General features: G+C 35.3%; 7 protein-coding genes, 1 long non-coding RNA gene and 1 other non-coding gene across 11 annotated transcripts in view; 8 read left to right on the top strand and 1 right to left on the bottom strand.

Moving 5' to 3' along the window:
* The window catches only part of LOC126694084 (disease resistance protein RPM1-like), a 20746-nt gene extending 12210 nt beyond the window's left edge, over nucleotides 1-8536 (top strand). Inside the window, exons 3-4 of one of the 3 annotated variants that reach the window (XM_050390126.1) lie at nucleotides 3987-6630; nucleotides 8402-8536. In XM_050390126.1, coding sequence (XP_050246083.1) covers nucleotides 4209-6630; nucleotides 8402-8436 — 2457 coding nt within the window. In that variant the 5' untranslated portion in view covers nucleotides 3987-4208 and the 3' untranslated portion in view covers nucleotides 8437-8536. Of the gene's footprint in view, nucleotides 1-3532; nucleotides 6631-8401 lie in introns of those variants that run through there. The other 2 variants (XM_050390127.1, XM_050390125.1) reach the window with 2 other exon arrangements.
* The window catches only part of LOC126694087 (uncharacterized), a 20323-nt gene extending 9001 nt beyond the window's left edge, over nucleotides 1-11322 (top strand). Inside the window, exons 6-10 of the mRNA XM_050390131.1 lie at nucleotides 8666-8779; nucleotides 9311-9402; nucleotides 9488-9593; nucleotides 10434-10520; nucleotides 10632-11322. Of these exons, the coding sequence (XP_050246088.1) occupies nucleotides 8666-8779; nucleotides 9311-9402; nucleotides 9488-9593; nucleotides 10434-10520; nucleotides 10632-11054 (822 nt within the window). The 3' untranslated portion in view covers nucleotides 11055-11322. The remainder of the gene's footprint in view (nucleotides 1-8665; nucleotides 8780-9310; nucleotides 9403-9487; nucleotides 9594-10433; nucleotides 10521-10631) is intronic.
* Nucleotides 11323-19193: 7871 nt separating this feature from the next.
* On the top strand, nucleotides 19194-29229 carry LOC126694091 (uncharacterized WD repeat-containing protein C2A9.03-like). The gene is made up of 10 exons (XM_050390139.1): nucleotides 19194-19477; nucleotides 24668-24830; nucleotides 25039-25206; nucleotides 25402-25488; nucleotides 25814-25948; nucleotides 26083-26193; nucleotides 26727-26818; nucleotides 26901-27006; nucleotides 27940-28026; nucleotides 28129-29229. The coding sequence occupies exons 2-10, from the start codon at nucleotides 24690-24692 to the stop codon at nucleotides 28540-28542; spliced, it is 1341 nt and encodes a 446-aa protein (XP_050246096.1). The 5' UTR covers nucleotides 19194-19477; nucleotides 24668-24689; the 3' UTR covers nucleotides 28543-29229.
* A 6334-nt stretch (nucleotides 29230-35563) lies between these two features.
* Nucleotides 35564-37412, top strand: LOC126697922 (uncharacterized). The gene is made up of 4 exons (XR_007646307.1): nucleotides 35564-35672; nucleotides 36092-36181; nucleotides 36290-36362; nucleotides 37269-37412. It is a non-coding gene; the product is annotated as an uncharacterized LOC126697922 (long non-coding RNA).
* A 12-nt stretch (nucleotides 37413-37424) lies between these two features.
* Nucleotides 37425-39008, top strand: LOC126694013 (zinc finger BED domain-containing protein RICESLEEPER 1-like). The gene has a single exon (XM_050390043.1). It carries the CDS (start codon nucleotides 37425-37427, stop codon nucleotides 39006-39008), a length of 1584 nt encoding a protein of 527 aa, XP_050246000.1.
* Nucleotides 39009-43692: 4684 nt separating this feature from the next.
* Nucleotides 43693-43764, bottom strand: TRNAW-CCA (transfer RNA tryptophan (anticodon CCA)). Its single transcript has one exon. It is a non-coding gene; the product is annotated as a tRNA-Trp (tRNA).
* A 201-nt stretch (nucleotides 43765-43965) lies between these two features.
* Nucleotides 43966-44824, top strand: LOC126694082 (photosystem I reaction center subunit V, chloroplastic). The gene has a single exon (XM_050390120.1). The coding sequence runs from the start codon at nucleotides 44102-44104 to the stop codon at nucleotides 44591-44593; it is 492 nt and encodes a 163-aa protein (XP_050246077.1). The 5' UTR covers nucleotides 43966-44101; the 3' UTR covers nucleotides 44594-44824.
* A 4342-nt stretch (nucleotides 44825-49166) lies between these two features.
* Nucleotides 49167-53994, top strand: LOC126694081 (high mobility group B protein 10-like). Its single transcript, XM_050390119.1, has 6 exons — nucleotides 49167-49624; nucleotides 51260-51338; nucleotides 51807-51969; nucleotides 52061-52132; nucleotides 53071-53426; nucleotides 53683-53994. Exons 1-6 carry the CDS (start codon nucleotides 49347-49349, stop codon nucleotides 53770-53772), a joined length of 1038 nt encoding a protein of 345 aa, XP_050246076.1. The 5' UTR covers nucleotides 49167-49346; the 3' UTR covers nucleotides 53773-53994.
* Nucleotides 53995-61411: 7417 nt separating this feature from the next.
* On the top strand, nucleotides 61412-64183 carry LOC126694080 (uncharacterized). The gene has a single exon (XM_050390118.1). It carries the CDS (start codon nucleotides 62131-62133, stop codon nucleotides 63799-63801), a length of 1671 nt encoding a protein of 556 aa, XP_050246075.1. The 5' UTR covers nucleotides 61412-62130; the 3' UTR covers nucleotides 63802-64183.
* Nucleotides 64184-71297: the final 7114 nt, after the last annotated feature.

Genomic DNA, 71297 nt, shown 5'->3' with positions numbered 1-71297 from the left:
GTGAGTCATGTCAAATGGTCTGGAACACAGGACAGGATTAGGTCATTGGCTAACCAGAAAATACAGAACTTTATTGAACGTCAATGTTTTTTTTCTCAAAAAAGTTATATGGGCCTTATACTAGAATTTAACTCAACTGATACCCCCATAATGTTTCTAATGAATGCATTCAGGATTTCAATCCTCCACCTCAATTAATAATGTATAAAAAATAATTTTTAAGAGTTTTCATGTGTGTGATTCCCATGAAATATATTGTAAAACATAACTGATAGACTCATTATAAAAGCAAAATTGTTCTTTTCCATCTTCTTGATGTATTGTAAAAAAGTTGACTTCAAAAAAATATGATTGGCCTCCACTTATCAATCTTAAAAGAATAGATTCCTACCATCAAAAACAAGTATATGATCCTAAAATAGGGTTATGTAACTCATTGCGAGATAATAGTAGACTAATGAGAGAGTCCAGCTCAAAGATAACATCCTAACATCCTTTGTCCCATTTGTGTGTTTATCTTGCTCATGTTAGCAAGATTAATTATGTGGCCTATTTCACAAAGAACCCTTAATTTAAATGTATTTAGCTTGAAGAGGTTTCAAAATTTTGGGAACTTTTGAATACATGTGATGTTATACAAATTTTTATAAATATGATGTTGTACAATGTTAATCAAATAAATTTTATATCTTTTATTTTCTTAAAAAAAAAAAAAAAAAAAAAAAAAACTCCAAGGCTAGTAAAATTGATGTGTTTTTATCATATAATTTATTAATTAATAAAATAATTAACCAATTTTAAGTGAAATTCTATTAATCTGTCTTGTTTTAGAAGAAGCAAAATGAAGAGTTACATAAAATAATTAACGTAATCATAACAGATCCTTCTAAATGTTAATGTTTTGCTAAGTTACTTAAGAAAAGAGAAAAAAAAAAATTCAACTACTATGATAGACAGTAATAAATTATCAGTGAACCAATCCTCTTTAATAGAATTCACTCAGCTCTAGCTATTTAAACATTGAATATTTTTAATGGATTACCTTTTTGTATTGCATTGTAATGGTTGTGTAGTGTTAATATATTAATACTATTGTTATGTTTTAGTGTAGATGGCAGAAAAGTTGTTCATTTTTCTCATTTATTCCGGCAAAATAATTAAACATGGTGAAAATAGGGTTTATTACGAAGGACCATCTCCTTCTATGCTTCCATTAATTATGGTGTTACATTTGAAGATCTATATGATGAAGTAGCATCCACACTTCATATAAACAGAGAATATTCAAAACTGACTATTTTGTATAGATTTCATTTTTAATGTCATCCATATCTTGTGACTTACCAACAAGTTTTGGTAGAAGATGATAATGGTGTCAATGCAATATTTGATATGTTAAACCGCTAATATGGATTTGTAGATGCAAAGCTATATGTGGGTGTAGAGCCCATAAGAAGCCACCGAGATGTTTTTCCCATTCGATATGCCAACGAAGGATCGAGTGCATCGTTTAGTTATTCACATGGCGGACACTTCCATGATCCATATGCCACTCATACTGGTCATTATTCTGAAGATGCGGCTCATTCCTCAATCAACATTGGTGGTGCTAACTGTTGGGGCATTTTAATATTAAATAATTAAAATGAATAAATGTTACAACATAAATGTAAAATGTGGGAGTGAATATGGAAGATGGGGAGTTGTGAAAATGTTTAATCCCACATTGAAAAGGAGAGAGACTATTTTATGCTTTTTAATTGTGGTGATTAATGGGCTAATATGAATTGTCTCAGATATTGGGCTAGATACGTGCGCAAGGGGGAGGTGAAGAGTGGATGCTCTTAAAGTGACCCCGTTTGGTACACCCACTCAAACACATATTTTTAGTTTTTAAACAATATTATACGTATTTTCACACACTTTTTTACTTACACATATTTCCATACATATTATACTAAATACCTCTTAAATTTTTTTATTTCACACTCTTTTTGATGATTGGTCTGTCCTTAATTTTTCTTTTTTTAATTTGTTAGAAAAAGTGAAAAACCATCTGAGATGTGATTTTGACATAATACCATAGCCATTGAAATGCCATTGAAATAACCTTTTTTTTAAATTATTTTTTATTTTTTTATGTACCATTTTAATTTAAAATCGTAGCAAACTAACAGGTAATAATCGAGTGCAACAGGCTAGCATTTTAGAAAGCTCTAAGTGACATTATAGCCTGTGCTTTCTCTGTATTGCTATTTGCTGCTTCTACTATTTTCAATTAGTCATTTTGGCTCACAAAAATAAGGGTCATTACAGAATTTAGAACTAATCAACACATTAATAACTAGTAAATGCTAATATTATTAAATTATGTATTTGTTTGGATATGCGTTGCGTTTGTGCATCTGCGTTTCTTGCGTTTTCACCTCTTTCTATTTTAATATTTTTTTTTGCTACCGCACTCATTTCAGGAGACAATAGCTACTGTTTATAAACAGTAACCGCAACTTTCAACCCATAAATATTAACTTTTTCATTAAAAATAGCTCTCACAACATTATTCATACATTTAAAAATTATATTATTACGATATTTTTAATTCCAACAAAATAAGATTTATCTACACAGACCTTACGTCTCAGAGTCAATTGCCTTTGAGATCTACAAACATCAACTTGTCCTGCTAAGCTTTTAATTTCAAAATCAATAGCACGTGCCGTCTGATATGGAGCCGGGCAATGCTGGCTGTCAATTTGGGATTGCGAGCTAAGTAATTAATTAAGTATTTAATCTTACATTAAAAAATGAGAGACTCCTATTCTGTATTGAGAAATGCTATGTCTACAACATTTCTATAATATTTTTACAACAAATTCTAAGTGGCAAGTTGTTACTGGTTGTTTTTGTTGGGGCAAAAAAGTAATCTTAGTGTTAGTTTTAAATTTGAACCAATAACAACTAACCACCTATAATTTGTTGTAAAAATATTGTAAAAATGTTATTGACGTAGCATCTCTCATTCTGTATTTTGTAGATTTTTTTTTTTTTTTTTGATAAGTTTGTATTTTGTAGGTCTTGAAAATTTGAATTTTACCAACTACATCTCAGAGTCAATTGCCTTGAGATCTACAAACATCAACTTGCCCTGCTAAGCTTTTAATTTCAAAACCAATAGCACGTGCTGTCTGGTATGGAGCCGGGCAATGCTGGCTGTCAATTTGGGATTGCGAGCTTGTTTTTGGTCCGCTGAATGGAGTCTTTTGGTTAAAGTTGGTAAAATCCAAATTTTCGAGATCTACAAAATACAGAATAAGAGTCTCTCTTTTTTTAATGTAAGATTAAATACTTAATTAATTCCTTATATATCTCAGCTGGTTGATTTTCTAAATTTATTTAAAATTTTTATTATTTTATAAAAAAAATTCAAATAAATAATCAATAAGTTGTTTTAGTGGACTCTTTTGAAAGGAAGCATCGAGGTACAAGGTGTGGGGTTACGATGGCCTGCAAAGTAAAAAGCCTAACATGCTATGAGTTACTTTACAGCTGTGGCGTGGTTAGCAAAGCAGACTAATCTGACTCAAAAGCTAGAAAGAAGACAAAAAACTAAGGGAAAGTTGGTGGAAGCTTAATCATACAGAACCCAAATGGTCCATTTGATCATAGGGAAGGAAGAGCCAAATTCAGATGAAATAATGTACGTTTCGTTGGTGTAAGAAGAAAGTCACATGGCGGAGACGGTAGTATCCTCTCTTATCGACAGGCTGATTCCCTTGCTGACCCAAGAAGCAAAACTGTTGCGAGGCATTCATGGAGAAGTTGCTGACATCAAAGATGAACTGGATAGCATTAAGTCCTTCCTCAAGGATGCAGATGCAAGGGCGGCAGCAGAAGAAGACATGAGCGAGGGTGTCAAAACATGGGTGAAACAAGTAACAGAAGTCTCTTTCCGCATAGACGTTGCCATCGACCAATACTTGCTTCAGGTGGCACAACATGGTCCTCATCGGCGTGGTTTTACTGGTTTTGTCCATAAAACAACTCACTCACTCAAAACATCAGAACCCCGCCATAAGATAGCAAGTGAGATTCAAGAGATCAAAGCATCAGTGCAGAAAATCAAGGCAAGAAGTGAAAGATACGGCTTCCAATCCACTGGTCAAGGATCAAGCAGTGGTCCTCGGAATGTTAGGTGGCAAGACCCTCGAATGGCTTCTCTTTTTCTTGAAGATGTTGACGTTGTGGGCATTGAATCTCCTAAAGATGAATTACTTGGTTGGCTCATAGAAGGACACTCTTACCGTACTGTAGTTTCGGTGGTGGGAATGGGGGGACTTGGCAAGACCACTCTTGTCAAGAAAGTCTATGATCACCATATGATGAGAGAACACTTTGATTGTCATGCTTGGATCTCAGTGTCTCAGTCATACAACATGATGGATCTAGTAAGGAGCATGGTAAAGCAATTTTGCGAGGCAAGAAAGGAGTTTCCTCCTGAGGGAATTGACTCAACAGACAAGATGTCACTAATTAGCAAAGCAAGAGAATATTTACAAGAAAAAAGGTACGTAGTTGTATTTGATGATGTTTGGGAAATTGATTTTTGGGGGGAGATAGAACATGCTTTACCTGATAATACAAAAGGTCCAAGGATTTTGATCACAACACGGAAGTTGGATGTTGCTAATTTTTGCAAAAAATCTTCACATGTTAAAGTTCACAACTTGCAACCGCTACTACCTAATAAGGCATGGGAGCTCTTTTGCAAAAGGGCGTTCCAATTTGAACTTGGAGGACACTGTCCCCTAATGTTGGAGAAATTATCTCATGACATTCTTGAGAAGTGTGAAGGATTACCGCTTGCCATTGTTGCTATAGGCGGTCTTTTGTCAACCAAGGGCAAAACTCTCTTTGAATGGCAAAAATTGCATGATAGCCTTGGCTTTGAGTTAGGAATAAATCCTCATCTTGCAGGTGTTAGTAAAATTCTATCCCTAAGTTTTGAAGACCTGCCTTACAACCTCAAATCTTGTTTCTTATATCTTGGTATATATCCAGAGGACTACTCTATAAGATGCACAAGACTGATTCAACAATGGATGGCCGAAGGTTTTGTGAAAGCAAAGGAGGGTAAAACATTAGAGGAGGTTGCACAAGAATACTTGACTGAATTAATTCATAGAAACTTGGTTCAAGTATTAGAGGTCAATTTTGATGGAAAAGTTAGACAATGCCGATTCCATGATCTTTTTCGTGAGATCGTACTTCAAAAGATGAAAGATTTGAGTTTTTGTCATGTTTTGTCAAAACAAGAGTCAAACTTTGAAGGACTAACTCGACGTATGTCAGTAGATGGAGTTTCATATAGTGTATTGAAGGAATTTGAGGACGCTCACATTCATTCTCTTTTATTCTTCAATATTAATGAATTTCCAATATCCTTCATGAGTAAATTTGTTCAAAATTTCAAGCTTGTGAAAGTATTGGATTTTGAAAATACTCCACTAGATCATCTTCCCGAAGAGGTGGGGAATTTATTTCACTTAAGGTATTTAAACTTGGATAATACAAAAGTGAAGACACTCCCAAACTCTATCGGAAAGTTGCAGAATCTAGAGACTTTGTCAATATGGCAAACCGCAATACAGGAGATACCAGTTACAATCAACATGCTTCATAAGCTGCGTTATCTTGTAGTCCATTATTTTGATGAAAAGATGGAATTGAGTCTTAATATTATAAGAGGAGTTCAATTACATTGGAGTATTGGATGCTTAAAGGCACTGACAGTGCTACAAAACGTGGACGCAAATTATGGAGGGGTCAAATTGATTGAAGAGTTGGGGAAGTTGAGTCAATTGACGAATCTTGCCTTGGTAAACCTAACAAGGGAAACTGGGAGGGCTTTGTGTGTCTCTATTGAGAAGATGAACTGCTTAAAATCTCTATTTGTAAGTTCGATCAACGAAGATGAGGTCATCGACTTACAGCCCATTTCATCTCCTCCTAAATGTCTTCAATTCCTCCGCATACAAGGGCGTTTTGCCAAGTTGCCTGACTGGATTTCTGAACTTCAACACCTAGTCTCATTGAAGATTTATTGGACAAGGTTGAGTGATGATCCACTCAAAGCATTTCAAAATCTACCTAATCTAGCGGAGCTCGTACTGGGGATAAAAGCATACAATGGAGAGCAATTGCACATTGGGAAAGGAGGATTTCCAAAACTCAAGGAGCTACATCTCAAAGATTTGTCTGAATTGAATTCATTGAATGTAGAAAAAGAAGCGTTCCCCCTTCTTGAAAAATTGCATATTGGGGACTGTCCACAACTGAAGGAGGTACCGTCTGGTTTCCAACACCTCAGAAACCTTAAAGAACTGATTATTACAGAAATGCCCACAGAATTCGAAAAAAGTTTGGATCCAGAGCAAGGGTCACATTATTGGATCATTCAGCATGTACCATCCATCTTCCTCTATCACAAGGTTCGCAAAGGTGTTTATGGCTATGAGGGCCGCAATCTCCGTTCGAAGGATTTGGAGAGGTCAAGAAGTCAAACAATCAACCAAGATGATGACAACAAAAACAATATTAGTGGCGATGACATCAGCGCTTCAGTTGAGAAAGGTTAGTAAAATAATAAGTTTTTAGCGTTTTGGTGAGATTTATGCTACTGTTGCTTTTATTTATTTTTTAAATAAAAATATTGGGAACAATGCTTTGAGTCGTATTCTATCTCAATCTAAATGCGATGTTCTCTTGTCATTTTAGAAATTGTTACTATATTTCATCTTTTATTGCTTTTAGAACCTGAATTTTCATATTATTTTTGAATTGCACGAGATCTTTGAAAAATTTTAACTAGCATGTAGAGGTTTTATTGAAGAGGCAGTACCAAACATACATAAAACTTGTTTTATTGAATCATTTAATTTTAAGATTTTCGTTTTTTAAATTTTAGTAAAGATACATTTCTTTTGGTCACATTAACTCCTTCCATTACTAATTAAACTTTTTTCCATTCGTGTAGGGTAAGCAAGCAATTTCTACGTAGTGATGCCAATTGGAATTTGTTTGAATCTCTCTGCATTGGATCATTCTCATGTGCACCTTTGTTTTGGAATTGTTGGGCTTTATCTACCGACTTGAGCAGAGAGTGGAGACATAAATGTTGCTATTGGTTGGATTTATGTTCTGACAATCAGCCCAGAAGATTTGTGGCTTTTGAATTTTATTTAATTTTTTCAAATGCTTATTATTGTGTCTTTGGTACTGCTAGTTGTTTTACCCCAAATAAGTGGTTGTCTTTGACATAATTAAGTACTGCTTTGTTAATTTTTTCCCTACTGCTGTGATCATTTTGTAACTCTTCATATGTCCTGTGAAAGGATATGAACCTCTTTGAATTATGTTCTTTCTGGTTTGATATCCCTCAATTATAAGATATTGCTTCTATCTCTTCGATCAAGTTTAGGATGGTCCGATTTTACTAGGTCCAAGTCCAGAGTTCAGTACTATGAGTCATATTGTATCTCAATCTAAATGTGATGGTTCTCACTTATCAAAAAAAAAAAAAATCTAAATGTGATGGTTCTCTTGTCATTTTAGAAATTGTTACTATCTACTAGCCTCTGAGCACGCGTGAGCGCGTGCTCAGAGGCTCTTCTATTTTTTGGATAAAGATCAATAATTTGTATTTATTATAATTTGAGATTTCTACTTTTTCTAATCACAAAAAAAAAAAAAAAAAAAAAAAAAAAAAAAAGAAAAGAAAAGAAAAGAAAAGAATACATGAGGTGAGTTTTGTAGATAGGAGGAGTTTTAAAACTAACAAAAGAGTGATCATATTTTGTAGAGAGTTAGAGAATAGAAGTGGGAATTTAAATTAACGTAAAAGTAGAAGTTTATTAAAAGCAGAAAGACGTTTTAACGTAGAAGTAGGAATTTATTGTTTAAAATCCATTCAAACAGGACTGTAAATTTACGAAGAAAGGGAGCTCATATTATGAGTTCAGGCGGAATTCAACATCTGCGAAACCAACCATCCCTCATTTTCAGGTCAGGTGAATGAAAGTTATTGTAATAACCTGGAGGCTATTTTTTCCCTTTTCATCTTGAATTCAGTGATTTTTTAGCAATCTTGGCTGACATGAAACTGATTTGCACCACCTTATTGATCCTCTTATTTGTGTAATTTGCTCAAATGAATTAATATCAGCTCTTTGAGTAACAATTTTGGTCACATATATTTGATAAAATGGGTTAGTTGAATTGCTGTGTTGATATGGACACCAGACACGGATATAGCAAAACACAAACACAGAGGCATGGGACTTTCTGTAAAATAAGACTCGTGGTATGTTTGGCTGACCTACATTTTTATTGTTTGGTGATGCAGTTGAGGAACGTGGTTTGGGCTACCTCAAAGCATGATGTCTACCTTCTGTCTCATTTTTCTGTCATCCATTGGTTCTCCTTAAATTGCACCAGGCAAGAAGTTCTCAATGTCTCAGGGCATGTTGCACCATCGGAGGTGGGTGTTTGGGATATGATATTTGGTTTGAAAAACAGCCTTGGTTTTGTATCTTTAATGTAATTAATGTCCATCTTTTGATCTTGAATTATGCTCTTCCATGAAATCTATCTATCTATTTTCTCCCAGAGAAACTACCTGGAAATCTGTTGGGAGGGATTTACTCAGACTCAAGTGAGTTCTTTTTCTGTAAAAGAGAAGCTACTAGTTGCTGGAGGATTCCAAGGAGAACTTATTTGTAAGGTAAGTTTCATAGTATTCTGTGTGTGTTTGTATTGATAGATAAGTCGAGTTTTTGGATCCAAGGGGAGGGCGAATTGGAGATTTGAATTGGTGATCATTCGCTTCATGAGGCATGGTCCTTAGCAATTTTGCTATCCTTGAGGTGTCTTCTGTAAATTTTTTCTTAAATGGTAGTCAGAGTCTCAGAGATATTACAGACTGATTAAACATTGCAGTTGCAGTAGCAGCCAACCAATGTACATGGCGACAACACATACTTGGCTCTTGCTAGTTTCTTGTGCAATATCAATTTTTTTTATTGTTATTCCTTGGAGTGACCTAGCAATCAAGCTGTCCTTAATGGAATACTGGTACAAGATGAAGAAAACTTCTACAATTTGAGAATGAATTGAGATCTCTCGCTAGGCATTTTGCTAAATGCTATCATCCAGCCACTCTATCCCTTTAAGAGTTATCAAGTTGCATTATGAATGTATCGTAAAACATTAAGGCTAATTGTTCTCCTCTTTTTTTTTTTTCTCTAATTTGCAGCATCTGGATCAGCCTGGAGTTAGTTTTGGTTCCAGGACAACTTCTGATGACAATGCTAGCACCAATTCTGTTGAGATTTATGTCAGCTCCAGGTTTTTTATTTTTACCCCTTGTCTTGGTGGTGGGACTGTGAACTTCCAAAACAAACCTAATTGAACTTGTCTTCTTCAATTTCAGTGGTGCATTTCACTTTACAACTTCAAATAATGATTGTGGGGTTAGAGACTTTGATATGGAGAAATTTCAACTTTCTAAGCACTTCCAATTTCCATGGCCAGTGAATGTGAGCCCCTTAGATTGTATTTTCTGGCTATTTACATCAAGAAATGGACACTTGGTGATTCTTGGTTGTATATGCATAGATAGCATGGGTAGCAAGTTTTACAAGCTTCAAATCATATCTCATGACATATGTGCAGATGATGATAGTTTCAATTACATTTCAAATGATGCTAAAATTTTACATTTTCATGCAATGTGGAACCATGGGGGTGCAACTTGATATTTCAATGCACTCTTCAGGTCGTAGACTGAGATATGTACTAGTACGAATGTCAGTATATGGTTTTATTTATAAGAAAAAGGTAACAAAGTACTTTTATGTCATGACTTGTCCAATTAATGAAATATTGAAACAAAAAATAGTGGATGGAGGGAATGTATTGGGATATCTGTCTTGTCAACAATGGTTTGAGTTGTAAAAATGAGAATATTTTGGCAAGGCTCAATTGATAGAGTCATATCACATCATTTTGATTGCCTGACCATTTAATGAATTTTTATAATCATTTGGTAGTTATTTGGCTATGTTCCCGTACTCTAGTAATTTTGTTGGACAAGAAGATAATTGTGTAAAATGATGACCTGTTCTTTGAGTCATGGTTGAGATGGTTGTGGTTTAAGATGCATTATATCTCCTTTACTGTTTACAAGTATTAATAGTTTGGATTACATGCAGAGGTTTATGAATGTGAGACATAGTGTGTATATCTTTGTTAGTCTTGGACATTGTAGATTATGGCCAAATTGCAAATTATAATGGCTGGTTAACTGTTCACATCACAAAGTAACAAGTGGATGATGCACTAGATTGTTTTTACATGCTCTAGTCTGCTATTTGCAGCATACTTCTGTGAGTCCTGATGGTAAACTTCTTACAATTGTGGGAGACAACCTAGACGGTATACTGGTGGATTCCCAAATTGGAAAGGTACTCAAATTTGTTTTTAATCGTTTGTCAGCTAGACTTTATAAGTATTATACATCTAGAGCTGCTGCTTTAATGGCTAAGCATGTGTAATTTGAATTTTGATTGTTGTAGACGGTGATGACCTTGTGTGGACACTTGGATTTCTCATTTGCATCAGCATGGCACCCTGATAATGTCACTCTCGCGACTGGAAATCAAGACAAAACCTGTCGGGTTTGGGATGTTCGAAATTTGTCCAAGTCAGTTGCTGTTCTGAAGGGCAACATTGGAGCAATTTATTCTATCTGCTATTCTTCTGATGGTCAGTATATGGCAATGGCAGAGGCTGCTGACTTTGTTCATGTCTATGATGCAAAAAATGGATATGAGAAGGAACAGGAGATTGATTTCTTTGGAGAACTAGCAGGCATATCATTTAGTCCAGACGCTGAGTCAGAGTCTCTTTTTATTGGAGTGTGGGATCGTACATATGCTAGTGCTAGTCTCCTTGAGTATGGCCGATGCTCCCTTGTTGCAGGAAATTCTACGTGTTAGAGATATATTAACCCATTAAAATAGGCTAAGCCAAGTCTCCTACTTCTACCTACAAGTAAATGATTTGGTTTAGCCCATTCTAATTAGCTAATGTATTTCTAACACTACATAACAATAATCTGGATTCTCTAAGTGGAAGGTATTTTCTAAAATGTAATATGGTAGAACTAAAATGTATTTCTATATAGAAAATTCCGATTGGTATGATGTTAAAACTTGTACTTAAAAGTGATTATGTTGAATGGAATTGCATTACATTATTGGATAATTCATTTCTTTATTATGTAATTAATATTATTTTTATTTTTAATAATGACTATAGCAGAAAAATAACATATTAGCTTGATCTTTAGATTAATTTTAATATAAAACAATAAAATACCCTCTCGCTGATAAATTTGGAAATATATATATTTTTGTAATTTTTAGTAACAAATAAATTACATTAATTTGATTTTTAATTCAATAGTCTTTTTTTCATTCAACCCAACTCAACCCCATCCCCGTACCTTTTTCTTCCTTCGATCACTCCACGCAGGCCTAAGATCTCCTCCAATGTGAGAAAGCTAGTCACGTCAGGGCATGCTGAAAGGGAAATAGATGTTGAAGAGGTTGAAAGAAAATTGAGGAGACAGAAACAACCATTATTTTTGTGTTGTCATCTCAATCCTTCTTCTGCATTTTTTTCGGATTTTTTAAAAAAATAACTATAAATCCGAAACAATATTATTTGTTGGGTAACTTTCCAAACTATTTTCATTTCTAACAATTTGAGTCTAATAGGCTCGATTTTGCCATTTGAAAATACACTTGAAAATCGAGTGTGAGACACTCAATTTTCAAACTCGAGTTTCTCACACTCGATTTTCAAGTGCATTTTTAAATGGCAAAATCGAGTCTAATAGACTCGAATTGCTAGAAACAAAAATAATTTGAAACGTTGCCTTACTAATAAAATAGTTTGAAGAATTTAGTTATTTTTTAAAAAAATCCATTTTTTTCCCTATCATTATTAAATGAAAAGTAGACATACGTATTTTCTATATAATTATTCTTGTGTATGAGAAACTTAAAAACACTTTTTTTTTGGTGGAAAGGAAAGACCTTTTTTGGGTGCCAAAATCCAAAAAATAAAATGCAATTACTTTTCTTAAGGAGTTTAGTTTTTTTTTTTTTTTTCAAAAGTTGTGTTGGGTGGGTGGGGGAAGACACCCGTACTACTCTCATTTTTTGAAAGTTTGAAGAAGAGGATAGTAGAGGAATGAGGATAGTAGAGGAATGAGAGGGAGGGAGAGGAGATGTGAATGATTATCATTTTCTCTTATTAAGATTTTTAAAAATGGACAAAATTTTGCTACAAATTTGGTTGACTACAACTTATCTATATATCTCTATATATATAATAATAGGTGAAGTTGAGAAAAACTCAAATTAGAATTCCAAATTAGAGTTCCAATTTTGCAGCATGTGTCCTAAACTTTTATTCTTAAAGAGTTTTATTTCTTAATTTTAGAATCAAATGTAGGACTACATTATAAATATTCATCCAAGTGAGTTATTAAGTACAAAAACTAAAAAGTTTATGTAAGGACACGATTATTTAACGGCCCAAGAATGACGTTGGGCTCGTACATAAAAGATCCCTCACAATATGATTTGTAGAGAGTGGGCTTAAAAGGCTTGCCTTTGATCGCTGGCAACTGTCTGGTCCTGATTTTAGGGGGGGCTCATATAGAAGTGGGTTCGGCCTGAACATCCAAGCCCTACAACGATGTAGCCTGAAGGGTTTGACTCCTCGGACTTAGTCCGAGGAGCATTAAATTCTTCCCGTTCTTCTCTTTCTTTTTTCCTCCTTCTTCTCTTGGCTTTCGTTTCCTTTTATACTCGTATTCCTCCCTCTCTTTAGGGTCCACGTGTAAGCTTTACCTTCTGGGAAGGGGACTTGTCCTATCAACCCATACCTCAAGTGGTTGGGAGTAGACGTAAAGGTTGAATAGCATGGTCAAGAATAGGGGCCTGTCAGGCACAGAGTTCTTTACTACAGTATTGGCAGCCTTTTCACTTATCTTATCCCTACATTAAACTCGTCTTTGACAATAGGTCTCCTCGGATCAGGCCCTGGGCCCTGATATAGAGCGGGCCTGGTCCATGAATTTTCTGGCCCCACAATAGCCCCTCAAAATCCTGTTGCCCGACTTTTAGTTGGGGAGGAGGGTTTTGGTGACTTTGGGCCCACATCATGGCTCGTTCAAGTTCTGCACTCCACTCATACTTGTGTTTTTACATTCACATGGGAGACGTGCCAAGTTAAGAGTCATCCCTTCGTTTTTTTCACTCACGTGGAGTACTCTGAAGTTTCAACAATCGAAGCGCGCCTTCCCGAGGATCTTGAGATCTTACGGTTGTGGATGGCGTGGGAAATTGAGCCCAGACTTACCTTGTCCGTAGCGCTCCTTGGAAAGCTGCACAAATTAAATGCTACCTCCTTACCCTTTATATAAGTAGGATAGGAGGTTATTCTTCTTGCATACAAACCCTTTGGCTTTCTTCAGAGTCACCAACCTTCAGCTATAATCACAGCCTCTATATCCTTAGTGCAACATGTTTGAAACACGGACAGGGGTAAAGATTTTACCCCAGCCACAGAGGCGCCGGGTCCTTCCGCTATTCAAGGTGGTGTGGCCTGGACAGGGGAGGCACAGATTCAAGATAATCTTCCGTTTTGACAAGGGGGAAAATGGTATTCCTCCCTCTTTCAGTCAAAATCCGAAGCAGGTACTGGTCGCACCAGATTCTTGGTGCGTCAGAAGTAAGGTTTTCCGCCATCAGCGCCGTTTGCTCTATCGCAGGCGTGGTTACGTGGAGGCTCATCAACTTCCGGCTCCCTGCACCTTTTCTTCAACGGTGCAAGCCTCAAGTTGGGCTCTTTTGCTGCCTGAGTTATAGACATGTAAAAGTATTGAGGAATGGTTTCCTTAGACAAAATTTTGGAGCAGCAGCACGTCACTTGTCTGCATCTCTTCTTCGGCTTTTTCTTTCGCTTATGTAGTTAGTTTTCAGTATAAGCTTTATTCAAGCTCTTTCATTGTACCTTGTACTATTTCTTTGTCCTAATAAAAGATGAATTTGTTTCCTTCTAAATACTTTTCTTTTCTGTGATAATTACTTTGTGAATGGGTATGCTACATGTGTATTTTCCTTTAATAATACTTAGGATAGGAAGCCTTGTAACAAAAGGCTGTTCATTTGAACCTATTGAAACTATCAAATATAATAATATCAATCAAATAGTAGATTAAACTTATGAGACTAACCGAGATAACAGCTGAGTGCACCGTGACGCGTGTGGGGCAGTTGCCCAAGAATGAGAAACCCCAAATAAACCATCTGAGAAGGTTTCCGAGTAATGTGGAACTTTGGCCGTGTTTTTGATAACAGCTGGCCTCTAATCCGAGGACCGAGGTACGATTATACCGGGTTATGTCTAGGACTTGTAGTTTTTCCGTTAAGTAGTTGGTTTCCCTATAGGCTTGAGTCCGAGGATCATGCAAAGCCTTGGTTCTGTCCAAAACTTGTAGGTTTTCCGTTAAGTAGTTGGTTTCCCCATAGGCTTGAGTCCAAGGACCATGCAAGGCCTTGGTTCTGTCCAAAACTTGTAGGTTTTCCGTTAAGTAGTTGGTTTCCTCATAGGCTTGAGTCCGAGGACCATGCAAGGCCTTAGTTCTGTCCAAAACTTTGTAGTTTTTCTTTTAAGTAGTTGGTTTCCTCATAGGCTTGAGTCCGAGGACCATGCAAGGCCTTGGTTCTATCCAAAACTTTGTAGTTTTTCTTTTAAGTAGTTGGTTTCCCCATAGGCTTGATTCCGAGGACCATGCAAGGCCTTGGTTTTGTCCAAAACTTGTAGTTTTTTTGTTAAGTAGTTGGTTTCCCCATAGGCTTGAGTCCGAGGACCATGCAAGGCCTTGGTTCTGTCCAAAACTTTGTAGTTTTTCTGTTAAGTAGTTGGTTTCCCCATAGGCTTGAGTCCGAGGACCATGCAAGGCCTTGGTTCTGTCCAAAACTTGTAGTTTTTCTGTTAAGTAGTTGGTTTCCCCATAGGCTTGAGTCCGAGGACCATGCAAGGTCTTGGTTCTGTCCAAAACTTGTAGTTTTTCTTTTAAGTAGTTGGTTTCCCCATAGGCTTGAGTCCGAGGACCATGCAAGGTCTTGGTTCTGTCCAAAACTTTGTAGTTTACCATAGGCTTGAGTCCGAGGACCATGCAAGGCCTTGGTTCTGTCCAAAACTTTGTAGTTTTTCTGTTAAGTAGTTGGTTTCCCCATAGGCTTGAGTCCGAGGACCATGCAAGGTCTTGGTTCTGTCCAAAACTTGTAGTTTTTCTTTTAAGTAGTTGGTTTCCCCATAGGCTTGAGTCCGAGGACCATGCAAGGCCTTGGTTCTGTCCAAAACTTTGTAGTTTTTCTGTTAAGTAGTTGGTTTCCCCATAAACTTGAGTTCGAGGACCATGCAAGGCCTTGGTTCTGTCCAAAACTTTGTAGTTTTTCTTTTAAGTAGTTGGTTTCCCCATAGGCTTGAGTTCGAGGACCATGCAAGGCCTTGGTTCTGTCCAAAACTTGTAGTTTTTCTTTTAAGTAGTTGGTTTCCCCATAGGCTTGAGTCCGAGGACCATGCAAGGCCTTGGTTCTGTCCAAAACTTGTAGTTTTTCTTTTAAGTAGTTGGTTTCCCCATAGGCTTGAGTCCGAGGACCATGCAAGGCCTTGGTTCTATCCAAAACTTGTAGTTTTTCTTTTAAGTAGTTGGTTTCCCCATAGGCTTAAGTCCGAGGACCATGTAAGGCCTTGATTCTGTCCAAAACTTGTATTTTTTCTTATTTTCGAAAAATAGCCCCTCGACCAAAGCGGGGGGGGGGGGGTGTTAGCTTGATGTTGGAAGCCCCTAGAGCTGCCCGTGCTGTTGACACTGCTAGGCGTAGCCCCTAGCGGAAATTTATGTCGGAGCAATAAACGCATGTTGCTGGAAATGATGGAGCTCTTGCAAACCCTTGCTTGACAGAGACGTGACTCCACCACCACCGGCGCCAACGCGCAAGCCTTCCCACAGACGGCGCCAATTGTAAGGACACGATTATTTAACGGCCCAAGAATGACGTTGGGCTCGTACATAAAAGATCCCTCACAATATGATTTGTAGAGAGTGGGTTTAAAAGGCTTGCCTTTGATCGCTGGGCAACGGTCTGGTCCTGATTTTAGGGGGGGCTCATATAGAAGTGGGTTTGGCCTGAACATCCAAGCCCTACAACGATGTAGCCTGAAGGGTTTGACTTCTCGGACTTAGTCCGAGGAGCATCAAGTTCTTCCCGTTCTTTTCTTTCTTTTTTCCTCCTTCTTCTCTTGGCTTTCGTTTCCTTTTATACTCGTATTCCTTCCTCTCTTTAGGGTCCACGTGTAAACTTTACCTTCTGGGAAGGGGACTTGTCCTATCAGCCCATACCTCAAGTGGTTGGGAGTAGACGTAAAGGTTGAATATCATGGTCAATAATAGGGGCCTGTTAGGCACAGAGTTCTTTACTACAGTATTGGCAACCTTTTCACTTATCTTATCCCTGCATTAAACTCGTCCTTGACAATAGGTCTCCTCGGATCAGGCCCTGGGCCCTGATATAAAGCGGGCCTGGGCCATGAATTTTCTGGCCCCACAGTTTAGAATAAATGAATTGTAAAAAAAAAAAGAGTGCTTTACAATAATTTAAAAAAATACATGGACAATTTACATTTTATACCTAATAATATCCTTACAATTTTTTTTAAAGAGTTGACAAAATATAAAAATGACTATCAATAATATTTAAATTATATATATAAGAATTATATTATGCATCTTATTGTATATTTTTAAGTAATGCATGGAGTTACAAGCTAGTATTAAATAAATTAAAATGACTATATATTTTGAAAATCTAATTGTTAAATTGGATATTTTTTATGTTTTTAATACGCATGTCAAATTTCGTGTCAATCAAGTGTTATTTACTATTCGATTCATAAACTTATATTTTATGCATAATTTTAGACTGTAAAGACTTAAAATTTAAACATTTAATTGATAACATATCTATTAATCTTTGATTTTTTGAAAATTTTGTAAAAATGAAGGATAGTACAGTGGATGAAACTTGAAATATGAATTTATAACATGTCTTTCAGGTCTATTGAACTCACCATTTGAATGACCTTAAAGGGACTTTGTTCATGAAAGTTAGCCATTAATTAACCCATAATCATGATGATACACAACATAGGTAAAATGCAAAATTTTCTATATAAGTATGGTTAATAACTATAAAGAATCGATCGAGTGGCATCAAATTATTATTTTTTTTTTTGAGAGATTGTGGCATCATCTTGGTGTTAGTGAATTTTGGAGATTCATTGCCCGTTTGGATCTGATTTATTGGTGTCTGCGTTTGGCACTTGCGCGTTTTCTCTCTCTCTTTTTTTTTTTTTAATCCGTAACTTTTGACTATTCTCCCGTGAATAGTGCACCCTATGCACTATTCACGGGTCCTACAAACTTCATTTTTTAACAAATTTTTCATTAAAAATGGGTCTCAGGTACTATTTACACATTTAAAAATTATTTTATTACAGTATTTTTAGTTTTTAATTTTCAATAAAAATAAATTGTATCCAATCATATCTTCAAGAAAATCAAATAGTGTCTTTTGAAAGTTAGTGGAGCTCAAGTACGTCAATACGTCATTGTCCAAATAGGTTAGAAATCAATTGAGTAAGCACGTTATTTTAATTTTTTTTTTAGGGTAAACCACATTCTTAGAAAAGAAATAATAAAATGAGAACAAGTTGGCCTTCAAGAATAGAAAAAGGTTATTTATATATAAAAGAAAAACACCGACGAAATTTTTGACCATAATCAGTAAAATACACGGATGAGATGCTTTTTGTTTTTTTTTTTTTTTTGGTTTTTGGCAAAGATAGACCGTGGCTTTACAGAGGAGAAAATCTAGAACAAAACAGCTCAAGTGGGCCACATCATTGAATACGTCAAGACTCAAGAGAGAGAAGTGATGGTTGAGAAATTGGAAGATTACAGATTACTCATGTGAGTCATGTCAAATGGTCTGGAACACAGGACAGGATTAGGATAGGTCATTGGCTAACCAAAAAGTACAGAACTTTATTGAACGTCAATGTTTTTTTCTCAAAAAAGTTACATGGGCCTTATACTAGAATTTAACTCAACTGATACCCTACCCCCCACAATGTTTTTAAGGAATGCATTCAGGATTTCAATCCTCCACCTCAATTAATGATGTATAAAAAATATTTTTTAAGAGTTTTCATGTGTGTGATTCCCATGAAATATATTGTAAAACATAACTGATAGACTCATTATAAAAGTAAAATTGTTCTTTTCATCTTCTTGATGTATTGTTAATTGGTTTGTAAAAAAGTTTACTTCATAGAAATATGATTGGCCTCAACTTATTAATCTTAAAAGAGTAGATTCCTACCATAAAAAACAAGTATATGATCCTAAAATAGAGTTACTTAACTTATTGCGAGATAATAATAGACTAAAGAGAGAGTCCAGCTCAAAGATAACATCCTAACATCCTTTGTCCCATGTGTGTGTTTATCTTGCTCATGTTAGCAAGACTAATTATGTGGCCTATTTGACAAAGAACCCTTAATTTAAATGTATTTAGCTTGGAGAGGTTTCAAAATTTTGGGAACTTTTGAATACATGTGATTTGATACAAATTTTTATAAATATGATGTTGTACAATGATAATCAAATAAATTTTATATCTTTTATTTTCTTAAAAAAAAAAAAAAAACTCTAAGGCTAGTAAAATTAATGTGTTTTTATCATATAATTTATAATTAATAAAATAATTAATCTATTTTAAGTGAAATTCTATTATAACTTAAAAGTGCCTCACTAATTAATAACATTATATATATATATATATGGTAGGTATAGAATAGTTAGTAATCTTTTATCAAAAAAAGAAAAGAAAATCATAGTTTAAGTAAAAAATTGTGCACATTAAAATATTAAACAAAAAAAGAAAAAACCTACCTGTCCTTTTCATTTCCTCCACACTCACATTGATTCAGAAAACCAGTGGATAAAGATAAAGCGAAAAACACCCACCTTCTCTCTCTCCCTTTCTCTCTCCTCCTCCTCCTCGCGATCCAATACCCCCAAAACAATTTTTATATATTAATTTTTCCAATTTGGGTTTCCTCAAAAATTAATTAATATATAAAAAAAAATAAAGCTTTTGTTATAATATATATACCTAATAAATTAATCTTGCTGACGAGGATGCTTTTCATTTTGTGAGAGTTTGGGATTTCCAGATCCATATAGCTTTCTCTAACCCTCAATCTCAAAAAGGTATTTTTCATTTCTTTTATTTTTTTATTTTATTTTTAATATAAATTTTGTTTTTTTAGGATCATGGGGCTTTGTTGTTTGATCTCTGTTGATCTTATTTGATTCTGTTTATGAAGATTGATTTTGCACTGTTTTCTGAATCCTGGGTTTGCGTCTGTTTTTAATGTAAATTGTTTTCTTTGATTTGCTATATTGATTATGCCTTATTTGATTCTGAGTTGTTGTAGTTGTTTTTTTTAAATTTATTTTAATATCTAATTAAATTAGGGTTTGGTTGATTTGGTAATTAAAAGTTGGGATTAAGTATGGGATCATGATTGTTTGCATGTGGGATATGCAATTTTCAGAAAGTGAAGAATTTTGTTTGTTGAGCTATGGTTAATTCATGTGCACAAATTTTGGTTTATGCCCAGATAGTCATTTTCAGTTTATGTTAGCTATTTTTGTTTGTTGAAGGTGGAAAGGCCTTTGCCCAGTGGTACTCATGCCAAAGTATGCTTTTTTTTGTGTGTATATATATATATGTATACTGAAAGTATAGCAGAATAGTTAATCTTTTATCTCTCCTGAATGATTATATAATTATATAAAAAAAAAACCCTGAATGATTATATCATAATTGGATTAGCAATAACATTAGAAATGATTAGGATATAGAAGATAATGTTGGTGCAAGCTCCTATGTTAATTTGAATTGTATATATGAATATTAATGTTAGAGGTGTTTATACTCTTGTGGATTGCTGTTTGTATTGTGACAATGGTTTGCTATGACTTTAACCCTTGCAAAGCTTGAGAAGCATGGCCAAATGTTCGATGGTTTCAGTTAATTGCATTTTGCCAATGATGTTGACTCATTATTTTTTTTGATTAGTATGTAATGTAATTTTATTAAAAATAAAATATGCTTTATGTTCACGATGATGAACACAAAGTGTCAACAAAGTACAAAAAACTTAAAAGGAAAATCTAAGAGAAACTTGAAACTCTAAAATAGAAGAGCAATGTGTGAAACCCCAAGTCCGGGACCAATCAAAAAGAGTACAAGAAAACAGAGTTTTCAATTGATCCAAGTAGCTCTCCAACTCTTCAAAAGTATGTCTATTCTACTCCTTCCAAACAAGCCACATCAAACAAGCCGGAACCATGTTCCAAATATCCGAGCCGTGTTTACTAAAGTAATTTCTCCAGCTAAATGGCATAACCTACCGAATCCCAAAACATTTGAAGCACATCTCCCCACAAAGCAGAAGCAGTATCAGTGGATTAAAAGGTGATCCACCGTTTCCCCATTGCTTTAGCATAGACAACACCAATTAACCAATGACAAACCCTTCTTTTTGAGGTTATCCAAAGTAAGAATCTTTCCCAATGCTGCTGTCCACAAAAAGAACGACACCCTCTTGGGAACCTTGATGAACCAAATACCTTTGCAAGGGAAAGGAACAATAGTAGCATCCTGAATCTCCTTGTAAAAAGACTGGGTATAAAAAATGCCATTCCCCTTAAGACACCATCACATCTTATTCACCCCTCCCCCCTAGGAACCCAAGAATAAATGAAATCAAAGAAAGAGAAAACAACATCCATCTCCCAATCATCAAAGGCCCTGTGAAACCTCAGGTTCCAATTTCTTGCCTCCCCATCTGGTCGAGAGTCCAACACATCAGAAATAAAAACATGGGTAAACTGCATATTTGGTCTCTATCCTATACATCATATTTCAATTTGGTCCCTAACCTTTTAATTGTGTTAATTTGGTCCTTAACATTTTAGTACCGTGTCAATTTAGTCCTTATTGTTAATTTTTGGATGAAAATTGATGACACGTCTAATGACCAAAATAAAAAATTAGCTTTTATTGATGTGACAATACAATAAAATTTTATTTTGGTCATTTGACATGTTATCAATTTTCATCCAAGATATAACAATAGGAACTTAATTGACATGACATTGAAAAGTTAGGGACCAAATTGACACGACACTGAAAGGTTAGGGACCAAATTGACACAATTAAAAGATTAAGGACCAAATTGAAATATGTTGTAAAAGATAGGGATCAAATATGTAGTTTACCCTAAAAACATCCTTCTCCACTGAACACTCAAACAGATTAGGGAATAGTAATTTTAGTGGGAGGTCCCCAGCCCAACGAACATGCCAAAACTGTATATGGTTGCCCTCTCCAATGTCGAAAAAGCCACATGCAAAGAGAATATGTTCCAACCGTCCCGTACACTCCGCCATAAGCTACACCCATGAGTTCCCCTGCCAACTTTAGTACACCAACCCCCCTATCCTGCCCATATTTAGAGACGTTCACTTGCCGCCACAAATGGGAAACTTCATGCCCAAACCGACGTAGCCACTTACCAAGCAAAGCTTGGTTAAAATGCACAAATTTCCTAATCCCCAAATCCCTTGTCTCAATATGTAAACAAACCTTATCCCAAGCCACCAAGGAATATTTGAACTCCTCCTCTGACTCCTTTCCAATTTATCAGCCAGAGACTTAGGAATGGTGAATGAGGATAAAAAGTATGCAGGAATGTTTGAGAGAGTGGACTCTAATAATTTAAGTCTACCCCCCTTAGACGAATAAAGTCTCTTCCAGCCCGACAATTTTTGTTCCACCTTCTCCAAATTAGGATTCCAAATCAAGATTGCCTTATAGCGTGCACCTAAAGGCATTCCCTAATATGTCATTAGAAAACTACCAATTTTGCAGCAGGGAATATTAGCTAGTGCAACCAAATTACTCGCTTCCCCAACTAGAACTAATTCGCTTTTTCCTTCATTAACTTTTTTTTTTTTTGACAAGTAATAAGATATATTGATAAAAAAGGAACACCCTAGTGCACAGGGAGTGAACAAGGGATAAGAAATCAAATACAAAAATTGCAAGTGTCTAGGAAATCAATAAAAGAAGGGAATGATTGATTTTGCAAAGCAAACAACCAATCCATTAAAGTTCTAAAAAAGAGTAGCTTTGAGGTCCAGAATAGATCTCTCAATATCTTCAAAACATCTACTATTTCTCTCCCTCCAAAGACACCACAATAAGTAATGATATTGTGTGTTTGCAAGAGACCAAACTAGAGTGGATTACTAGAGTTATTTTTCGAAGTATATGGAGTTGTCCATATGTAGATTGGTTGTACCTGGGCTTAGATGGTGCTTCTGGAGGTATTTTATTGATGTGGGATAGACGGGTTGTGGAAAAGGTTGAGGAAGCGGTGGGGCATTTTTCGGTTTCATGCAAGTTTAAAAATGTAGGCGACCAATTTGAGTGGGCTTTTACAGGCGTATATGGGCCAAATTTGAACAAAAGGTGTAGGTTGATGTGGGAGGAACTAACCGGGCTGATCAGTTGGTGGGATTTGCCTTGGTGCCTCGAAGGGGACTTTAATATAATCCGTTTCCCATCAGAGCGATTGGGGGCTGCTAGCTTCTTCCGGACTATGTATGGATTTTCTGACTTTGTTTCTTTGCATGGGTTGATGGATATTCATATGGAAGGGGGCCTTTATACCTGCTCCAATACTTCCTCAGCTTCTCGGCTAGACCGGTTCCTTTTCTCCCCACTTTTGGTAGATCACTTCACTTAGTTCTCCCAAAAAAGGATGTCTAGAGTACTTTCTGACCATTTTCCTATTTTGTTGGAGGGTGGGAGTCAGCGAAGAGGTAGAATTCCTTTCCATTTTGAAAATATGTGGTTGAGGGTGGATAATTTTGTCGACAAAGTGAAGAAGTGGTGGGCATCCTATTTGTTCCAAGGAACCCCAAGTTTTATTCTTGCTAAGAAGTTGGCTGCCTTGAAGTTGGATTTAAAAAAGTGGAATGAGACTGAGTTTGGCAATGTCCTACATTAACTTTCAAACCAATAAGAGCTTCAAAACAGATAAAACCAGTCTGATATATAACAAATGTATGCTAGGGGCATCACAAAATAGAATGGTGTCATCTACTATGTGAAATACTCACCCCCTCAGAATTATTAAGCCCCACATGAAAGCCATGAATGAAACCTTTCTCAGTTTTCTTCAATAGTCTACTACACTTCCATGACCAACAGAAATAAGAGAGGCAACAAAGGATCTCCGTGTCTCAAACCATGAGAGCTACCAAAAGAGTCAGCAGGAAAACCATTAACCAGAACAGAAAATCTAGCAGTGGATACACAAAAATTCATCGAGTTCCTCCATCTCTCCCCGAAACCCATCATTTCCAACAGATAAAAATATTGTATGTTAACTCACATGATCGTAAGCCTTTTCTCTATCCAGTTTACAGATCATGCCCGGAATACGACTTTTCAATCTGCTACCTAAGCACTCGTTAGCAATAAGAACTGAATCCAAAATCCGCTGTCCAGCAACAAAAGAATTTTGAGATTCAAAACTGAGATTGTCCAAGACCGCCCACAATCTGTTAGCCAACAACTTATACACACTTCCTACTAGGCTAATAGGCTAGAAGTCCTTGATATTCACAGCATTATGCTTCTTTGGAATCATTGCAAGGAAAGAGGCATTAAGCGATTTATTAAAAACACAGTGTCTGTGGAAGTCAGCAAAGAAAGCCAAAACATCCCATTCCACTACCCTCCAGCACTTTTGAAAAAATGCCATAGTGAAACCATCTGGGCCTAGTGTTTTATCACCCTCCATCTCGTTCAATACCATATGATCTCCTCCTTAGAAAACTCTCTCTCTCTCTCTTTCTCTCTCCAGAATTTGCTTCTCATGAATACAAGCAAAATCCAACCTGACAATTCTCATTATTATATCACTATTTACATAAATCACCCGAGTTAACAATTGAACAAGTTTTTAATACGTTGCAAACTTTTATCATCAATGACGTGAATAATTTGTTTATGGAATAAGTGACTTTATATGAATATCCATTGTGATGGTCTGATCTTGATACTTGTTGTGACATGTAAATATAACAGAGAAAGTTATAGATGAGTTCACCTGAATAGTGGTGACACTACAAAATATTGCAGTCCTGCAATCCTTATATGATCCATATTAGTTAATAAATAGATGATAAGTGCAATACTTAAAACCCTTTTGCAAATACAGTGGTTTAACTTGTAATTAGATTTCACTGTCTATTGCTACACATTTTGGGCTGAAGTGTGATCTTCTTGTCTTTGTTGATGATTTACTATTGGAGTAGGTGGGAAATTGTTAGAAAGAACATGTCCCAATACCAAGCGGATGATGCTGAATACATGGCGGATGAATATGAAATGGAAGATGTAGATGATGAGATGGATGATGAGTTTCGTGGTAGAGACATGGCTGGCTCAGAGTCTGATGTTGATGAATACGACCACGGGGTTTGTGTTTCTACTCATATCCCTTGTGAGATCACATATATGTTAGCTTAAATGATATTAAGTATGGTCATGTTGCCATATGTTAGTGTAGAATATATATTTCTTTTTAATTATTTTGGTTTTTGTTGGGTAAAAGTATATTATGAAAGTGAAGTAGCCTTTTCTTAGGCTAATGAGTACATGGAATAACTTTCTGTCTCTGGTGCAGAATAGCAAAGCAGCTGATACTACTGCTGCTCAAGCTAGAAGTGGGAAAGATATCCAGGGAATCCCTTGGGATAGGCTTAGCATCACTAGGGAGAAATACCGGCAAACTAGGCTTGAACAATACAAGAACTATGAAAACATCCCTCAGTCTGGAGAGGGGTCTGGGAAGGTAAATTTTTTGGGGTGATTTTCATTTTTATAGATCAACTTATTATATGACTGGGTTGATAATTGTAATTAAACCAAGTAAATTGATTTATCAAAAAAAAAAAAAAAAAAAAACCAAGTAAACTGACAAAATTATCCTTTTTCTTTATTTATTTTATATTCTTTTTCCCTATTGTTTAAAATCCATTGTAAACAGGATTGCAAAGTTACAAAGAAAGGGGGTTCATATTATGAGTTCAGGCGGAATTCAAGATCTGTGAAATCAACCATTCTTCATTTTCAGGTCAGGTGAATGGAAGTTATTGTAATAACCTGTAGGCTATTTTTTCCCTTGTTGTTGTGAGTTCAGTGATTCTGGCTGCCATAAAACTGTTTTGCCTCACCTTATTGATCCTCTTATTACTGTAATTTGTTTGAATGAATTAATCTCATCTATTTGAGTAACAATTCTTTGTCACACATTTGATAAAACGGGTTACTTGAATTGATGTGCTGACATGGACACCAGACATGGATTAAACACACACAGACACATAGGCATAACACTTTCTGGAAAATAAGACTTGGTATGATTGGCCAACCTACATTTTTATTGTTTGGTGATGCAGTTGAGGAACTTGGTTTGGGCTACCTCAAAGCATGATGTCTACCTTATGTCTCATTTTTCTGTCGTCCATTGGTCCTCCTTAAATTGCAGCAGGCAAGAAGTTCTGAATGTCTCAGGGCATGTCGCGCCATCAGAGGTGGGTGTCTGGGATATGATATTTGGTTTGAAAAACAACCTTGGTTTTGTATATATTTAATGTACTTAATGTTCTTCTTTTGATCATGAATTATGCTCTTCCATGAAATCTATCTAATCTATTTTCTCCCACAGAAACATCCTGGAAGTTTGTTGGAGGGATTTACCCAGACTCAAGTGAGTACTCTCTCTGTAAAAGATAAGCTACTAGTTGCTGGAGGATTCCAAGGAGAACTTATTTGTAAGGTAAGTTTCTTAGTATTCTTTGTGTGTGTGTGTGTGTGTGTGTGTGTGTGTGTGTGTGTGTGTATAGATAGATGAGTTTTTGGCTCCAAGGGGAGGGGGAATGGGAGATTTGAACTAGTGACCCTTCGCTTCATGAGGCATGGTCCTCAGCAATTGTGCTATCCTTGACTTAAAAGGCAGTCAGAGATATTACAGACTGAATAAGCATTGCCGCTGCAGTTGCAGTCAACCAATGTACATGGTGACTGCAATTACTTGGCTTTGGATAGTTACTTGTGCAGTAACAATTTTTTTTTATTGGCATTCCTTGGAGGGACCTAGTAATCAAGCCGTCCTTAAATAGAATACTGATACAATACGAAGAAAACTTCTAAATTTTGAGAATGGAATAAGGTTTTCCATTAGGCTTTTGATAACCGCTATCATCCAGCCACTCTATCCCTTTTAAGAGTTATTACGTTGCAATATGAACATATCATAAAACATCGGGCTAAATGTAATTCTCTTTTATTTTCTTTTTCACTGGATTACAGCATCTGGATCGGCCTGGAGTTAGTTTTTGTTCCAGGACAACTTATGATGATAATGCTATCACCAATGCTGTCGAGATTTACGTCAGCGCCAGGTATTTATTTGCCCCTTGTCTTGGTGGTGGAACTGTGAACTTCCAAAATAAACCTAATTGAACTTGTCTTCTTCAATTTCAGTGGTGCAGTTCACTTTACAGCTTCAAATAATGATTGTGGAGTTAGAGACTTTGATATGGAGAAATTTCAACTTACTAAGCACTTCCGGTATCCTTGGCCAGTGAATGTGAGCCCCCTATATTGTATTTTCTGGCTATTTATATCAATAGTTGGACAATTTGTAAATCTTGGTTGTAAATGTATTGATGACATGGGTACCAAGTTTTACATGCTTCACATCATATCTCATGACATGCATGCAGATCATGTTTACCTACAACGTGGAGCCATGGATTGCAATTTAATATTCAGTATACTCTTTGGGTCATGGATTGAGATATGTACTTTGAATATAAGTATATAGTTTACTTATTAAGAAAAAAAAAGTACTTTTATGTCATGACTTGTCCAATCAATGGAATATTGAAACAAAAAATAGTGGATGGAGGGAACAATGGTTTGACTTGTAATGACGAGAATATTTTGCCAAGGCTCAATTGATAGAATCATATCACATCATTTTGTTTGTCTGGCCATTTCATGCATTTTTGTTTAATACATAATCCTTTGGTAGTTATTTGGCTATGCTGCCAATAGTCTTATAACTCAATTGGCACCTCCTTGTGTTTCTAACGGGGGACATCTAGGGTTTAAATTCCCAACCCCCAACTATTAAATTATAATTTTTTTTAAAAAAAAAAGGTATTTGGCTATGTTCCTATACTTCTTGTAATTCTGCTGGACAAGATGATAATTGTGTAAAGTGATGACCAACTCTTTGAGGCATGGTTGAGATGGTTGTGGTTAAGATGCGTTATATCTCCTTTTCTGTTTACCAGTATTAGTAGTTTGGATTGCATGCAGAGGTTTATGAATATGAGACATGGCAAATTATATTATTATTAGTCTTGGCTCCATTGGGCCACATTTGACTGGGAGAGCCAAACACCTTGATGTTGCTAGATCATGGCTGAATTGCAAACTATTGCTACTTCATGTCACTAAGTAAAAAAGTGAATGCACCAGATTATTTTTACATGCTTTTGTCTACTACTTGCAGCATACTTCTCTGAGTCCTGATGGTAAACTTCTTACAATTGTGGGAGACAACCCAGACGGTATGCTGGTGGATTCCCAAACTGGAAAGGTACTCTTTGTTTTTAATTTTTTGTCAGCTAGACTTGTAAATAATTATCTGTCGCTGCTTTGATGGCTAAGCATGTGTAATTTGAATTTTGATTCTTTGTAGACGGTCAAGTCCTTGTGTGGGCACTTGGATTTCTCATTTGCATCAGCATGGCACCCTAATGGTCTCACTTTTGCAACTGGAAACCAGGACAAAACCTGCCGGGTTTGGGATGTCCGAAATTTATCCAAGTCAGTCGCTGTTCTGAAGGGCAACCTTGGAGCCATTCGATCAATACGCTATACTTCTGATGGTCAGTATATGGCAATGGCAGAGCCTGCTGACTTTGTACATGTCTATGATGCAAAAAATGGATATGAGAAGGAACAGGAGATTGATTTCTTTGGCGAAATATCTGGCGTATCATTCAGTCCAGACACAGAATCTCTTTTTATCGGAGTGTGGGATCGTACATATGGTAGCCTCCTTGAGTATGGTAGATGCCGGAACTACTCATACCTTGATTCTCTAATTTGAGTTTAATGTGAAACCTGCAAATAAGTGTGTTGGTGTTGCTGATTACCTTTCAGCAAAATTGAAAAACCTAGTATCATATCATGCAGTTGGAAAAGGGGGTAGTTGTATATTTTTTATGTTGTGCAATGTAGCAAAGTTGTTCTCTTTTGGTGTAAGTCTGGATTTTCATCATAAAGTGTGTAAAAGGGAGGAAATGTAAAGAAGGCTAGAAGGCAACGATTGTGGCAACAAGGGAAAAGAAAACCAGTGTGTCTTAGGGTAGATGGCTGGCTACTATCCTTCATGTATGTTAGAAATTTACTTTATGAGAACCGAGCTTTGTGGTGCTTACCAAAGATGTGGGCTGCTTTCTTTCTCATCATCCCAAATGTTGGTTCTTTCATCTCCCAATTCTGACTTCAGTATAGCTCAGTGTGTACCCAATCTTGTGGTGCTTACCAAAGATGTGGGCTGTTTTCTTTCTCATCATCCCAAATATTGGTCCGTCATCTCCCAATTCTGACTTTCAATATAATAGCTCAGTGTTCCCCATCTTGAATTAGGTTCGCTTAGACCAGCTGAATTCCTTTTGAAGGAGCTCAGCTTTACTAACCTATTTTATATCTTGGTCTCGTGTTTTGTATGGATATATGGTTTAGAAATATTTCCTTTTCCCTATAATAAAAATGTAAGCATTGGTTTGAATCATCCAGCTGCATTATGATGCTAAATGACCGTTCTTCTTATGTTCTTAAGTGTACATGTGAACTTTTTTGTAAAAATGTATTTGTTAAAGCAAATGGAGCGTGAATATCTTCGATTCTGTGCATATGTATATACATTGAATGGAACCATTTTCACAATGTCAATGAAAATAAGTTATTCCAAAAGTGGAGACGATGCATTTATATTCACTAAATAGAACTTTTAGAGTTTAAAAGTGAAGTATAATTAGAGTCGTGAATACAAGCTTGTGAATTGTGAACTGCTTAAAAAGGTTACTAATTTGTTTGGAATTAGTAAACAATAGCAATGTAGGGAAAGTTACAAAAGATTTATGGCAAAATGTTTGGTGATAAATTTAGAGGACTAAAGTGAAGTGGTGGAAATAGCATAATCAAAGTCACAAGAAAGGCGGTTTGCATGATGAATTGATAAAAGAGTGTTTTGGTCTTAGTCTAGTTTATAGGTGCACCTTGAGTTGTTGTTAGTGCTAATAATAAATAATAATGCATTGTTTGTGTGAAAGCAAGATTGGTATACCACATCTGGTGGGCCATGATTTAGCTATGCATTTATTTATTTACTTAGCAAATAGCGGTGCATCAAATGGTGTAGATGCAGAGATAATCGAAAATAAAAAAAGAACTCAACAATACAAATAGAATTAGAAGATGCACACTGGATTAGATAAATGTGAGCAGCAAATTAAGCATCACATAGCAGGAGAGACACAATTGACTATATGCATTAAGAAATCCAAGAATCTGGACATCTAATCAGCAAACACAAATAGAATTAATGACAATGGAGAATTAATGATACATGTTACGTAACGCCACTAACCTCAAATCTAATTAACTTGAAAATAATTTTAGTGACTTCTTTTTTTTTTTTTTTTTTTTTTTTTGAGAAAGAACATCATGAAATTTCATTAAGGAAATTAGCCGTAATCGGTTGAAAATATAGATTGGAAATGTGGAGGAACATCCTTCATTCACACCATGAAACCTTTAATATGTCTAGCATGTTAGATAGGTTGTGAGCAACAGAATTACCAAACCTACTGAGAAAAGGAAATACAGCAGCTGGTTTATATGGTGGCTTTAGCTGAGGCAAGAATATGACCAAAAGGGGAGAAAGAAACATCCTCGCTTATGAGGCTCTTAATCACAATCTCAGAATCGCCTTCTAGGATAAAAGATGACAAGCCAAGTTCAAAAGCAAAAGAGATAGCTCTTGCCGCTGCCAAGGCTTCAAAAATATCCAAAGAATATAGGAGATGCACCAGTTCAGAGAGGGAAGCTATGGCCTGTCCCAGCGAGTTGCGAATCACATTGCCCAGGCCAGCTTTTTCGATATCCTTAAAAAAGTTGCTCTGTCGAAGTTTACTTTGAGTGTATCTACGGGTGGGGGACTCCATCTGACCCGAGGTTGAACACGAGTCGAGGACTGAGGAGTTGAAACATGATTTGCTCGGTGAAACTCCATTAGTGCTTGCTGGGCATTCTAAGCGACTTGGTTGGCGGGGTAGTCCTTGTTGGTGGTTCTGAGCTGGTTCCGACGATACCATACAGACCAGAGGATCATTGCCAGCAAGTTTACATTCTTCCCTTCTTCATGAGCAAATATGATGAGGTCTGAAACTGTTTGGAAGCTTCGGCCATGGTGAAACTATAATTTAGGAATAGAATCCCAAACTGTCAAGATTGCCGAGCACTTCCAAAGAGCATGCAATACACTCTCCACACTCAAATTACAATGGTCGCAGGTATCATCATGGAGGATTTTCCTTCTCATCATATTTTTCTTTACCGGGATTGCCTCTTTACAAGATCGCCATAGGAAATTCTTGACCATATTTGGGACTGACAAACCCCAAATAATTTTCCAAACTCCTCCATCTTAAGTCGGGTTGGCAGTGATGGGTTGGGCTGCATTTTCGTTGGTAAGTGAATCATAGCCAGATTTCACTAAATAAAAACCAGAATATGTGTATGGCCAAACTAGCTTGTCCTCAATATAGGTGCGATATAAAGGAATACTCGTTATTAATTCGACCTCTTGAGAGCTAAATAAACCTTGTAGCAAATCTGAATCCCATTGTTTAGAGACCGGGTCTATGAGACTTTTATTTCCTCAAACCCAGTCACAGGGGAGGATAATATTCTTGGTTGCTCCAAGGATGGAAGCCAGGCATCATTCCAAACCCCGATAAACTCCCCACTACCCACTCTCCATCTCGCACCATTCAAAAGGACATCACGGCCCTTTAAAACAACTCCGTGCATAAACCACAGCTTTGAAAAGCACTTCTCTCCCTGCATAAACCATAGCTTTTCAATCTCCAAGCATAAACCCACCGGCATATTGAAACAACTCATGGTATATGTTGGAATGACTTAGACCACAGTTTTGATAAGCACTTCTCTCCCTGCTTGGGACAATAGTTTTTCTTTTCACCCCTGTATTTTCTTCCACACCCTCTCATTTATATAATTAAAACTGGCTTTCTTGTTTATCACTACAAGAGATGGCACCCCCAAATATTATTCATTCTGTTTTTGATCTCCGGAACCCCCAAAGCAAGCTTAAGATGATCTCTTATCGCTTTAGAGGTGCACTTGCTGAAGAAGATAGTAGTTTTGCTTTTGTTGATTTGTTGACCCAAGCACTAAGCATAAGTATCTAGGATGTCTAGGATTTTTTGGCACTTCTGTATGGTTGCCCTGCAAAACAAAAAACTATCATCTGCAAAAAGTAGGTGTGTCAAGCGAGGGCTATTTCTACAAAGAGAATAACCCCTAATGTCACCATTGGCCGCTACATTGCTGATGAGACCATGCAAACCTTCTATGCATAGCAGGAAGAGAAAGGGAGATAAAAGGTCGCCCTGTCTAATGCCTCTGGATGGATGTATCATGCCTTTTGGTTTCCCATTGACAAGAACTAAGTAAGAAACAGTTGTCACACACAGCATGATAAGTTTTATCCATTGGACATTGAATCCAAATTTTGCCATGACCACTTTGAGATACGACCACTCAACCCTATCATAGACTTTACTCATGTCGAGTTTTATAGCCATGAAGTCATCTTTTCCTTTGTGTTTCTGCATACTGTGGAGAGATTCAAAAGCTACCAAAATATTATCAGAAATAAGGCGACTTTTAGTGAAAATACTTTGGTGCTTTGTGATAATTTTTGGTACGATTATTTTTAACCTATTTGCCAAGACTTTAGAAAAAATCTTATACAAAAACATTACACAGGCTTATGGGTCTGAATTCAAATGCATATTCAGGGTTTTTCTTTTTTGGGATAAGGGTAATGAAAGTGTGATTTAGGTGTTGAAGTAAAGAGGTAGAATTTAGGAATTTTAGAACTGTTTTAGTTACATCATTACCAGTTAAATTCCAAAAATTTTGATAGAAAAGAGGGGCCATACCATCCAAGCCTGAGGCTTTTAGAAGGGCCATCTATTTTAGGGCAGCTTGAACTTCCCAAGCCAAGAAATCTGTCGAGAGTTGAGAATTCATTTTTGCACTGATGACGGGATTGATAGCATTGATTGTTGCATTTGGGTTTTGGTTGTGAGTTGAAGTAAAGAGCTCTTGAAAATAATCTATTGAGCACTTGTCCACATCCTTAGGATTTGATCTTTATTGACTAGATGTGTCTCGGATTTTTAGGATTGAATTTTTTCATTTCCGTTGCGTGGCTCTGCTATGAAAAAATTTGGAATTCTTATCCCCATTTGTTGCCCATAGGACCTTAGCCCACTGGAACCACAACCGGTTCTCTTTATCAATCAGGTCATTGATCTCTTGTTTCAAAGCTCGTATTTGAAAATTGATCCCAGTTCTCATTGCTTCTTCCTCAGCTTTCTTCAAAGAAGATCTTTTTTTTTTTTTTTTTTTTTTTTTTTTTTTTTTTTTTTTTTTTAACTCCTTTCAAACATTCCCAAAGTGATCCCGATTCCATCTACTTAAATCCTTACCCGACTTGAAAATTTTCTTCATTACCTCCACAAATGGATCATCAGTGCACCTTGAGGACCACATAACTTCAACAATTTCAGCACAACCCGGATCAGATAGCCACATCTCTTCAAATTAGAATGGCTTTACAATATAAGGGAGCTCCAAACCATCTGGTACAATCCAAAGTGGACTGTGATTAGATGTGATTGAAGATAAATGGTGAACTTTTGTACCTGCAAATTTCATCAGCCAATCATTGTTAGCAAAACCATGATCAAGTCTCTCCTAAATTGAGCGTCCATCTGCTAATTGTTTTTGCCAGGTGTATTGTGGCCTAATAAACCCGAGATAGCTGCATCTAAGTTTGACTTCTATTGTCGCCTCCCAATTTTTCATAGCTTTTCAATAATTCGTTAAAGTCTCCTACACAAAGCCATGGTAAGCTAAATCTATTGTTCAACTGGCAGAGCATATTCCAAGATTCTAACTGCTTGTGTGCCATTGGTTCACCGTAAAAGCCCGTCAATCTCCATGTATCTTCCTTTCCTTTGTTGATTATGGCATCAATATGGTTTTTGGAGAAAGTTTCTACAGTCAAATCAATCGAGTTTTGCTAGTATAAGGCCAACCCTCCCCCTCTGTTATTTCTCTCCACAAAAAATAAATTTTCGAAGTCCAAGTTTCCTTTAGCCTAGTTTCATCCACCTAAGTTTCGGCTAAAAACACAGTAGAGGGATCTTTTTCTCAAATCACTACTTTAAGCTCCTTCTTCGTACGTTAGTTCCCAAGCCCACAACAGTTCCCAAAAAAAAAAAAAAAACTCATTGATGTTGGCGGGGCTACATCGCAGCCTCTACCATTGAATTTTCCTGGCCATTCCCTGTAAAGACCTAGCACTTTTTGTTTGGTAATTCAGGTTGAGTCTCCTCTTCATCTCTAGTTCTTTTCCCTGAAAAAAATGGTTTTCATATGGGACTCAAAAGGGTTGAGGTCACGTGCAATATTTTTCCACTTACGTGGGGCTTAAGGATCCATGAGTGAGCAATCTTGAAAGCTGTCAAGATTTTTACCTAAAATTTCTCCATTAAGCTCCATGGTAATTGGCCGTGTATCAGTTACTGATTTGGAGACATTATTGGTGTCAAACCCCTTAATGGCCAAATCAATGGCATTTAATTATGATTCAAAATCCTGAGACCTGTTATGGGAAGTTTAGAAATCTATGATTGCATCCATTACCTCATTAATATAGGTAACATCTTCAGCCACACTCTACGCAATAATTGCCAAGAAATCCGGGGTTATAGAGTTTGAAACGACTGAGTTAGCAGTAGTAATGTCTCCGGTTTAAGGATGGACTGGAAACTCATCGGTAGCTTGAAATTGTTGCGCATTGGCATGAGCATGAGGACTATTTGAGGCTGAGTTCACCGGTTGAGAGTGGCCATAACCATCTCCTATGCCCGAGACAGTGATGAAGGAGACCTTCCCAAGGTTGTAGGGCAGGGCCCGAAGCCAAGCACCGTATCCCTGTTAGGGGTGTCCAAGGACCCGCATCAACCGACCCGCCCGCCCGAAACCGCCCGAACCGAAGGTCCACGGGCGGCTCGGAATCCACTCCACGATCGGTCACAGATTGGCATTTAAAAAATCCGAATAGTTCGGATCGGACCCGGGTTTCAAAATATTTCACCCGAAAAATCCGATCCGACTGAATTATTTATAATAAAAAAACAAAAAAAGCAGATTTGACATGTGGGCAGACAGCCCATCCCAGCAAATCAGCAATGCAACCCCAGATTTCCCTCACACGTTCCCAACATAAATATCAGCCGTTGATCTCAAATTAAAATTTAAAATGAAGGGTGTTGATGACTCTAAAACTGACTCAACTGGGCATGAAATGACCGGTCACCACAGTGGCACAGTAACCCAGTTTTAATCAACGGTTAGAATACAAGATGCAAAGCTAATCTAACGGTAAGAAATAAAGGGGAAAGATCTGAATCATCTGATATCTAAAATACTCAAACGGATTCAAGCTTAGCCACTACTCTTCAGTCTTCACTCTTCTTCAGCTTTCACTTCAGAGCCAGAGGTCAGGTCATGGACATGGCTTCCCATTCACGCCTTCTCCTTCCCTTTTCACTCTTCCTCACCTCTTCAGTCTTCACTTCTTCAGTCTCACACTCTCAGTTCTTTACCTGCTCTCTCAAACTCTCTCAAACTCTCACAATCTCACACTCTATAAAGTCTAAACCGTTTCCCCAAATCCAAACTACTGCTTCTCCAAATCCAAATTCTAAAGAAAAAACCCTAGCCGCCTCCAATGTTGTTACCCAGTCCCCTCTCCGCCTCCAACGCCTAGTGCCGCCGCCGCTGTCCACTCCTCTCTCCATAGCTACCGCCGGAGTCCTCACCCCGTGTACTCTTCACGGAGTCAGTAAGGTTAGTCTCGTTGATTTCATTTTCACTCTTCACTCTTCCCTTTTCACTCTTCCCTTTTCTTTGTTTCTCATTTAGTCATTTTCACTGCCGTTACCCAGTTCCCTTTTCACTCTTCCCTTTTCTTTGTTTCTCATCTTTCTTTTTTGTTAGTCTCGTTGGTTTCATTTGTGATGGAAATCAAATGTTAAAATCAAATAATCCTATGAAACCCTATGTTAAAATCAAATAATCAAATAATCAAATGTTAAAATCAGATTCATACTATGAAACCCTAACTAAAAATAACTTAGAAACCCTAACTATTTTACTTTTGTTCTTTGTTCATACTATGAAACCCTAACTAAAAATAACTTAGAAACCCTAACTATTTTACTTTTGTTCTTTGTTCTTTTCTTAAATCAATTTTGATCTTGTTTTAGTTTTATACAGGATTGAAAGCTGACTCCAGTCTCCAAGTATCATTATCTGCTCTGAAGTTTGAAACCCATACACCCACGGTTTTCTTCAAGGTAGTTTTTGCTTTCCTTTGTATTTAAAATTTAGAGATCCTAACTATTTTACTTCTGTTCTTTGTTCTTTTCTTTAATCAATTTTGATCCTGTTTTAATTTTATTCAGGATTGAAAGCTGAATCCAAGTATCATTATCTGCCCTCAAGTTTGAAAACCATACACCCACGGTTTTCTTCAAGGTATGGTTTCTGCTTTCCTTTGTATTTAGTTAAAAAAAAAAAAGAATGTAGTGATTGTGGTGGTTGTTTGATATTTCTTTTTACAAAAGGGGCAGAGTAATTTAAATGATAAATAGAATGTTGAAAGGGAAACTATTGAATGTAATTCATGAGAGTTGTTTTTAAAGTTTTAGAACATTTACCTTGCTTTGTATGAGAAGATTGTTGTGATGTGATTAGTTGATTGTGGTGGTTTGATATTTCTTTTTACAAAAGGGGCAGAGTAATTTAAATGATAAATAGAATGTTGAAAGGGAAACTATTGAATGTAATTCATGTGAGTTGTTTTTAAAGTTGTAGAACATTTATCTTGCTTTGTATGAGAAGATTGTTATGATGTGATTAATAGAATGTTGAAAGGGAAACTTTTGAATTTAATTCATGAGAGTTGCATTAATGTGGCTTGCAGATGCTTTTGATTTTGCTTTTATTAGTTTGTAGCTTTGTATGTTTTGTACTGCCCAAATTAGACAAGGTTTATTTAACATTTTGGTTATAGCATCTTATGGAAGTTTTAGTTTACCTTGCTTTGTTTTTAAAGTTTTAGAATATTTACCTTGCTTTGTATGAGAATATTGTTATGATGTGATTAGTATGATCATGCAATTTGTCACTGCTAAGAAGAGATCTGTGATCTTGCATGTCCCTAATTAATTTACTTCATTGAGTTATCTGTGATCTTGCTAAGAAGAGATATGTGATCTCGCTTTCTAATAATCTCTTTTGATTATGTTTATTAAAGTGTGTGGTTCCAGGATAATGGTTTTCCTTTTTGGTGTGTGTGGTTATTATTTATTATTATTATTATTAAAGCTATTAATTATACTTGTTACTCTAGTTTGCTAATATGTATCTTTGTTTTTTTAGGTCATGGAAACCAACACTAATGAACCCTCTGTCCAAACACCAGCTGCTACAGAAGATGATGGTGCTATTCCCACCCAAGTTGAAGATTCTACTGCTACCCAAGCTGAAGCAGCTGCTGCTTCTGAGTTGCCCCTAGTTCCACCATGCCAAGTGAGTATGACAGCTCCTGTTAGTAGTGGTTGTAGTGGTAGGAAAAAGTCTGTTGTTTGGGGTCACTTTGAAAAAGTAAAGATAGGTGAGGGTGATACTAGTAAAACTAAGGCTATCTGTAATTATTGTCAAAAATCTTATAATGCTGATAGTAAGAGTTGTGGTACTAGTAATTTGTTAGCTCATGTGCCAATATGTCCCAAGAACCCTAATAGAGAAGATGTAGTTAGAGGGCAGAAAACATTAGCTTTTGTACCCAAAAAGGATGGAGAAGATGGATTCCACCTTGTGTCAACATCCTTTTCTGTTGAGGCTTCTAGAAAGGCATTGGCCGAAATAGTTATAATTGATGAGTTGCCTTTTAGGTATGCCGAGGGGTATGGGTTTAAGAAATTTGTAAGTACCTTACAACCTAAGCTTAGATTAAAGGATATCCCATCTCGTCAAACTGTGGCTAGGGATGTGATTGACATTTATAATAGTGAGAGAGAGAAGCTAAGGAAATCCTTGAAGGGTTGTAAGGTGTGTCTCACTACGGACACATGGACTTCTATTCAAAATTTAAATTATATGTGTCTGACTTGTCACTTTATTGATGATGCTTGGAAATTGCATAAGAGAATTCTAAATTTTTGTCAAGTTGAAGACCACAAGGGGGAGACTATAGGTAGAAAGATTGAGATGTCGTTGCGTGAGTGGGGTATTGATGGGATATTCACCTTGACGGTGGATAATGCTAGTTCAAATTTAACAACAATTAAATTTTTGCAAAGGGTGACTAAAGATTGGAATGGGGCAGTTTTAGGAAATGAGTACATGCACATGAGGTGTTGTGCCCATATCCTAAATCTCATTGTGGGGGAGGGTTTAAAAGAGATAGATGCATCTGTTGCTAAGGTGCGTGAAGCTGTGAGGTATGTGAAGTCCTCACCCAATAGAAGTCAAACTTTTAGGAGTTTTATGGAGAGGTTAGGTATGGAGTCCAAGAGTCTTCTCAGTCTAGATGTACCTACTAGGTGGAACTCGACCTATATCATGTTAGAAACTGCTGAAAAATTTGAGAAAGTGTTCCTTCGAATGGATTTTGAAGATGATGGTTATTCGTCGTATTTTAGGACCAAGGAAGATAGTGGTGGTTTGGGGTCTCCATGTATGACTGATTTCCAAAATTGTAGGGCATTTGTGACTTTCTTAAGGCTGTTTTATAATGCAACAAAGAAATTTTCTGGTTCATTGTATGTTACTTCAAATGCCTTCTATGATGAGATCTTTGTTATTCAGGAGAGTATTTCCAATTTAGTTAAATCCCAAAACACTCTCTTGAAAAGCATAGCCACAAACATGCAAACTAAGTTTGAGAAGTATTGGGGGGAAGGGGAGAAAATTAATCCTCTTTTGTATGTGGCTGTGGTCTTTGATCCACGAAAAAAATTGAGGTTTTTGAAGTTTTCATTTTCTGAGATTTATGGGAATGCAGTTGCAGAAGTGATGGTTGATAAGGTGAAAGACCTTTTGTTTAAGTTGTATAATTTTTACACTTGTATTCATTCACCAAATGTGCAAGATCAAAGTGGGAGTGAGAGGACATAATTAGAAACTGATGCTAGTGATCCATATGTGATGGTTCACTCGCGATATGAACGTTTTTTGCAAGTTGAGCAATCTGTAGGTTGTAGTAATGAGCTTGAGAGGTATTTGACTGAAAACTGTGATGGTAGAAAGGATGCAAATTTTGAGATATTGGAGTGGTGGAGGGACAATTGTAATAGGTACCAAGTGTTGTCTAAAGTAGTTAAGGATGTGCTGGCTGTGCCAGTTTCCACTGTTGCATCTGAGTCAGCATTTAGCACTGGAGGTCGAATTGTTGATCCATTTCGAAGTGCACTATCTCCTCTCATGGTTTAAAACCTTATATGTTCACAAAATTGGCTTCAAGCGACAGTTCCAATTTCTTATCGCCAGTCAAGGGATGATGTTGAGGCATTGGAGGAGGAGTTACTTGACTTAGGTAATATGCTTAAATTCTGAAACTTAGTGTATTAATTTTATTGAATGTCTGTTGTATTCAAGCAAAATTTAATCTATTTGTGTTTATTGTGTTTATTTCCTATTCTTTTCTAGTTTTAAATCAACAACCAACAGCAAATACCAGCTCAAGCAAGGGTTCCACTTCAGGCAAACGACCCTTGATTAGCATTGATGATTAATCATTGACTTGGTATGATTCTGCCTTTATAGCCCCTTACTATTATAAACTTGGTTTCCTTACTAGTTGATTGGTACTAATGTATTGTTTGTTGAATATTTTTTTGTCTATTGTAGGAGGATGGTAAATTATTTTGTAAAGAAGGCAGCATTTTGGGAATATTTTGGGAAGCTTTTTTGGACATATTGCTTTTCTAACTTGTAACAATACTCAACTGTCAATACTTATAGAAAAGAAATCTTAGTTCATAGGTTTTCTTTTCTATTAGTTATAGACTTATAAACTTTAGAGTAGTCATTGAATGCTTTGGAAAAGCTATTTTTTGGAAATACCTATGGTATTTGATTGTTGTAATTAATTATATAGCTTGGAACATTGTATAACTAGCAAGCTTTCTGCCTTATGGGTTACTGCCCAAAAAACTTGCAGTGACTGCCTTTATGTTATTAAGTATGTATATCTGTTGGAATATTGCAGTATAGTATTCTGTTGTGATTTATTTTATTGCTGGAAAAAATTGGAAATATTATTTGTTGTCAGGTTTTATGGGTGTTGAGCAGTTTACTGCCTAGGTGCCTTTTGTGGTGTTTTACAGATTACAGATTAGTTGATTGCGTTTATTTTTTGTTCTTAATGTGGGAAAGATTATGTATTTGGATTGATAGGTGCTTCTTGTTTCAGATCACAAGTGACTAAAAAATAACAGAGACTTTTTGGTGTGTTGTGTTGATCACAGGTGATAAAATGAATAAGCCTTATTTGGGCCTTTTTGATTTGTCCTGACTGATGGCCCAATGGGTCTAGTTTTGTTTTGGGCCTTTTTGATTTGTCCTGATTGATGGCCCAATAGGTCTAGTTTTGTTATGCTGGAAGTTCTATTTCAAAATTTCAAAATTAATTAAGTAAAAAGGCCCAAAAAAGTGAATTTTCTGTGATTTTAACAATGGCAAAAAGTCCGGCCCAATCTGAGGCCCAGACCCGTGAAACCGATGACTCCGACCCGGACAACCCGATTACCCAAAATGTCGGATCCGACTCGATATTCGGTCGAATACGGGTCCCAAATATAAAAAACCGATTCAACCGGGTCGAGTACGGTTTGGGCCCAAAACCGACCCGGCCCGACTCGTGGACACCCCTAATCCCTGTTGTTCCAGGTTAAGAGTTCCTTTGCTAGATAACTAAGTATCACACTCTTTATCTACATGGGAGACCTTACCACACTAGTAGCAGAAGTTTGGAAGTTTTTCATAATTAAAGGAGATCTAGATGACGTCGTTGGCGTTGATAGCAATCTTTCTACCCCTACACAAAGGTTTTGAAACATCAACCTCCATTTTGACTCGGAGAAATCTCCCTCGACCATCTCCTTTGGGTGTTCAGATGGAGATACAGTACCTATGGTTTCCCCAATTTCAATCGCTGTCTCAGGATCAAGCATACTCATAGGCAATCCATGCAATTGTACCAAAATTATATTTGTAAACCTCAAATTTCTCGTAGGAATTGAGAAATCATATTGTTGAAAAATGACCACGTGCTTATCAAAAGACCATGACTCTGTTGCTAGGACCTTTTCTACAGCAGTTTCAAGCTCGAACACAAAGGAGAATGTGATCACCAACCTTTCTAAATTTGAAATCTTTTTGAGCCCCCTAAAGTGGCTTGAAAATTCTACTAATAGCTTCTACATTGAGGGCTTTTCTTGTCATAAATTTTGCTGCAAGTACATGTTCCCAACTAATCAGATTCTTGGATTTCTTTAGATTAATCTTGGCTTCTTCTGTATCAGTGAGGGAGAATTTTTTCCAATGTTTTAGCATGTCTTCCATGGTGCAGAGGTAGAAGACACATGACACTTGATTGGAAAAGAAAAGACAGATTGACAAAGAAAATTGATGACTAAATTGACAATGTTTCCCACCCCAATAAGGAAAAAAACCAACAAGCCCTACCAATAACCTTGTTATTAGAGGGAGCAAATTATCATTCCGAAGAAGATAACATATGTTCTACTTTCTAGTTTCTTAGTAGAGAGACCATAGAGAGAGAAAAAAAGGGGGAGTAGTTAAATCCTAATCTTCGCGCATGCTTTCTCACATTTGATTTGAGAGCATTTTAGTGATTTGAACCCAAAAAATTGTAGTACCCTAATTTTATTTTGTATACTTATCTCCGTTATGCAATTAAAGTTATTTCCTTAATGCATTGCTTAGTTAAATTTTGAGAAGCATGGACATGGACGCGTTAGGGACACTTCTACATATGTATATCCCCATTTTGTTAGGAATTATTTTTAATTTTATAAATATTTTTAAAATTTTTGATAGCTATTAGGTTTGATCTAATTTTTCAAGAATTGAGATGTCTAGTGTTGTTCGTGTTAATGTCTGTATCCATGCTTAGAGCATTTGCATAAGCTAGTGCAAAATTTTTTGTCTATTTTAATTAGCATTTGCACCCGACTGATGCAAATGCTCCATACATCAGATTATTTATTTTACATTACATTTCATAAAAATATTAATTTTTTAAATTGTTTCTCTTTCTTCACATACAATAAGTCAACAACCATCATCCACTCTTTTCCATCATCCTTGTGATATGTAAAGAAATAATAAAAAAGTAAATGTAAAAAGAATAGTGTCAATGTAAATTTACAAGCTTGCTACAATAACTGTGTAAATTTACAGTAATCTTGTAAATTTACACAATTATACATTCACTAAGAGCATCCACACAAGTGCTTCTAAAATGCAATAAGTGACAAAATTTACACAATTTTCCTCTAAAACTACCCACATCAGTGGGTGTAAAAATGTGTATATTTGCGCATTTGCTACAGTAACTATGTATATTTGCATGGTTACTGTAGCTATGTATAATGATTCTTTATTATTATTTTTATCTCTCCTCTATCCAACTACGTTATCCCTAATGTTCACAACAACTTAGCAAAACATAAGAAGAAGAAGGAAGAAGCCAATGATAACCACCCAACCACCAATGTAGTAGCACTACCACCACCACCGCACCTACCACCAACACAAATCATTTGAACAGTTGATAATCCACCACATAGTTGACTCAAAATCAACGGAAAATTAAACCAAAATCAACACAAGCAATTAGAAAACCCAACTCAAAATCAAGCCAAACTCACTGGAAAACCCAACTCAAAATCAATCAAAACTCACCGGGAAACCCAACTCAAAATCAATTCAAACCCACCAAAAAACCATCCCAAACCAAAATCAAAACCAAACCCAACAGAAAACCCTCGTGAAAAAACCAACGAGGCCATTGTTGCCGCCGATCTGTTGCCACCGATTTGTTGCCACTCTGCCACCGATTTGTTGCCACTCTGCCACCGAATCTGTTGCCGTGTGTGAGTGTTTGAGAGAGGAAGATAGTTAAGGGAGGATTGAGAGAGATACTTTTGGAATTGATATTTGAGAGTGAGAGATACGGTTCAGATAAAAAGAGAGAAATATAAATGAAATAGAAATATTAATAAATAATATTATTTAAATAGAGTAAATTGTAAAATAGATAAACTGATGTGTGTGTTTTGAAAAAGTGGTATTGTAAAATAGAAAAAGTAGATTCTTAGTGTAAAATAGACGGAAAATTAGCACTCGCACCAGATTGATGTGAATGCTCCCCACATCATATTATCTATTTTACATTACATTTAATTAAAATATTAATTCTTAAAATTGTTTAACTTTCTTCACATACAACAAGTCAACAACCACCATTTATTCTTTTCCATCATTCTTGTGATATGTAAAGAAATAATAAAAAAACTAAATGCAAAATGAATAGTGTCAATATAAATTTACAAGTTTGTTACAGTAACCATTTAAATTTGGATAATTATTATAAACTTATTAATATAGGTCATTTTTAGGTCAAATGAATAGTGTCTATTATGCACGTGTGAGCGCTTAAATATTCAAAGAACACAGTGTCACATCCAATAAAGAACCGCTACAAGTAATAATGCTAATGCTACGGAAAAATTTAAAAAAAAAAAAAAAAAAAATCCGTTCAAATTGAGGGGATTGAACCCGACGTGAATCGAACACGCAACCTTCTGATCTGGAGTCAGACGCGCTACCATTGCGCCACGGATCCTTTGTTATCATAGCTTTGCAATAAATATATAACACGCTTACATTTAGTTTACTCTGCCGAAAGTTCTACAATACCAACTGAGAAAGAAAAAATCTCTAATCCATAAGTAACCAATCAATGAAGTCCAACTCACCTTCCAAAATCCTCTCTCTCTTGATTCCCATCCTCACAATCTCTCCCACTTCCTCATGTCCACCACAATTGAACTACATGATCCTAATTCTTAAACCACACTTGACACTACTACTACTACTTCTACTAGTCTAGCACACAATCTCATCTTCAATTTCTCATAATAATCTTAGCATATCTAGACCTCCCCAAATTAAACACACAAATGGCAGCCTCTTCCTCCACCTTGTTCTCCACCCCAACCTTCTCACCTACCCTCCAAAGGCACCACAATTCCCACCTCTCTCCATCCAACATATCCTTCCAAGGCCTCAAGCCCCTCATCACAAGGCTCCCAAAAACCAAGTCAAGCACAAAAGTCGTTACCACCACACCCAGAAGAAATGTTGTGAAGGCAGAGCTGAGTGCACCCCTTGTGATAAGCTTGAGCACAGGGCTATCACTCTTCTTAGGAAGGTTTGTGTTCTTCAACTTCCAAAGAGAGAACGTGGCCAAACAAGTGCCTGAGCAAAACGGTGTGACCCACTTCGAAGCTGGTGACACTCGTGCTAAAGAGTACGTTAGCCTCCTCAAATCCAATGACCCAGTTGGGTTTAACATCGTGGATGTCTTGGCTTGGGGTTCTATTGGTCACATAGTTGCTTATTATATCTTGGCCACCACTAGCAACGGCTATGATCCCAAGTTCTTTGACTGAAGAATTTTGTCATTTTTCTATCTCTAGCTATGTGCCTGTGCCACTGCTACCCTTTTGTTGATTTCTGTTTTAATCGGTCTGTAACTTTGGAATTTGTATAGTGTATGTTTTTTAGTTGGGGAGGTTATTTAATTTCTTTGTTATGTTGTTTTTAGTTTCATTTTCATGTATGCTTTTATATTTTGGTTTGCATGGAGGAGATAATTGGATAAGGGTTGTGCTTTCTCTTTACTGATGGTATTTTATGTCATCTTTTACCTACTTGCTATATATATAGTTGATCTCTTATCAAGAATAAAATTTCAAAATGTAGAGCATCATCTATGGTTTATCTGAACTTTAGATCATAAATTCACAAGAGAGGAACGCAATCTTCCCTTTGAAGAAAATGACACAGGGCAGAGAGGCTCTCCCTCACCCTGTGCCTTGTGTGGCTTTGGATCGATCTATATTTCGCTAGTTAACCAGTAACCACGGATACTTCAAAATGGTAGGTTTAGCCGTGTCATACACATGTTTAACTCAGACACGTAGGGACACTCCTGTGTTCGAGGAAAATATACTATTATGTTTATTTGAAAAAATTCATTTGATTTTAGATACCTGTTTCTGAAGACTTTAATGGTCATATTTTATTTAAAAATTTATAATAAAATATGCCCAGAAAAAAGTCTTTAAAATATACTATTTCTTAATTTTGATATTGTACCTAAAAAATATACATAAGATTTTTGATAGATATCTAGTATTGCCTTATTCTTAGGGGTGGCAAAATATGTCCAAACCTATATGCCCGTCCAAACTCACCCACTTTAATTAAACCCAAACCTACCCAATTATTAATTGGGTTAAATGAGTATCAACCCAATTAAACCCAGTAATTATTAGGTTTTAACTAAAAATCCATTGAGCTCCATTTAACCAAAAAACAATATACCTAAATTCAACCTAGTCCTTCCCTTAAAAAAAAAAAAAAAAAAAAAAAACCCAGCTCTCAGACGTTTCATTTTCCCTCATTTCTCAGCCTCCTATCACGTTTTAATCGAAAACCCAACAGCTTCAAAGCTTCAGAGTTCACCTGAGGTGGTCTCATCGTCATCTTCTGCACTCGTCTAATCATTAGAGCCATCACAACCATCGTCGTCGACTCGTCGTCATCAACATCAACGGCCGCGGTGGCGGAGGACCTAGCAGTAGCGATGAAGGATGGAGGCGGAGGCGGCGGAGCGCAAGAGATGGTAGTTATAGACCAAAGAGGGGAGTACTCGGCAATATGCAAATTGGTTTTCTTGTCTCAAAACGACTCTGTTTTGATCACTGATGATATCTTAATCCTCCATGAATCCGAAGACATTGGACCATCCATCCTTTTTGTGTATTCCCTATGCTCCACGCTGGGTTTGAAGCTTGCATCTCCGTTGAATTGTCATGGAGTTTGGTGATGGAGAAGGGTGTAATGTGTGGAAATTGTTTTGTTTGTTGGGAAAATTATGAAAGGGTAAAGAAAAGTTGTTTGGTTACTAGGAAAGTAACGGTTGTTTGGCTGGTGGAATTTATGTAGTTGATTATTTGTGGGGGAAAAAATGTATAGAAAATTTGTTGGATTTTAAAAAAAAAAAAAAAAAAACTCAATAGTTTTTTATTTATTTATTTCTTTGATTTGGGGTAAGATTTTTTTAGGGCTTTTTTGTATTTTTCTTATTTTTGGTAGATTTCAACTATTTGGTAGGTGAGAAAGTGTGGGAAAGTACAAGAAATTTGTTTAATATTTTTAGAGTACTTTGGTTATTTTTACTTTAGTGGCATTTTGGTGATTTTGGTAATTGGGTAATTGGGTGGGTTGGGATTTACCCATAATAGTTGGGTTGGGTTGGATTTGAGTTAGAAGTAATTAGTTAAATGAGTTTTAATGGGTAAATGAGTTTTATATACCCAACCTAATTATGCCCACCCCAAACCCACCCATTTGACACCCCTACTTATTCTTTATTTTTATCTGTGCCCGTATCCTAATTACATTAGGGAGTCTCCTTCAGTCTCCTAGCTTTCCCTCTTGACTTCGTACAGCTTTGGGTTCAAACATCAAATTGCTTATTTACACTTGAAATGGATTAATGCAGTGAAAGGGAATTTCTCAAATTTTCATATAATGATATGCCAAGTAACATATAAGAAAAACTCTTGTGAGCAACCCACGATTAAAACGCAATTTCATTTTTGCTTCTGGGAATATATATATATATATATATATATATAAAACCTATTTAAAATGCAATATATTAAATATACAAAACATTTGTTTATTATTATTGTACGGGACATGGTCCCGGGCCCATTGGGCCTTGGGCCTTGGCCCAAACAAACTCTGGGAATATCATCGAGCCCAAGTCTAATGGCAAGCCCATTTTGTTTTGGATGCATGATAGACAAGCCCATACCGATCAGGTATGACTTGGTCGGGGATACATTTACTCGGAACAGCCCATGATCTCGGCAACTTGGTATAGCCTTGGGGGCACTGAAAATGCCAAAATACTAAGGGTCCTATCAAATTACAAAATTACTACAATGGGAATATGTTAATATTCCCAATTGAACTCTAAGTAAATGATTCTCAAAAAAAAAAAAACTCTAAGTAAATATTAGAGAAATAACTACTAAAAATCCTTATTTATTATGTTATGTCTACACCTAGACCCTAGAAATAAAAATAACCGAAGTTGATTTGTCCGAGAGATCGAATCCCTTTTAATCCAATTCTCTCAATTTTTAGTAAGGTTCTTTGTATATAAATTCTTTGGTATGGTTATTTCTACTAAACTTGCTCTTAAAGTTGTGGAACTTTTCCTACCATTTTAATTTAAAAAAATTTCTTCGAAAAAAATACTAATTAAATTTTTTTTAACAGGTTGAAGATATCTTCCTTACCACTTGCACAAATTCTTAAAAAAAATCTTATTTTCCTCTCTAGCTCGTTTTTATCAAGCCACTTCATTGCCAATTTTTATTTTGTAAAAGTTTGTACATGTATCTTTTTTTTTTTTTTTGGAGGTAAACACAAAGCCTTATAGAAACAAGACAAGTATGATTCAACCAAGGCCGAGAAATGCTTATGACAATGACAGTTATGACAATATGACCTACCTACTAGCTACTAATGAACCTCAGCGGGCATGGGTGAGACATGGAAAACAAAAATATAAATAAAAACCAAATTATACCATGATACAATGTGTTCTAAATTCTTTGCTCAAACAATTTTACCATGATACAATGTGTTTTTTCAACCTTTTAAAGCAACCAAATTAAAAAATAAAAATAAAAAAACCAAACAAAACTAGCAAATGGCATATTAAAACAATTTCATTCTCAGAAATAGACACTTCAAACATAAAACAATGTCGATGCCACTTAACTAAACAATGTCGTAATACATGACAAGTTGCATAATTTTGAAGATGTTTGATACATAAATGACGGTATTCGTTAACACAAAATGCACTGTTTCACACAATAGAATTTGTTAGCCTTATGCAACGGCTTTGTACACATGTTGACAACTTATTTAACAGATATATTAGTTGTTAGTTTGTTAGAGTTTGCTGCCTAATTATGATTATCAGACTTTGTTATGTAAAATAGAGAGTAGATCTCATTAGTTAAGTAAGATTTGTAAAAATTCATTTTCATTTTTCAAGTAAGAAAATTTTAGTTTCTCCAAAAGTTGGATTTTCTTTTTAGACTATACCAATACCATTAAGTTATCAATTGGAACCTAATATATCTTCACTCTTGATTTTTGTGATAAAGTTTCTCCAAAAAAAAAAAGATTTTTGCGATAAAAAGTGAAATAGAGCTTTGAATGTATCTTAACTTAAACTTAAAAATTAAAAACTAAATCTTGATCTTAAAACCTTTTTTTTTCTTTGCTTGAATTGATCTTAAAACTTAAAAGTACTTCAAATGTCCTTAATCAAATTTATCTAGGTAAAACCCCCTCTAACACAGTGGTCCCTAATTCACAATTCAAAAAAAGAAAAAGAAAAAAAAAAGAGAGCAAATAATTCAAACAGAGAGAAGAGTTCTTTTTATCTGTCAGACCAAGCAATTAATTGATCCATACGTGTCATTTCTGTGAAGGATTAGGATCTTGCTAATCTTCTTACTGTCATTTCACTTTTATGCTTATTCTACTTGAAATCTAACACGTCTTCCTTATTTTTGCCTGGTCCAAAATTGAGGTCCGTCTGGTAGGGTATTTTAAGCATTTTTTTTTGGTGTATTTTAAATATATTTATATATTTTTTCACACATTTTTTTCACTCACGTATATTAAAAACATCCAAATATCATTATTCAAACTATTCCCCCAAACACCGCCTTGGTTTCTAAAAAAAAAATCCAGAATTCTTTATTCTCTTTATTTTGGCAACCATATAAAATATAATATTAATTTTTTGATAGAATAATAATAATAATTAGCTCAACATAAAAAAGTCACCATCTTTACTTACTTTACCCTTCTTAAGCCAATCTGTTCTTCCTTATTTTACACCCAACATCAACAAAACAACAACAATTAAAAAAAACAAAAAAAGAAGACTTTGGTTTTATCATCATAGTATATATATATACATAGTCGTATAATAATCTAATATTGTTATCTATTTTTGATAAGCTGGTAATTGGTATGTTCAGGTAGGAGTAGAAAATCCATCTTTTGATTCTTTTACCTATATCTCTGTGACCAAAAATGTCGACCCATTATCACCATGTGTCCGAGGACCCAACTACACCAACACCAACAACAAGTACTGAGAACCCTTCAGTTATTTCAGCTCAGCTTCAACAACAACAACAACAACAACGACAACAGCCTCTCACTGAGAGTTCAAATGGGCAATTATCAGTCACCACAGCCACAAAGTCTTATCCTTTAGCCACGGCTTCCTATGAGGAAGTGGCTCAAAGTTTGGACCTTTTCTGGGAAAAGCTCCAAGCTTTTCACCAATCCTTTGGAACCAAATTCGTGTAAGTTTGTTTCTCTGTATACCCTTTTAACTGATTTGTGTCCTGTTTTTGTTTATTTTCTCAGATGGGTTCTTGTTTTTTTGTTTTCTGGTTCAGTTAATGAACTGGGTTCTTGTGCTTTTGCTATTTAGTTTCAATTTTTTAATGACATATGTTTTAAGCTCATTGTGCCCTCTTATCATGTTGCCATGATCTATTTGTATATGTTGGATTCTCATTCCTTTTAAAAAAAAAATGGCCCTTGATGTTGAAGTACAGTGTATATAAGATCTAACAGTACTAAAATTTTCAAGTTGTTTAGTGACTATAAGTATGTTGCCCTTTCCTGTGTCTAATATTTTCAAGATCTGTGTTTGAACAAGCATCATTTTCTGTTAGGCCATGTAATAATGATCTTTTATTGTATTAAAATTTTCCAGTTCTTTAGTGAACAAAATCTGTTGCCCTTTCCTCTTATCTCCAACTTTTGAAGATTTGTGATTGGACAAGCATCACAATTAAGATATATTTTGTTTTTGAAATTACTGGGAATTAACTCAAGGAACTAGTTAAGATTTAATTAATATATATATATATATATATATTGTACCAGCATCTTGGATATGGCTAATGTAATTTTGATATTGCATAGGAAATTAGGACCAATGGCTTTCTCTCTCTCTTTCATATGTTTGAAATTTTTGTAAAAATACTACTCTTGAAAAATATTCATGCCATGTTGTGCCAATCTTTACATTGCTCTGAGTTATCATCATAGTTACAGATGAGCAAATTCAGAAATCAATATAAAGTTCTGTATGGAATCCTATATCTTCTTTGTGGATTGTGTTAAAGACCTCTCTAGTTTAGTAATTGCTGAATAATTTGGTCCTCTAAAATTCTATTCTTTTTCTGAAAAGAGAAAAAACCAGTTTTATTGGAGTGGTTGATGCTGCTTACAGTGGGACTGCCCTTTGATGAGTGGTTTATTCTTTTTTGTTAATATTTTTTCCCTGCCCTTTTATAGCACAAGTTCTGGAACATTGTTAGAAATTGATGATTTCACAACATGGCGAAGAAATGGCTAATTCTTTTGTTGTATCTCTTACTACAGCTTCTTGGTGTTATTCTCTGGGCATAAACCACCAAAAGCTATGTACAACTGTTAGTGAAATGGTGGAAAATGGTCTTGTAATTTTCCATTGAAGAAAGATATATAAAAGAAGAAGTGTTTTTCATGAGCTTTAATACGTGAATCCACAATAGGTTACAAATTATGGGCTACTAAATATTTGCTTCTATAAGAACGTGATTAGGTGAATGATATTTCTACCTTCATTCTTTAAATGAAGTAAAGGACCTACCACGATTGGCTATTAGATATAATCATATAAAGCTAGTTGAGTTTGTAAAACTCTTACTGTTCCAAGATTGTTTGGTCTACTGATGAACATAATTAAATATGTATTGGTTTTATTATACTCTTCTGTGATGATTCTATTATGTGTTGTAAACCTCTCCCCACCTGCTAGCGGCATATCCTGTTTCCTTTCTGTACGCTTGCCTAACCTTCTAGGAACACATTGTAGAGTGTAGGAAATACAGAAAATGGATTGGGAAGTGATTGATGTTCTTCAATGCCTTTTGCTTGTATAGGGTTCCTACCGTAGGAGGAAAGGGGCTAGATCTATATCGCCTCTTTGTTGAAGTCACATCTCGTGGTGGCCTTGAAAAGGTATATTTCCTTTTTTCCTGTGTTGTAATCAGATTCTGTTTGCAATATTAAATTTGAGACAAAACTGGTGTCAAAAAAATGTTCAGTGTTCAAAACCTTATAATTCATTGATTTGATCAAAGTATGCCGTCAAGCGTGGTTTTCTTCTGATAATACCTTAACTGACTTCCTTTTTGTGTTTCTCAAAAAAGAAAGGACTTCCTTTTTGTTATTTTTATATTTTCCTTTCAAAAGAAATTTAAATGTGATGAAGGGGGCTATGCTTACTGCTGACTGTGATGCTGGGATGACTTGAAACTTTAACTTGTCCCAATCAAAGTCCTAAGTCAGAATACAGATTTTTGGATGGGTGCAACTTGATCCATATCATAGTTTATTAATGTTGAGGATATTTTACATTCATATTTTCTTATTTCCGAGATCTTTTTTTTTTTTTTTTAAATTTAAATACTCTTGAACTTGTTGCAGGTAATTAGAGATCGTAAATGGAAAGAAGTAATTGTTGCATTCAATTTCCCATCGACAATTACCAGCGCATCATTTGTCTTACGCAAGTACTATCTATCGTTGCTTTATCACTTTGAGCAGGTCTACTACTTCCACAAGAAAGTCCCTCCAAACTCAGTGTCTGGTAATAGGCATGATTCCTGATTTATCAAATTAAGTTGCTTCAAGTTTTTCATATGGGTTAGGTAATTATTTTCATTATTTTATGCTTTCAGATCCTGTAAGCAGAAACCTGGTCAATGGCTCAGCTACACTTGAGGAAGGTGCTGCTAGGAACGAGTTGCCAGGTCAGGACAAGTATACCTTCCAATTTCTGGTGTTTGGCTCTATTGTGTTGGTTATGATTATATCACTAATATTCATATTTGTTTTTGTTGAGGTTCTCTTCTAAATAGCGTATTTAAATTCTTACTTCTGACACTAGTTATAAAGGATTAAATTAGTACAGTTTGTTCTTTTGCCTTCTCTAGGAGCTTGTTGATGCCATATTTGTTGGTGGTTATATTCAATCTTATTCAGATATGTTGCAAAAAATAATTGTGACATTAAATTTAGCAGGTCTCACAATGCTGAAATTTTTTTAATGATTGATTTTGAATCATGAGATCTGACAATGCTATTTCTAAGTGTTGTACAACTTTTGCATTGAAAAATTTATGATGAATTTAATTAGATGGCCTAATATATTTGATGAAATGGCCTTTGGCATTGATTTTAGTGTGTGTGGCACTGCTGGGCATGTTTCATGGTCAAGTTACAAGGCTCAAATTCAAATCACTCCTTTTCTGTAATTTTCCTCTCATGTCTGCAAGTCCAGATTACACTTTGGAGTGTAATAGTTTTTTAGATTTCCTTTTATTTGCAAAGTTTAGAATTTCTTTGGAGAACCTTTTAAGCTTTGAAGTAGAATTTCTTTTTTTCATCATTTCAAGTTAAATAGTTGAGTACAGAAACTCACTATTAGTGATTGAGCTTGTACAATGCCCCTTTGCATTAACTTCATCAAATTGTAATTAAGAAAGTTAATCAGCTGTAGAAATTTTAATGGGGAAGCTGTCTGTGAAATTTGTAAACTTGCTCTGAGAAGTTTTTACATTTGTTAACACCCTGCATCACGATTCCCATTTTGAGTATTATGCCTATGTGATATAGCTTCTCAAGTGGTTGGTTATATGTTAGCATGTGTTGCTGCAATAAAGATCTATGCTGTTTATCTTATATGCAGCTTCTCCAATACTATCACCTGGCTGTTCTGTGACTGGAACAATTGATGGAAAATTTGACAGTGGATATCTGGTTACTGTAAACCTGGGTACTGATCAACTGAAAGGTGTCTTGTACCATATTCCTCTTAATGTTTCTAAGAGTTCTTATTCTTTGACCAAGCCTACTCGCCGGAGCCGAAAGAGATCCAGGTTGGCCTTACGTGATCCCTCACGGCCCAAATCAAACAGGAGTGGTTACAATTTCTTTTTTGCTGAGCATTATGCCAGGCTAAAGCCTTTATACTACGGGCAAGAGAAAGCCATTAGCAAGAAGATTGGGCTCCTTTGGACCAATCTCACAGAAGCTGAAAAACAGGTACATATCGTTTTTTCGTCTCGCTCTCTCTCTTTTGACTATACTGATGTCTGACTTGCTGGATGGATTTGTTAATAATTAGGGACATGTCTATAGGTTAGTATACAACATTGGTAAAAGTTTTACACGCATGCTGCATGCTCTCATTTTAGCATGTCATTCCATGATAATTTTTGATAAAATGTATGTTTTGTGACTTGAGAATTTTTATCTCTCTCGATATGTCTACTAAAACATTTTAGTTGCTACCATGCAGGTTTATCAGGAGAAAGGGTTGAGAGACAAGGAGAGATACAGGACAGAAATGTTGGAGTACAAATCTTCCTACGATTCAACACCTCATTAGTCTCCATCTTAGGTCATTTTACCACCCATTTTTTAGGACTGCATTCTCCTCTCAGCTTGTGTTGTTGTAGTCGTTTGTTAATCTTTTCCAATTTCCCTCTATATTTCTTTACAAAGACTACCCCACAGTATACACCTTTCAAAACCGTGGGACATCAAAGAGGGAAAGCTCTGTAACATAACTAGCAATATTTATCATAAATTTTGATTTGGTGGAACACAATTTTCATCACCCTACTTGGTTTGGAATTGCTACTAGTAAAAGAATTTTGTTAAACGTTTAAAGATTGGAACTTCACATCTTTAGCTCCACAACACTTAACTCGAACCCATCTAGACCCCTTCACACCTTTCTCACTGCAATCTTTGCTTCTCTTTTGTACCTAATTCTCCAATTCAATCACGGAAGAAAGTCAATCTAATAACAGTTGTACTTAGTCACTACTCACTAGTGTAATAATCCAAGGAGAAAGTATCTCTTATAACAGTTATACTATCAAGCCAACCCAATGAGTGGCTCAATTTCATACTCCTGTCATAATTGAGTCCAACTTCTGATAGGGTATTCGCTCGTTAAATTGTTAACATGGATGACTTGGTACAATTGTTACAAGAGATATATTCTCCAAGCAGACCCTTAACCCTTCTTTTCCTTGAAATCATTGTGGTTTGGCAGCCAGCTACAGCTTCATAAAGATAGTACCTTGCTGCATCAACCAAATATGTTGTGTTTCCTTGGGCTTTTTTGTTCTCAAAATGTGATTTTTATTAACACAAGAGTGGAGGTGGAGCTTTCTGTATGATTACCCAAATGAATGTCTGTCTTCTAAAGGTGTCGTCTCATCACTCTTTATGGCTCCTAGTCTTTGGAGTTGGACCCAAAAAGGCAGCTCTTAACTGTTTTTGTTGCCTTTTGGGAAGGTGTCATTCTGTCTGCAAAATTCACAACATCCCGTTTGTCTTTGTTCAGAGTGTTTTGGACCTATTGTACCAATAAACCATTTTTATATGGTAACTGGACCGTCCGTTAGCAATTATCAAATGTTCTATACGACCAATGTTATTATAATAAGATGCCAATGGCTCTGTGGGATTGCCTGATTTTCCGAGAAACAGAATATGGGTTTAAATTTTCTATCTTCACTTTATCAAAGTGGGTAGTCGTAGCCAGTGTATAAAACTTTAATTTTTGTACAATTTTAAAGAGATGATTGGTTGGTAATTTTATTTACAATCTTTTTTAAGAATTTGATTATCACTTATTGTATTATTTTTTAACTTAATAATTCTTATTATAATAAGATGGAAGCATCTACAAAAATGAGGTAAATTTTGGAATATATGTTTTAATCAAATCAATCAATTAATAATAATACAAATGGTTATGTATTTACTATTTACAATGACAACATATGAGATATACAAAATAAGCATGTACATTTTGTACAACATTGTAATCTAGGAGTTTACACCTGTATCCCATTAGAATTAAATGTCCACTTCTATTATGGAAAAGATGACCAAGTAAAGATCTCTGATTTTGACATTTTATTTATGTAGCTAAACACTTCAATTTTGAAAAATTCTTAATGTTCTTACTTTCTTTTGAAATTACGCTAACATTTTCCTTTTTTTTTTTTTTTTTTTTCACCGTGATGAAGGAGTAATTTTGGGACCATACCAAATTAGTTGGCCAAAAATTGATCAGTATAAGTAAGAATCCAGATACAGATCCTTACGTTCCCTCTGATGTAATTAGTAGTTCTACGAAATGGAAACTTTTTATTTTGTACATGGATCGATTGGACTGAGTATTGAATTAAACTTCTCTAATTTCATAAATTTCTTCTATTTAATATTATGAAAAGAAAATGTAATGCAAAACAAATGCTTTCTACAAAAGTATTATACAAACATGGCGTGAGCGTGAATATATTTTTTATGCTTTGAGTAATATATCACCCCACCTCATGTAATTTTTTTTTGATAAACACCTCATGTAATTGATTTACCAACAAAATGTTTTTAAAGATTCTTTTTTTTTTTTTTTTTTTGGCCTACTTATTACAACAAGCGGGAGATTGGTACACAAGCTTTTCATAATATCCTCATTGAGTTTGACAAATTGGTATTTTACTATTTTACATTGCATATATCGCTATATTTTCTCTTTCTTTCTTTCTTTTTTTTTTCTTTTTATAAATATTTTAACGAACTTTGATCATATGGTAAAGTTTTCAAAAAAATAGAAGAACAAGAAGATTATATGGCTAAGGTACTTGAATTGCCCGGTGAAATTGTGAAGAGACATGGAATATAGTGCGTTGTTTACAGTAGTTGTGGTCATAAAATTGTAACTTATGTTGTGATGTTTTTAACGGAAACTAAAAACTGTTATGTATATTTATATCCAGTTGTTTCTCAGTCAGAAAAAAAAAAAAAAAAAAAAAAAAAAAAAAGTTTGGTAAGGTTTTACGAGTAATTCCATTTCACTTATCTCCTTCCTTTACATAAAATAAGACCAAGCTGCAGTGCTGTTTCATAAGAATTAAAGGCCATCTAAATTTCGGTGGGCATATAAACCAAAAAAGAAAGAAAGAAGGTTCTTACATATATATAAGAACTTCTCTTTGTTAGGGGCAAATAGTAGCGGCTCCAGGAATTTTTCTTAAGGTATTTCTTAAGAAACATAAATTATACAATCTAATAAAAAGAGAAATTCATATATTAACAACAACAATAATAAAAAAACACGCAAATACATAAAATTTACAATTATTTTCTATGAGTTTTCATATTTTGAAATCAGTGTATGATAGTTTCATTATCAATGCTACAAGCTACATCTTTTTCAATATATACAACCAAGCAATCGTTCATCCACTAAATGTAGAACAAATTATGGAGCAAAATTTATTTTTATTGGCATAAAAAAAATCTGAGGATATTCCCAAATTTTTTTTGAAGGGTAAACAAATAAATTTTTTTAAATTATTATATATAAAAAAAAAAAAAATTCAGATCAGAGTAGTCCTGGGATTAAGGTGGCGCCACCCCTGGGGGCAAAAAAAAAAGGGGAGGGTGGGGGGGTGGGGTTATACTACCCCTCCGTCAATCACTCCCTAATTTTATAAAAGTTGTATACTAGTGGGGTAAAATGTCCAAACTCAGTTGTTAGCCATCTAATCGCCTTCTTCCAATTTTTTTTTTTTTAATTTTTAATTTTTTTTTATGGGAAAGACAAAAACTTTATTAATAATGAGAAGAGAAAAACATAGCATCCTGAAAAACAAATGAGTCAATAAAAGGGGGACATTCCTCTATCCATGTCATAAAATTAGAAACACCTTCTTTCTCAAAAAAAAAAAAATTAGAAACACCTTTAGCATGATGAGCTAAGGTGTGTGCCGGTTTATTTGCTTGCTGCCTCACGTGTTGGATTTGAGTCACTGCCGGCACCCTTCTTCGGCCATCATCCATGTTAATATTAAAATGAAGATAAAAATATGTCAACGTTGAAGGTTGTAGACAAGATGGTTTTCGTGAGGGCTCGCGGCGTTTGGGTTTAGTGGCGTTTTTCCATGAATTAAACTAAGCGGCTGTGTTGATCAATACAACAAGCAATGATATATCTTTTCTAAATAGATTAAATTGAACTAAGAGTCTTGTAACTCTTTTTTGAGAGAAAAACACATGCAAGTGAGAGGTAAAGGGCTTCTAACATAAAGGCACACCACAAATTCCATTTAAAAGTCATGATAACTTTTAAAGAATGATGGAATCATAGTTTTAAAAGCCAGAACGGTCAAAGAATCGAAATTAGGTCCGGTCCGATTCCTGAATTTTACTAGGTTATTACTGGTTTCCAGTTTATTACTGGACCAAACTATGGTCCAGTTCTCATTTAATCCAGCCAATCCAGTTTTTAAAACTATGGGTGGAGCAAGTTATATTACACACAACACACTTTTTTAAGAAATGTGTGACAATTACCCATTCCGTTTTTTTATTATTTAGAAACTCAATTGGCACGTTTTGATGTTTCTAATGGAGATTGTGGGAGGGGAGGAACTAAGTATGGAATAGGAACCGTGGGCCCGACCTAAGGAGGAAAAAAGGGCCACACGCACATCTGATCTTGGCCTAACTTGCGGGCCTAAGCTTAAGGAGGAAAGATAAAGAGGCCAACCCCCCGAGGATCCTGAGGAGCAAGCATCCCTTGAGAATTCTCAAGCAAGCCGATGGTACTACAAGATAAGAAACCGAGAGAGGAGGAAGAGACAAGTGAGCAAAGAACAGAGGAAATATCTGGATAAAGTAGTCATCACCTCCGCATTTAATGTACTGTACCAACTCAGGTGGCCACATTAATGAAGGAGTGATCCCTGAACAGTGGTCTTATAGCTTGCTGCACAGTTTACCACCTTCAGCACAATCCTGATAGGACAAGCATCCAAAGGAAGGACCCTGGCTGTACAAGTGGAGGGTTAGGATGCAATTCTAAGGACTATATAAAGGAAATGAATTCCTCCAAGAAAGGGGATGAAACCTAAAAGAAAAGGACAGAAACTAAAGAACAAGACTTTGTATTAAACACTTAAACATTTTTTATGTATATCACCTCCTCGGCCAAACCTGAGGAAGTGTTATTTCTCTACCGTTGTGTTTCTTTAGTTATCTTTAAAGCACTAACTCCATTGACCCTATAGCAGAATCATAATTACGCATCAAAGTTGACCTTGCAAACCTATACTCTAACAAATTAATTGCCCTGGGCCTAAAGAATGTGATTCCACTACTCTAAGTGGGCTTTGCATTTTTTGGGCTCTTATAGAGATGTAATTCAATGCTCAATATAATGATATAGTTGAATTTAATTGGAGAATCTTAGATACTGCGCATAGAGAATTATACCTAAGTTTTCTTAATAATTAGAACCAGTGTTCAAATCATCTGCTTCTTTTAAGGGGATAAAAAATTAAAGGAGTAATTGCATTTTTTTCATCATAAACTATACCCCAAATTACATTTTACACCATAAACTTTTAGAATGCATGGTTAACATCCTAAACTATAACTCGTGTTATATTTTGCACTCCGCCATCAATTCTACCATTATCTTGGACAGATAACCAAAGCTTAAGGGTGTAAAGTGTAATTGAGAGTATAATTTAGACTTTATAGTGATAAAATATAATTTCTCCTTTGTTTTGAAGAGATTACGAAGAGAGCCAGTTGGGTCCTTTTACGTGGTGTGTCGTCCAAAATAACGGCAGTGTGCAAAGTGTAGCACATGTTATAGTTTAGGGTGTTAATCGTGCATTTTGAAAAATTAAAATGTAAGATGTATTTGAGGTATAGTTTAGGGTGGTCAAGTGTAATTTTTTAAAAATTAAAAATCCTGAGAGAGAGAGAGAGAGAGAGAGAGAGAGAGAGAGAGAGAGAGAGAGAGAGAGAGAGAGAGAGAGAGCCTAACGTTTAAGAGCAATGTCTTAAATTCTTAATAATGTTGTTCTTGAATATTGGCATGCATTTAACTGATTCTGTAGTATGAGTATACGTTAGCAATTGTTGTGATGAGTGGTAGGACTTTATAATGCTTTCAACATTGGATTGATATAAACATTTTTCGCAATTAATCTATGTAGTCTTTCTTTTGATTGTGAAATTAGATTCTTTACAAAAAGAAAATTCATCTTTTTCTACAGTCTAATAGTTTAAGACTTGTTGAGTAAGGTCCGACTAGTAATGTAAATGGACAATTGATTTTTTGTTTTCATTTTTATTTCTTGGTTGTCCAATCTTATTAATTCGATTGGAATTATAAGTGGTGAAAGGTGTTTAATGACTCGATTGAGCCGGCAAAGAATGATGACATCATAAACTAGGTTGATTTTCCTTCTCAATTTTATTTTCATTCTTATCAACAGTTTCATGGACAACAACTCATAATTTGATATGGAATTTCTTCTTATCCAATAATCTGATATGTAACTTCTTATCTAATAAAAATGTATTTGAATACATGCAACTTTCACAAAGAAAGATAATTATTACTTATCCAATAACAATATGTAGCAACATCTATAAGGTTTTTTAGTTGTCTTTACCTCTTATTTAAAATAAATAATTTGCTTATTAATAGAGAATATTATTTAATGGCAGCATGCCAAAGTTCAGAATATAATAAAGGATTATAAAAGTTCTATGACAATATCCTTATTTTTGTTGTAATTGAAAAAAAAAAAGCATGGTTTGAGTCTTGAAATAAGTAGCATGTTTTTATAAATACATTTCTCAATAATATATTTCATTCACTCAGAATCTAAAAGGTAGAAACGTGGTGAAGTCATCTTAATAAATAGATGGCATGATAAGCTAAGATGTATTTCATCTGGTACCATTCTCATTTTTTTGTTTTGTCAATGACCTGTCTTTTTTATGAGTCATGAAATTTTACACTCAGACATTACATGAAATTAAAAAAAATGGTACTATTTATTATCCCAAACCGATAATAGATATTTACGTGATGTGTCACTGTAAATAAATATAATTTCATGCATATATATGACCAAATTAATAAGGGTTTGCTAAGATTTTTTTTTTCCTTTGTGATATTTGCAAAGTCTTTCTTTTAGACTATTCGTTTGGACTTTGGATAATGTTTAACTAATTGTTAAGTGTTGATCCTATAAAAAAAAAAAAAAAATTGTAAAAGTGTTGAACTTGTTAATATCTATCAATTAGATGATGATGTACCTAGGATAGGAAAATGCACAACACAATGTTGTCAAAATAAAACAAAAATGCATCCTTAGACTCTTGGGGGCAAAATTGGAAAATGAAGAATGAGAGAGAGAGAGGTTGAAAAGGTTAAGAAATAGTAGCGTGTGAATCAAGTAGCATATATAATAAAGATAAAGACTAAAGAGGCTGTGGAAATTTCCTTCCTTTGTACAGTTGTTTGTTAATAGCGAAATTAGAGGGGAATTAAAATGGATAGTAATGAATAGAGATACCGATAAGCACGGGTTTTATTAAAACACCAATCGCCTTTTATAGAAGAGAATACAATTCCGACTCCTTATTTTTCTCCTTCAATTTCAATCCCAACGCTATATGGCTATATACTACTACTATAACCTAACAAAATAAACCTTCAGAAAAAATATATATATAATTAAGTTTTTTTTTTCTTCAGAAAATCAAGGGTATTTAATGCGTATATTTGCAGATGGAGATTCTAGGTACTTGCCGTAGTTCTCAAGTAAAATAAAAATAAAAATAAAAGGTAAAATAAATGTTTTTTTTTTTTTTTTCATAATTTTCACAATCACTTTTTATGGTTTATTACCCATCACAAAAAGTTCTGTCATAGACCTATTGAAAAAAATAAAGAAACTCTTTTCTTAACAAAATTTCTTTTATGCACTAATCATATATAACTAAATATTTGATAATAAAAAATGAAGAAAAATATATTCTCCATACATATTGAAAAAAGAAATAAGGAGTAAGGAGGTAGGAGCTAAGTAATAGGAGAAAGTGGCAGCAGTAGTAGGAGAGTGAAGGGGTGGTGGAGGTGCGAATAAGTGTGACTCATAATAATAATAATAATAGTCATACAAAGAGGCAAAAGTCGAGAGAGGGTTTTGGTTTGGGGGTATATAGGAAGGAAGGAAGGAGTATTTATTTATGGGAGGTGGGGGTGATTCTGAAAGAACGGAATAAGAGGCAAAGCGACGAGGAACGTGCTGCTGAGTCTGCTGATATTCACTCACACTAACACTCACACTCACACTCACAATACAAAACAATACTGTCTCTCACTCTTTTTTTCCAACTTCAATACTTTTACCCAAACCCTTCCCTTCCCTTCTCGTCTTTCTCTCTTCTTCTTCTTCTTCTTCTTCTTTCTGTGTTTTCTCTCCTCTTTTCTTTTCTTTTTTTTGATAATTCCCCTACCAATACCAAATTGATATTTTGAGCTGAATTTCTTATTTTTCTGATTTGTGAGCTCGATTTCCTTAGGTGGGTCCTCGGATCCTTCTAGGAAAAACAAAACCCTTTAACCCAAAAAAAAAAAAAAAAAAAAAAAAAAGGAAGTCGGTTTTCTTTTGGGGGGTTACTTAAGCTATCCCAGTCCTTCTTCATCTGAATTGTTTATGTTATTCTACTTCTTCTTGGAGTCGTACCCTGAGAGTACCCTTTTTTCAATAGTCTCTCCCCTTTTTTTATTTTTTTTTTTGTTATCACACAATCACCATCACTATCCCAACACCACTCAGAGAGAGAGAGAGAGAGAGAAAGAGAAAGCTCAGCTGGGTCTTGTGCATATCATTCTTTTGTTGAGCTAATGGATGATAATCAAGAAAGTCAGATTCACAGTGATGATCTGGAGAAAGACGACGTGGGCACAGCAAGGGTTTTGAAGGAGGAGGAGGAGGAGGTTGAGAAGAACGATAATAAGGTTTCGGCTGAGAAAAACGGGAGGCTTTGCTTCAAGCTCCTCAAGCTCAAGCATCCAAATACTGAGTCTTTTTTACAACAACATCCTGCTCCAAAAGAAGAGTTGTTGGTGTCGTCTCCGTCTCCTACTACTCGCATCTGCAATATTTGTAACAGAGGCTTTGGCTCTGGTAAAGCCCTTGGTGGTCACATGAGAATGCATGTTCAAGCCAGAAACAAAGAGCTCCTTGAAAAGTTGAATAATGCAACCACCACTAATACTAATACTACTCGTGATATTATTGCCAAGACCCAAGAAAGCTTTTCTATTACGGAAGAAGGTGAACCCACTTGCTACGTTTGTAAGAAGACCTTCTTGTCCATGAAGTCCTTGTTTGGCCACATGAGATCTCACCCTGAAAGGGATTGGAGGGGAATTCAACCACCAACTACTCCAACTGACCACAAATATTACAACAATTGCAGCTCCTCATCTACACTCTCTGATGAAAAGCTTGATACTTTCCCTGCAATCACTGCAACGTCGGAGGTTTTTGTCGATTTATCAGAGTCTTTATCGAGTTGGAGGGTGACCGGTAAGAGAGGCCGGAAAAGCACTGATTCAGCTAATGGTTCTGGTCTTCCGCTTGATATAGATCATGCGGATGCTGTGTTTGGTCTTATGACGCTGGCTTATGTTGATCCTAGGCAAGCATCTAATATGTCCTGCAATTCAATGATGGACGCAAGGAAGAAGCTAAGGATTGATGAAGGTCGAAGCAGCAGCCGTGAAGTTCTACCCAATACGATTGAGGCCAAAGGGAAAGGAAAGCCGCCTGTGGTAGAAGAAACTGCTCTAGAGGTACCACTGAATTATATGAAATGGAATTTATTTGGGTATGAAGAAGAATCGCCTAAAGAATACTATAGACACAACTCTAATGACAGTAGTGAGCTTGATTCTGCTGATAAAACTGTGGGGGAGACGATGATGATGAGCAATAAGAGGAAAACAAGGAAGGTTAAATTAGTAGAGTTGGAAGCACTTGGTGGTGATCAAAGTCATCATAAACAAGTTGATTCTGTGACACCCAATCGATACATATGCAGTCTTTGTAATAGATCATTCCCAACCCACCAAGCTTTGGGTGGTCATAGGTCCAGCCACAACAAAGTGATGAAGTACATACAACAACAGACTTTGGATGAATCTGTGTCAGCAGATGACTCAACTGCTGAGAATTATGGACATTATGCCAACCCCACTACTACTACTCAAATGGATGAAGAAGCTGTACTAGGACCAACCACACACCAATGCAAGATTTGTGACAGAACCTTCCCAACTGGTCAGGCGCTAGGGGGTCACAAGAGGTGTCATTGGAATGGCACTGTGGAAATGCAATCCAGTCAAGTCACATCCCCGGAAGGAGAAGCCAAAGCTCAATCCAGTCAAGCAACATCTCCAGGAGAAGCTAGTCAGACTGGTAGAAGGAATTTGGAATTTGATCTCAATGAGCTACCAGCTATGGAGGTTGAAGAAGGTATCGTTGAGTCAATCTATATGGCTGCAGCCTGAACATGCAACAGCAGCAGCTTCTGGTTATGATTCTTCCTCTAACAATTCATTTAGCTAGTCAAAACAATTTCAGTCAATGATCATTTTAGGAACCTAGTTGCAGATATGGGTCAGAAGCTCAATTTTTTGGCTTTCTGGTAGTTCTGTTAATTTTTTTAGTCCGTTTCTTGTTAGGCTCTAGTTAACTTTCATTAATCAAAACAGTTGCAGAGGAACCCTCTTGGTTCTTTCATGTTTTCTCTAGTGGGGTCTTTAAGAGCTTGTCATTTTGTGCTTATTTTCTTCGTGTAAAAGCAGGCTTGCTCATAGGAAGGATCCAAAAGTGCTTTGTGTCTTTCTTTCTGATGGTGAAAATGTAAAGAATATGCATGACATTAGTTAACTTGGTTATTTTTGGTTATTTCTCTCCAATTTTTTACTCATTATTATTCATCTCTTGGTATTCAACTATTCATCACTTTGTTCTATTTAATTCTTTGATTATCAATTGGCTCGAATGCTAGCTTGAATATGGATTTTTGAGTGCCAAAAGGCATTCTAACTTCTATAGAAATTTGTCTTCTAAAATATATTTGCGTGTTACTGTGATGACTTGTTTATTGGAAGATGTGAGGCCAAGAAAATAGCACTAAAAGTAGTGGAGGTCCAGAACAGAAAGCGCCATTTTGCTGGATTGAGAAAAAGAAACAAGTTTAAAAAGTCAAGAGACTTCTCTACCCCAAGAGAAACCTCACCCTGTGACTTAACTTGCAAGAATAAACACCTTTTTCTTTATGAATTTCATCTTATATGAGAAAAACATGGGAGTTTCTCAAAGCAACTTGTTTGGGAGTTTGGAACTTTTGCGTCTTCATCTTCCACAAAGACCACTTGTGGGGTCATTTGAAAGGGTCCTGCTAGACTGATAAAGATGTATAGGATCGTCTTATTTGTTATGATACTTAAGAAACTATGGCCTACTCTAAATAATTACTTAGAAAAACACAACTGCTTAATTAAGTATATCCTTATCACCCTTTAGCATTTAGGTTCCTCTTCACCTCAAGCTAGCTTGGCCTCTCTCTGCTCAATTCTGTCATTTATGACTGGGTCAGCAAATCAATAACATAGAGATCAGTACTGGGGTCACAAGGCGGCTAGATTCAGATTCAATGATTAAGTTCCCAAAGTGAGTGGTCTATTGACTTGTATACACCGAAATCATCAATTGAATGGTAGGAGACTAGGAGTAATACTAATTGTTATATGACTAAATACATATGTACATACATACATAAAAATGTAATGTCGTATTAAGATCCTTTTTTCATTTGTTTTTTTTAACAACAGAGATCATTTTGAGAGGAAGAATTAGTTTTTTATAATTAGTTATTAAGATATTTTTTTTCTTTTGTTTTTTAAAAATAGAGATATACATGGGATTAATTTTTTGGGTACATTGTATCACATCATATACTATATAATGAAAGTTAAGTTTAGAAACTCTAATTGCATTGCATCAAGTGGATATCATATTTAATTGTCAAATGATTGCACCATATATTAGAGATGAAACACAATCTAAATTCAAATTAATTTCTAATTATTATCTAATTTTGCACCATGTGCCCTTTAAAAAAAATTTGATGCCAATTAACCTCATTCATAATACTCAAAGCAAAAGGCAGGACAACATCAAACACCAATACCCTTCTTTTTGCATTAAAAAAATGGTGGAGTTAACGAGCAGAGGAGATACTACAAGACAAAGAATAGCAAAGACACCATGTACATCTAAACCCTTCTTTTCTTTTTGCATATATTATCATTTTTTTTCTTTGCACAGAGGGACAAACACCTCATGTCTCACAATTCACACGCAATAAAAATGCTCAAAGATCCACACACGTCACAAAAAATTACAATTAATTTTTATCACTTATTCTAATTTGTTTTTAGGTGTTTTGTTTAATGCAATTCTGTGATTTCTTTTTTAGGAATTAAAAGATTATTTTTCAAAATATATTTCTCTTGGAATTGGAGGACTTGGGAAGATATTTCAATTTGTTTTTCTTTTGATAACAAGAAACAGTGTAACATTTTTGTGACACCAACAAGACTTGGAAATTCAAAGGAGACTGACAACCACAAGGATGACAAGTCTTTAAATATTTACAATGAATTGAACCCTCCTCATTTACTATTACTGTGTTTATAGATATGTAAATAACATGTGTGGGAAAAATAAATAGGTAAACTAATATTATATGAGGTAGTGCATAGTCTCAACTTATAGAAGAAAATGATAGCTCACCTGTTTTCTTGATACATTCTCGTGATCAAGTGAGCACTTTCTATACAATCATTTTGACTTTGTTATGTACATTACCACCTCTCTCACGCCATATTCTTAACTCCCGGATAGTACTGTGCTTCATGCTCATTCAAGTTTTTGTCTTCATGGCTTCATGCCTTTATGGGCTTTGTACCTAATAGAAAATCCTTCTTGATTATTTATTTAATGCAAAAATTCTGCTTCATGTTCATGAAATTCATTTTATGTACAGTGTGATATTAATGTAATATTGCAGGAGGTACATTTTTTTTTTTTTTACATCGTATCATTGAAGCTTGATCTTCTTGGGGCTGATTCAATTCTTTTGAAAAGCAATGAGTACAGTTTCCATGTGCACATTACATATTCGAAACAATTTATATTATTTCACATTTAACAAAACTGAATTATTAATATTTATAAAAAAAACAATATATAAAAAATAAAAAGCTGAGGAAATGAAAAAGACATGCTGCCTGGAAAGTCAAGTGTGCCGTATTGTTAAGTCATATATCATTTGCACAATTAATTGGCATCACCATAAAATGTAAAGCACGATCAAATTGTATTTATTATTTCCATTAATTATATATAATTCTTGAATTAGGGTAGAAGGCAAAACAAAAGCATTGATCCCTCTCATGAAATTATCTACTCTTGTATACTTTTCCATCTATCACTTATCTTCTGACATGTAATACATTAACCTTTACACACCTAATGAAAAAAATTGGTGTATTGGAGATGTCAATAATTTGGCTATGCCTTAAACTACAATTAAGAAGATCATAACAAAAATTGGACATGTCATATATATTATGGCTTTCAAATAATTAAATTTGAATATATGATCATTTGGTAACACGGATACATGTGATTGTTTATACTCCAATATGGTAAAAGTAATTTCATATTTTCTTTCAATGAATTCCCCTTTTACCAAAAAAAGAAAAGAAAGTAATTTCATATATACACACTCAAACAGCTATTTCTCTTTAAACTAAAATATAGTATTACTATTTCCAGATGTATACACTAATTAAACTATCACGAATTCATGACGAATCACAAGTTCCCTCTGACATGGAATCAAATTCCTTAACCTATATCCAAAAAAAAAACCTTAACCTTTAATAATAAGTAAATGGTTAATTAGAAGGTGGCAGTCATGGCTGAGATTGTGACATGAGATAACCAAACGTAATATGACAAACTCTTATTTCTATACAGAGATTTGTCCAAATTTTGTATTTTATGTGCCATTTGGACTTGTTAAGGTTTTTTTTTTTTTTTTTTCCTCATTTGATTTGGCTTAAGAGTCTAATTAAACTGATAGTCTGAAACATGTGTGATGTTTATTTGGATTTTCTGAAATTTCATGGCTTGATTTTTTACTTTCTTATCATGGTTCTCTAATAAATAACCACTAGGTTGTAATATGTATTTGCACATAAACACATTCAATTGTAGTGACAATGATGATGTGTTATGTTAAATATTAGCATTGATACACCATGTTGAATATGCTAGTATAGATGCGGAAGCGAAAACATAAAGTATAAAACACAATAACACACGAGAGTTACGTGGTTCAGCCTAACGGCCTACATCCACGGAGGAAACCTTAAAGGGCTACATCAATAATATATTATAGTGTAATACAAATTCTGTGTTACAATGAATTATAACATGTGTATATATAGTAGACTAAATCCTAGACTAATAGAATTCTAGTACAAGTAGGAGACTTGGCTTGCACACAAAGTAGAATTAGGGTTGGGCTTATGCTAATGGGCTAATATATTTCTAACACCTCCTCTCAAACTCAAGATGGAAGTTTAGAAGATCCTTTGAATGCAATTTGGCTCTGTGACGGGAGTTTGAGGAAGGCAATGGTCTTGCAATGTTGATGCGACTTCTAACGGCGGCTTGACTATATCAGAGAGTTTTGACGGCAGTAGTAGGAAGCCAAAGAAGATGAACGCAGCGAAAAAAAACACTGAGGAAGACAAAGATTGCTCTTAAATATACCGTAAGGACAGAAAATCATAGCCACAAGAAAGAATTGAAGTTCATACAATAAGACTTACAAGCCCCCACGCTTGACTTCTTATTGCTACCAACCAATAGAACTTACTGACACGACCACGTGCAAGCTCCGAATCCACGGACTCCTTCTTTCTTTGGCCTTTGCAAAACACAAACACCCCCGTTTGTGACTTTGAGATCCCACTCAAAGGTTTAGCAACACAAATTCTCCTGTTTGTGACTCCAAGACCACCCTTGAAGGTTTAGATCATCAACACCTTTGATGACTAGAGAAGACAGCAACTTCTACAATACTGGATCTTCTAACACTTTTAATTGAGATATTTAAGATTCAAAATTTGCCACCTACCATTATAAATTATAATGGCAAAACGGGCGGGTCGGGTCGGGTCAATCGGGTCACGAGTCAAAAACGGGTCATTTTAAGCGGGTTGAAAACGGGTTCAGGTCAATCGGGTTGCGAGTCGGGTCGGGTTGACCCGTATTTTTCACATGAAATTTTTTATTTTATTTTATTTTTATAAAGAAAACAATATGTATTTGCCATTTGTATAGTTATGTAACATATTACTTGATGTAAAATGCATTATTTTGAATTCACTACTTATATCAAGAATAAACTCAGTTAAACTTATTAATAGTTATTCAATAATTTTAAAATTATACAAATCCTAACATTGCTATCTAAAACAAAACAACACAAAGATAAGTAAAACAAATATACAAGTTTTATTTTTACACAATATCAACATTCCAAAAAAAAAAAAAAAATTACAAATGACTTATTGGATAAGTCATTTGATAAATAATAAAAACATATAAGAAAGTTACAATTTTAAAAATTAATTTTATAATCTATTATCAATTGTGGTTGACACTCTATTTCAATTTGAGATATACATTAAAGTTTGATTGCTTACTTATTTATACCTAATCTCTTTTATGAAGATCATATCATTGTTAAGCAGCACACACTCTAGGAAATATCATAATTTATTTTGAAAAGCCGTTTATTTTGAACATAAATTGTTAAAAAATAGATCTAAGCATTCATAATTTATGCTAATTTGATATTTTGGCTTTACTACTTTCACACTTGTGAATGTGTCTCACACATATCTACAATTTTAAATTTGTTTTTAACTTTACTGTAATTAGATTATCTTGGCATGTATTTTACTATTTGATATCTAAAAATCTTTACTCATTACAGAATGCTCAACTATTTATTTTTCAATTAATTTGCATGCAGTTATGTAAATGTATCAATTGTTTCCTTAAAACTCACAATAAACAATTAAACCAATATTGTCTTAATTTCACTATTTTTTTTACCCAAAAAAAAAAGTTTTAAAAAAATGGTTCGGGTCGGGTTGCGGGTCGGGTCGGGTTGACCCGCAAAAAAACACAGGTCGGGTCACAGGTCAACCTGTTTTTGCTTCGGGTCAAAAAAATCGGGTTCAGATCAGGTTTTTTCGGGTCGGGTCGTGTCAGAAAATTCTGACCCGTTTTGCCATGCCTAATTATAATTTATAACTATCAAATTTATAAAACTCTTTCGTATCATTACAAGGTGTGAGCATAGATAATAATAATAAGGGAAAAACCAATTTCACACGGTTTATGTGCAATACACACTGCCCTAATAATATAACAAAGACTCCACGTACAATTTGTGTGTGTTGTGTGTCCATTGAGATTTGAGATATTGACGTGTTGGGCAGGCAGAGGTAATGGGGAAATGGTCAATCCCAACGACCATGTCAGTTGCAAATCTTTCAGTTGGTGGGCTTAGTGATGCAACATTGGGGGCCCACCTTTGGGTCTTCATTCTTTTATGTGGTTGACTCTCAGGAATCGGGAGCATCTTGATCAATATTTCGATATTTCTAATAGAATAGTATTGGGCCTTAGACCAAACCAAAATTTAAAGATTCAGATCCCATTACTTCTCAGACTTAGAATATAATATAGGCTAATGATGGGACTTTTCATTTGTAAACCCCACCCCCCACCCCTCCCTCCAAAAAAAAAAAAAAAAAAAAATCATTTCAAGTTGAGAATTTTTTTTTAATGAGAAAAAAAAAAGCATGTATTAAGAACTAAGAAGTAAGGCTTACAGTAAGCGTACAAGAAAAAACATAGCTTGTGAAAAGTGAAAACCCAGAAATATAATACACTTAAAACGGGTAGAAGCATTTGCAATCCTAATCAAACTCTAAAATGCTTCTTTGTTTTTGTCTAGGAATATTAAGTGTTTCTTAACAAATAAAATATCATCAATGATGATGGGTCTTAGCTTTTTGCTAGAATACTGACTATATATCCTTTTTAATAGCATCTAATGCATATCTTTGAATCACCTTCAACAAACAATCAATCTGCTCAAATAATAATAACAACTTTTGACTATAGCTCTGCAGGGTTGAATTTTGGAATGATTTCTACTAGTCCCAAGACAACTTACCCTTGCCACTCTCTTTAAAGTTACTTAAAACTATTAACCCATTTGCATTGCTGTTTAGGTGAGTCATTTTTGCTATCATTCTGCATGATTGACATATAAGGTTTTTACAAGTAAAGAGTTCCTAAAAACTTGATTATTTCTTGGTTTTGGTTTAAAAACTTCAGATCCAAGGAATCCAGTAATCTTCCAAAACATCAATCTCATATTCTGTCCCCAAAAAAAGAAAAAAAAGCAACCTTATTAGTTATTACTCCCAGATTTGCGCCACGAATGACGAATGATTATTAGATTCATCAGGAGAATAGTTGAAATGGTCTTCCCAACTAATAAAATGATGCTACTTATGCAAATGTGTGAATCAGCTTCCTATTCAGCACAATAAATAAAAAATAAAAAATCATTAAATGATATCACATTTGCATAAATAACAACATTTTATTGATTAGGAGGACCACTTTAGCAATCTTCTAATGGACTTAATAATTTGTCCATGGGTGGAGCTTCCATGGCTTGACATGTGATTAAATATTGTATTTGTTGATAATGATTTGGATAATTGATTATAACTTGCATATCTCACTAGTTTGAGAAAAATATAATGTAATAATATTTTATTTTGTAAAAACTTGGATACAATTTCATGACATCTTTTTATTTTATTTTTTT

This window comes from Quercus robur, chromosome 8 (assembly GCF_932294415.1).
Source record: "Quercus robur chromosome 8, dhQueRobu3.1, whole genome shotgun sequence".
Classification (NCBI taxonomy): domain Eukaryota; kingdom Viridiplantae; phylum Streptophyta; class Magnoliopsida; order Fagales; family Fagaceae; genus Quercus; species Quercus robur.
The sequence above is the reverse complement of the archived record's forward strand: the minus strand, read 5'-3'. Positions and strand labels throughout refer to the sequence as shown.

Coding starts and splice junctions, on each gene's coding strand:
- LOC126694082 (XM_050390120.1), top strand. CDS start 44,102: ATGGCAGCCTCTTCCTCCACCTTGTTCTCCACCCCAACCTTCTCACCT.
- LOC126694080 (XM_050390118.1), top strand. CDS start 62,131: ATGGATGATAATCAAGAAAGTCAGATTCACAGTGATGATCTGGAGAAA.
- LOC126694091 (XM_050390139.1), top strand. CDS start 24,690: ATGTCCCAATACCAAGCGGATGATGCTGAATACATGGCGGATGAATAT. Junction 25,207..25,401: donor CTGGAGAGGGGTCTGGGAAG/GTAAATTTTTTG, acceptor CATTGTAAACAG/GATTGCAAAGTTACAAAGAA. Junction 25,489..25,813: donor CAACCATTCTTCATTTTCAG/GTCAGGTGAATG, acceptor TTGGTGATGCAG/TTGAGGAACTTGGTTTGGGC.
- LOC126694013 (XM_050390043.1), top strand. CDS start 37,425: ATGACAGCTCCTGTTAGTAGTGGTTGTAGTGGTAGGAAAAAGTCTGTT.
- LOC126694081 (XM_050390119.1), top strand. CDS start 49,347: ATGTCGACCCATTATCACCATGTGTCCGAGGACCCAACTACACCAACA. Junction 51,339..51,806: donor CTCGTGGTGGCCTTGAAAAG/GTATATTTCCTT, acceptor AACTTGTTGCAG/GTAATTAGAGATCGTAAATG. Junction 52,133..53,070: donor TGCTAGGAACGAGTTGCCAG/GTCAGGACAAGT, acceptor TCTTATATGCAG/CTTCTCCAATACTATCACCT.